The 60,948-nt window shown below is 35.5% G+C and overlaps 2 protein-coding genes across 4 annotated transcripts; both read right to left on the minus strand.

The window, feature by feature from the left end:
• Positions 1-21,278: 21,278 nt before the first annotated feature.
• On the minus strand, positions 21,279-41,929 carry LOC125814884 (uncharacterized). 2 transcript variants are annotated; one of them, XM_049494337.1, is made up of 15 exons: positions 41,852-41,929; positions 41,600-41,726; positions 39,963-40,070; positions 38,532-38,847; positions 38,279-38,456; positions 38,159-38,208; positions 34,300-34,392; positions 34,133-34,221; positions 33,614-33,692; positions 33,315-33,397; positions 25,200-25,275; positions 24,548-25,118; positions 22,884-22,964; positions 22,162-22,747; positions 21,279-21,816 (listed from the first exon to the last, which is right to left on the minus strand). In XM_049494337.1, the coding sequence occupies exons 5-15, from the start codon at positions 38,448-38,450 to the stop codon at positions 21,684-21,686; spliced, it is 2,013 nt and encodes a 670-aa protein (XP_049350294.1). In that variant the 5' UTR covers positions 38,451-38,456; positions 38,532-38,847; positions 39,963-40,070; positions 41,600-41,726; positions 41,852-41,929; the 3' UTR covers positions 21,279-21,683. The 2 variants fall into 2 exon arrangements, with proteins under 2 accessions (XP_049350294.1, XP_049350293.1); XM_049494336.1 differs by having other exon boundaries at positions 39,958-40,070.
• Positions 41,930-47,601: 5,672 nt separating this feature from the next.
• Positions 47,602-58,034, minus strand: LOC125814881 (uncharacterized). Of its 2 annotated transcripts, none has more exons than XM_049494332.1 (13): positions 57,984-58,034; positions 56,400-56,730; positions 55,901-56,078; positions 55,783-55,832; positions 53,388-53,480; positions 53,220-53,308; positions 52,815-52,893; positions 52,518-52,600; positions 51,884-51,962; positions 51,118-51,802; positions 49,258-49,338; positions 48,480-49,119; positions 47,602-48,149 (listed from the first exon to the last, which is right to left on the minus strand). In XM_049494332.1, exons 1-13 carry the CDS (start codon positions 57,989-57,991, stop codon positions 48,017-48,019), a joined length of 2,529 nt encoding a protein of 842 aa, XP_049350289.1. In that variant the 5' UTR covers positions 57,992-58,034; the 3' UTR covers positions 47,602-48,016. The 2 variants fall into 2 exon arrangements, with proteins under 2 accessions (XP_049350289.1, XP_049350288.1); XM_049494331.1 differs by lacking the exon at positions 57,984-58,034 and adding an exon at positions 57,069-57,115.
• Between the last annotated feature and the right edge of the window lie 2,914 nt (positions 58,035-60,948).

Genomic DNA, 60,948 nt, shown 5'->3' on the forward strand with positions numbered 1-60,948 from the left:
CCCCACTAAATTCGACGTTCCGGACTCAATGGAACCGTCGGAATTTGAATTCGAGAACTCCTTGACTCGAAATTTAATAAGATGCTAAGAAACTAGTTTAACGCCAAAAAAATTCGAAACTCAAACGGAGCGTCTAAAAATTCAACCAAGACTCATTCTAGACTTAGAATCGCCTCCCGAAACCAACGGTACTCTTGGAATTTCAATCTGAGCCTCGGAACCTCATATGTTGACCAAAGTCAACTCTTTATCAAAATTTCACAACTTTAGCAACTTAGGACCTCAATTCTTCGTTTCAACTCCAAATTCGACTCCGTAACTTCACACAGACCCGTTTCGACATTCTAAAACTGTCGGAATCGACGGAAATCCGATCCGAGTCCCGAAACTCCAAATGACTCGAAAAAGCACTTTTTAACCAACTTTAACTCATAAAAACTCAACTTCTCAAAAACTCAACTTTTTACCAACTTTTCCTCAAACCAACTTTACAACCACAAAACATGGGACTCGGGGCAACTACCGAAAGGGCAAAATAGTCATTTCCACGAAAAATTACCAAAATGACCTTTCGGGTCATTACAGTAAGTCATAGTGATTCATGTATCTATTGTAATTTCTATTTGTTATTTTGGTGACTTTTTTTGAACTCTGTTAAAAATTTCAGTGAGGATAATTGAAAATTTATCTTCTCTTTTGTCCCTTTCTACAGGTTTTTTCATATACTTTTTGGAAAAATTGATTGTGGGTTGTGCTATATTTGATAGCACAAACAACAAATATGTGATACTAATATGGAACCAATGATGAAGTTTGTTAAAAGAACCAAACAAATTGCTCTCTTTCTTGCCACAGTTAGTATATTATTTTTGTTTTTTTATTAGGTACAAACAATTCGTATGTCATTGCACTCTTCCTATAATATTAGTATAGACACAATTAGTCCACTTCTTTTGTCGCAAGTTAGGAATTTGTCATATTTCTTCGTCTCTTCTTTTTGGGCATAATAAGAGATCAAGTTTTCTTGAAACAAACAAATGTCCAAAATACACTCTAACAAAAATATTTTTTATCGGCATAAATATGCACATTGACGAAGAGTGTTAGAGCCTTTACGGACATTAGTTAATTGTCATTAGATTCAATGTTGCTATAAACTTTAGGGATATTTATAGAGAGTACCAATTGCCTCTGAAAATAAATATTTAGCGACAATTAAGCTATTAATTGCCGTTAAAGATCATTTTTACTGTAGTGATAACTCTTTCTTTTGATAAAGTTATTTTGTTTTTTTGATAAAGAAGTAACAACTCTTTCTTTTGGATTATTTCAATTAAATTTGTGAACGGTAAACTTGGATATAGCCCGATAGACTATCTTTTTGAAAAATATGTTAAGCAACATACCTTTTTCTTCTTGATTGCTAGGAAAGTAAGGTTGTCTTTATTATTATTTGTGGATATTTGTGAGTTCAAGTGCTAACAAAATTATGCTGTGAGATTTTAATATGTTATGTTTCAAAATTTTGATTTAGAATATCCAGTTGTGAACAATTCCATTCAGATGTCACATACTGTTTGGTTGATAATTGCATTAATTCTTTGTAACTGCATACTATCACCATAACAATAACTATGGTTCAATTCAAAATAAGTTGGGACCAGTGATATGAAACCTAAGCAATAGTAATGACTATTCTAAGACAATGACGAAAAACATTTATGATACTAACAATTTTAGGGTCATTTTTAACATATAAGAAGGGAGCTAAAGGTCTTCCATTTGAGTTTAGTTAATTATGTTCTTGTATAGACGTGATGTTCAACTTCACTTGGGAATGTTGTTGTTCGAGGCTTTTTGGTCTCTACTTTAACGTCTGATGTTGTTCTTTATAACTTTTTCGAATTTAGCAAATTTCATTACTTCTGACCAACTATTTCTATAGGGATTTTCTTAGACTTCTTTCTTATACTTAAAATCTCTCTATGACTCATAATTTTTGTATAACAAAAAACAAAAATTAAAAAATATAGCACTTTAAGATTTCAGAGGAACACTTTGCCTTAAGATAAAATGTTCTTGACAATGTAGTGTATATATCGAAAATATGAATATTACCGAATGATCATATGTAAGCTTAAAAAAATAGTTCAATCCCGTGCGAAGCACGGATAGTTTACCTAGTTCTTATTAAACAGTGGTCAACTGGCTATTCTATAATTAAAAAATAAGTATAATAATGTCATCTACCCTGAGTTACAACTTACCACCAGTAGGAGCAGAGCTTTCTGATCTCTAGAAGTTTTACATTAAAACTGCAAACCCAGCAACATTAATCTAAAGTACCACCAAAAGGCCCAAAAACTGTGTTCTACCTCTGACCAGAAAAGAGAATCTGTACACTGGGAAACGAAAGGTACCTACAAAACAGAACCAACCAACACCGTACATGGTAAGCAAAGGTTAGCAAACTTGCAGCAAACACACGATGCAGGGTGCAGTAACCTTGAAATTTGACCTGCAACGATCAGTTACTTCATTTGAGTCCGCCAAAGAGGAGCTACTCTGGGAATCAGCAGTTGCTTATGCTCTTGGCATCAGAAGTCGCAACATACGCTGCATCTAATAACCAATTTTAATAGCAGTCAATGTTTTTGCTTCTGAGATACAAAACATATTCCTTGCTTTCCAAGTTCCAAGTTCCAAGTTCTTCTACTTCCCATCATCAAGAGCAACAGACACAACCGATGAGCCTTCAAAAACTTCTACGACTGTCCCTCTATGCCTGAAAAGAAAACAAATTGAAAGGTCAAACTAGCACACATCAAAGAAAGGGTGGTACAGATTTATATGAATGCTCTTCTATACAATTTGATATTTAAGAACCAGCAAGGGAGTCACGCTAGTTAAAAGCCCAAATGAACATTGTAACTAAATATAATGTGTTCCTTTTCTTTATCCTACTATATCCTTGTGTCCCAATGCAATTCACTTGCTCTACTGATTGCCCTTTTCTCATTGCTATCATGAGTACTAATCCAGAATATCACAGCACTCATTTCCATTAAAGTTGCATAAATGTTAAGTATGCATAGCAATCAGCTTGATGTAACAATAAGCTTACTAGGCATTATCAGATGAATGATGAACTTCCACTCTCTTTCCTTTTGCATCTTTTCCCAACTTCTGCAGTATCCAGTTAGCATACAAGAACTTATCCATTGTATTGTCTTCATAAACAGCAGTTCCCAAAATGCCGTTCAATCATTCAATGAAACAATAAGAGTCAAGGGGAATGGTGATAATATTCTTGGAAATACTTTATTTAAATCGAGTTTAAGAGAGAAAAAAAAGTCTAAGTTCTGTGTTTCTCTTGTTCAATTAAATTTTATATTTACTCATTAATTCATTTCAATAACTACTCCCGGATTATTTTTGTTCAAATTCTTCATTTAAGAGAGAAACATAAATCTTCTGAATTGCTCCCAGAAAAAAAAAACTCACATATAATAAAAGACTTCTTTACATTAGAATCAAATATAATTGATCCGTCCATTTGCCATCTCTTTCCAATTTCCAACAAACAATTCATCTAGTCAATGCAAGACTAACAAGCCAACACATTATGTAATCAGGCTTTAACTCATTTACACACTGATACGTTACAGGTGACCACCTATTCCATATTCTTATTTTAATGTGGAACCATTACCCCCTTTTCAAGACAATAACAAATTTAGGTAAAAGTGCTATTATACAGGCGCCTCACACATGCATTATATATATGTGGCACAAACAATCACTCCCTCTTTCCTCAAAACAATTACTCCCTCCATCCCAATTTATGTGGCACCGTTGACTTGGCCCAAAGTTTAAGAAAGAAATGAAAACTTTTGAAATTTGTGGCCTGCCATTTCTATAGGTATAAATCATTTATTTAAGGCTAAAAGGGCAAAATTTAAAGTTAGAATGTCTCCCATGATAAAAATCGTGACATGCTTTTAGAGACGGACTAAAAAGGAACGTGTGTCACATAAATTGGGACGGAGGGAGTATACATAACTTAAGATTTGCATATCCACGAACATTAACTTCCTCCACAATTATCAACAGATTATACTATGCAAAACATTCATAAATGCCGATTGTATGCCATTGTTTGGAATGATCTGTCATTAGTTAATCAAGATCTTGAAAGGGCCTTGACCCTCCAATGATAACAGTTCTCCTTGCCAATCATTAACCCTTCTAATGAGCTCAATTGACATTTCAGTGAAGTGGTTCTAATCTTTTTCCTACCAAAATAGGACGAATCCTAAATAGTTTTTTTTTTTTTTTTTTATAAAGGTGACTTTATATTCATATAAAAACTCATCAGCAAAGCCTGATGAGGTGGGATTCACAGCCCCCAGGGGGTAATTTCAAAAGCCAAAAACTGGGCAAAAACTTTACAATTGAAGCTATAAAATCCACTAAACTATCTACCTCCCCCACCAAATTCTGTTTACACCGAAAGTACAGCTGGCTCAAGCTATTCATCTTTTTTTTTTTTTGAACATTGGTAAAGTTGTATTCTTCAGCATTAAGGACATGCTGGCCACCTTCAAAATTTACAGCCCTAAGCGAAATTACAAGCTCCCTATTAATTCTATAATTTGATCTACATCTTCTATGCAAAGTTGTTTACACCAAAAAGTAAAGATACCAAACAATTCCATTTTACTTTGTGAATGGAATTAGATCTATCTTAAAAACATCTCCCATTTCTTTCCTTCCACACTGACCACCATATGCATGATGGTATTAGCTTCCACCACTTCTTTTGAGTCTTGCTACCCCCTCTTCTGATCCAACATTTAAAAAGATCAGAGGTGTGTTCTGGCATAGACCAGCTACAGCATGTGATGTTGAGAAACAGCTCCCAGATCTGTGCAGTGAATTTACAATGTAAAAATAGGTGATTGTTTGTTTCCCCAGTCAAATTGCACAGGAAACACCTAGGGACTAGTTGCTTTCCTTTCTTCTGCAGCACTTCTTGAGTTAAGCAGGCTCTTTTGATGACTAGCCAAGTGAAGCATTTCACTTTGGTGGGGATCAATCCTCTCCAAATACTCTTTCAGTGATGATGGTAGCCTCTAACCCAACTTGTATGCCTTTCTTGTAAGCACTGTTTACTGTGAATTTGCCATCCTTGTTGTGCTTCCAAATAACTCTATCTGGTGCATTTGTTACTAGATTGATTCCCCCCAATTTTCCCAGGAAAGAAGCCACTCTATCTACTACCCAGTCATTCAATAGCCTTCTGAAAGATAGGTCCCAGCCTTGAGTTGTCCAGCATTCACATACTCTGGCTTCAGGATTGTTGCAGATTGAGAAAAGATCTGGGAATGACTCACTTAGAGGAATTTGATCAATCCATCCATCTCTCCAAAACTTGATCTTGTTGCCATTTCCAATTTTGAGAAACACATTTTCTTCCATAGAGTTCCATAAAGCTCTGATTGACCTCCATACTCCCCATCCATAGGGTTCTGACACTATCTCTGTACACCATGGGTTCAATTCCCCATACTTTGCCACTATCACCTCCTTCCATAGGGTTCCTTCCTCACTAGTGTATCTCCACAACCACTTCATCAAAAGGCTCTTGTTTTGGATTCTCAAATTTCTAATACCCAGTCCCCCTCTTTCTTTGCTTAGCATCACAGTATTCCATTTCACTAAATGGTAACCCTTGCCCTCTCCCTCTTTGCCTTTTTTCCAGAGGAAGTTTCTTCTCAGTCTGTCCAGCTTTTTGATAACTATTGGAGGAATTGGAAGTAGCGACATAACATAAGTTGGCAGTGAATCTAAATCAGAGTTTATCAAGATCACTCTACCCCCCAAGGATAGATATTGAGCCTTCCATCTTGATAATTTTTTTTCTGCTTTTTCCAGAATTCCATCCCATATCCCCAAAGCTTTATGTTTGCTCCCTAGTGGCATTCCCAAGTAGGTTGTCGGCAATTTCTCTACTCTACACCCTAGAATGCTTGCCAATCCTTGAATCTGAGGCACCTCCTTGACTGCAATCAAGCTGCTTTTCCCCCAATTGACCCTTAGCCCTGATACTGCTTCAAATAAGTTCAGAATCAATCTGATGTAGTTCAGCTGTTCGGCTTCTGGCTCACAAAGGATGATAGTATCATCTGCATATAGCAAATGGCTGATCTCCTTTCCATTCCCTATTCTGTCTCCTATTTGGAAACCCTTAATCCACCTGTTCTGTGTAGCTATTCTCATCATACTGTCAAAACCTTCCATTGCTAGAATAAAGAGAAAAGGTGACAGTGGATCACCTTGTCGCAGCCCCCTTTCTGATGCAAAGAAGCCAACAGGTTAACCATTTACTAGTATTGAGAACTTGACTGTTTTAATGCACACTTCTATCCATTTTAACCACTTACTGCCAAAGCCCATTTGTCTCAAAACATTCAATAAAAATGCCCAATTTACATGGTCATATGCTTTCTGGATGTCTAACTTGCATAATACACCCGCAACTCCACCTTTCATCCTTGAATCTATGCACTCGCTTGCTATCAATGCAGCATCCATGATCTGTCTCCCTTTTATGAAAGCCATCTGATTTTTATTGACCAGTTTGCTCACCACCCTCTTAAGTCTTTCTGCCAGTAACTTAGCTATGATTTTCTAGACCCCTCCTATCAGACTGATTGGCCTATAATCTTTTAATTCTGAAGCTCCAGCCTTTTTAGGGATTAGAGCAATGAATGTTGCATTGAAACTTTTCTCAAAATTCTGATTGGAGTGGGAATGTGATAGAGTGTTAATTATGTCCTCCTTCAAAACTTCCCAGAAAGTCTCGAAGAAAATCATTGGAAAACCATCCGGTCCAGGCGCCTTCTCCTTAGCACACATCCTAATACTTTCTAGGATTTCTTCTTCCTCAAAAGGTCTTTGCAACCATAATTGTTCTTCTCCAGTTATCATATTAACATCTTGAATGTTCAGATCAGGCCTCCAGCGTTCAGCTTCCTTGTATAAATTTATGTAGAAATTTTGGACAGCCTCCTTGATCATAGCTGGATCTTTCACAATGTTACCTTCTATATCAAGTTGTTCCATAGTATTGAACCTCTTATGAGAGGTGGCGATTCTGTGGAAAAACTTTGTATTCTTATCTCCATGTTTCAACCATTGTACCCTGGATCTTTGTTTCCATGCTATCTCCTCTTTCTTGGCTATCTCTTCAAACTCCATGGCCAGATTTGCCTTCTGTAAAATTTCATCATCAGTAAGCATTCTGCGTTCCTGTATTATCTCCCAGTTTGCTATCTGACTTAAAATGTCTTCTTTTCTCTGCCTCCAGTTACCTTTGTTTTCTTTGCTCCATTCTTTCATCTTTACCTTTAACAATTTCATTTTCTCAGCTAATATATATCCTGCTCTCCCCTCAATGTTGAAAGAATCCCACCATTCCTTTACCTTGTCTTTGAATCCTTCTACCTCCAACCACCAAGATTCAAATTTAAAATAAGATTTTTTCCATTCCCAACCACCACATGTTAGCATAATAGGATTATGATCAGATGTTATTTTTGGTAGGACATTTTGTTTGATGTGAATGAAGCTTTCCCCCCATTGTGCACAATGAAGAAATCTATCAATTCTTGAAGCACTCATATGATTGTCCCCTCTTCTCCAAGTATAAGATCCTCCAAATAAAGGAGGATCAATCAACTCCAGCTCCTCAATGCAAGAGGAAAAATCTGTCATAGCACCACTAAGTCTGCGGCAGTTTGTTCTCTCTGATGGGTATCTAGTAACATTAAAATCTCCACAAACTATCCATGGTCCTACAAACCTTCCTCTGATGGCTATCAATTCCTCCCACAGCACCTTTCTGATCTTGATTTTCTGAATGCTGTTAAGTTTCCCATCATGTGACCTTTCATTTCTTTCCTTCCACAATGTCGACCAATGCAGGCTGGGATGCATTTCCACCAGTCCTCTTTGGATCTTCTTCTTCTGCCCACTCCTTCCCACTATCTCAGCAGATCTAAAGTAGTCTTGGGCATTACCCAGTTAACACCAAGTATACATAAGAACATGTCCCACAGATTTATAGATGTTCTGCAATGTAAGAATAAGTGACTGTTAGCTTCGGCCTCTTCCCCACACATGTAACACCTTGAGAAAATCTGTATACCTCTTCTTTGTAACACTTCATAAGTTAGACATGCTTTCCTAATTGCCAACCAAGTGAAACCTGAGACCTTGTGAGGAATCTTGACTTTCCAAATTAGTTTCCAAGGCAATTCCATTTCCATAGTCTGATTAGAATTTAAGCTCCAGTAACAAGACTTCACAGGAAAAATCACTTTCTTGTGCATTTTCCAAATTGGAGTATAAGGACCTTCAATGACACCTGGACCTGGAAATGCATTTAGTGTCTGTAGTAATCCTGCTACTCTATCAACCTCCCAGTCATTTAAAGCCCTCCTAAAGATCAAATCCCAACCTTGAGGGCTCCACACATGTGCCACAATGTCCATCTGTTGTAGGCTCAATATATAAAGATCTGGGAACATGATCTTCAAATTCTCTTCCCCTAACCAGAGTTCATTCCAGAAACTGGTTTTCACCCCATTTCCAATCCTAAAGTATAGATTGGGGATCAAGGATGGCCACAGTCTTTTGATTGTCTTCCAGACAGAGCATCCAAAGGTACCATTTGCTTCTTCAGTGATCCAATTGTTTTGAAGACTATTTTTGTGATATGAATCTCCTCCACAAAGCCAGATATTCACTACAGAACCTCCATAGCCATTTCTTCAACAAGCTGACATTCTGCATACTCAATTTCTTTATACCCAAACCACCCCGCATTTTGTTGAGTGTCACTACATCCCATTCAACAAGATTATACCCAAGCTTCTCTTTTTCCCTGCCACAGGAAGACTCTTCTTGATTTGTTGATTTTCTTCTCTATACTTCTTGGTATTGGGAATAAGCTCATCATATAAGTAGGAAGTGCATCCATCACTGATTTGATAAGAGTTATTCTGCCTCCCAAGGATAGATACTGGTTTTTCAATCTTGATAGCTTCCTCTCATATCTTTCCAAACTTCCACCTCTTTGTTCTTAGCACCAAGGGGCATTCCAAAGTATTTTGTTGCGAAGGAGGCCACCTGTCATCCTAGGTTCTCAGCAAGCACCTGCATGTTTGCAACCTGGTTAACGGGGTATAAACAACTTTTATGCCAATTGACATGAAGTCTTGATATTCCTTCAAAGATGGCTAAATAGTTGAAGGGTAGAGGCTTTCAGTCATAATCCATCACACGGTAGCTTCGTGCCACTTGCTTTTCAACCAAGCGCGATGACCAATTGTGTGAATCGACAGTTCCTCTTGTTCTAGGTTAAACCTGCCTCCTTGGGACTTAGCTCTAAAAATGAATTCCCAGCTAGCCGATTACCTCGCCCACTGAAGCTTATCCTCCTTAAGCACTCACTTCAACTCATGTCCTGCAGTGGAAGCTGTAGCCTAAGAGCCCTAATTGTACAGGTACAGATCAGAGGCTTCCTCTTTCATATTGATGAAAGCTCTAGGCACCTCTTAAAAGATCCAACTTCCCCCTTGACATAGTTCAAAAAATGTACAGATCTTAAATAATTAAAGGGAACTGTTTTTGTTTAATATCTAAATAGCCAGAGTTACAACCAGTAGCAGCCTGAGATTGCAAAGTTTTCTAATCTCTAGAAAATTAAAATCAAAACTAATATTCTTAATAGGGCAGAAATGCAGCATAAACAGCAGTCCGCAAAATGCCATTCAGTTATTCAATGAAACAATAAAAGTCGATGGGGAATGATGAGACTATTCTTGGAAACACTTTCCACATTTTAACATAGCAAAATCTGCTGCAAGAACACCACAAAAGGTATATGATGCTGTCAATAACAAATTTCTGATATTTAATTCCAGAACAGAAAAGTTTAACCTGATGCACATCCATATTCACCCCGTGTTAAGAAATACAATTGCACTTTATGAGAAAGGCACCAAAGCAAGACCAATAAATTAATAATCTTAAAAAGCAATATCTAAGGTGAACCTGATGCCATCACATTGGCAGTGCACTCAGCGCTGGCAAATGTCACAACAGACCATAGGTGTTGATTCAGAATCTCTATATACCTACAGTATAAAAAACAATTAATTGCATTCCCCATAGACATATGGGAAGAAAAACAATCACTTGCTTTGGGAAGGCAATGAAAGCAAGAGGCATCACGTAAAAATATCCGACAACTTACCAACTTCGCATTAGTAAACCACCATGGTACAAAGAACCTCATTGTAAGATCAAACAAAGAGAAGCTCAGATAATAAAAACCGCCATAATATCTACCTTCAAACAAACAGGACAGTAGCTTCCCTTCAGAAATAATCTTCCACAGGCATCACAACAAGTGTATCCTAAAAACCACCTGCCATAGATCAAGATATCAGTAGTTCAGAGGCAATAGGATATGCAATGCCCTAAAAAAATTTCATAGGACATGCAAAGCCTTAAATAATTTACCTAGGATATCAATGCCTTAAATGATTTCCATACATCACATGCAGCACACAACATTATTTTATGCTATTGCAATAATTTGTATTGGGAATCTCGAAAAGACATTAGTGCGGAAAATTCACGGTGCTACAGGCAAGCCAAAAACTAGAGAACTGAGTTAACTTCCTTTCAAAGGCCTTATCAGAATATATAATGTAAACCAAATGGAACTCCTACATGATGCTCCTCTGTAAATATACAGAAAAAAACAGCATAGAAAAGTACATGAATAAGCATTTTAACTAAAATGGAGTTAATTAGAATGTTCAATTAACATTTATAGCAAAACTTGAATCCAAGAGGATATCCCACTAGCAGCTCATGGCCCCATACTACATACCTCAGGCTCAGTCCATTTCCTAGAACATTAGAATAACAGCTGTGACAGTTTGTGTTTGGAGCAAAAATAAGGCCCACTGCTAACGTTCTGCACATCCCAAAAACAACTAATTATAATCTACTTTTATCATTATAAAAAACTGAAAGAGTAAGACACAGGAATCCACCTTGTGTGGAGGCTGCATACAGTAACAGTGTTAAGCTGCATCACACCTTTTGCAAAACATGAACTTTTTTGGATCTCCGGTTCTTCGACAGCCCTACACCAAACAAGGAGCCTACACACAGTCAGTATATATGAGCAACATAGTGAGCATAAGAACATGAGTTGAACAATAACATAGACATCAAATAGCCAAAAATGCAATAATCACAAGAGAATGATCCAGAATACATCTCCAATAATGAAACAGAAGAGTTGCTTTCCGCAAAAGTGTTTTTTTTTTTAAAAAAAAGAGCACCACATAGTTTCATTTATAATCCTACTTGATAGGGACACTTCCTCACCCGCTTCCTTACACATGAAACACAAACTGACGCAAACAACGCACACCTTCCTCAGCACCCTTTGAGATCCATATTGTTGCTAAATGGAAAATGTCATCTCCTCCCTAACCAATAGTTTTTCATGAAAGGACTTCAAAGAGGACATTCCAATATTTCCAAACCCCACCTCCAAACATTGGAATCAAAGAACATTTCATTGCTTCCAAACCCCACCTCCAAACATCGAAAATATCTACCGGATTGACTTGTCTATGTAGTAAGGCAAGGATTCTGTATATCCTCAAAATTTCTTTTTCTTTTTCTTCAAAGATGACAATTTCCTTGTATGCAAATCCCCAGCTTCAACTAATGCTGATTTTGAGCTTCTTTTTGCTTCTCTTCCAACTTTATGTATAGTTACTAAAGCAATTTAATATGAAATTGAATGCCGCAAAAAAATTATTGTTATAGTGATTAATTCTTTTAATAGTTAATTTATTGAGAATCTAAAATCAATGTTGCTATTGACCATCATTATTCTGTGACCTTGTTGAAATTTATTTTCATTCTATTTCAGTTTAGGTATTGAGTCTATATATAGTCATTATTGTATAACAGGTACTGAAAAAAAATGTTAATCACTATTTGATTTTATAAGTACTAAATTCATATATTTAGGTAATTTCATATGGTTGATGAATCGTACGCTGCTTATTGCTTTTGATTAAAGCTTTGAAGACTTTATTGCTTTTTTTGCGATTTTCATTTTTTAAAGCACTGATCAAATCCTACCAATATCCCGACCTACAGGGCTATTTCTCTATCCCCCAAGAAACCTCCATAGTTAGAAGCAAATCCCGTGGTGCCAGGGAGGGAGTACCGAAGGAAGGGATAAAGGCTGGTTGGTTATAACATACTGTTTGATTTGGTTTGGTTACCCATTGGTTAGATGGATTAAACTTCCTCATTCCAAAATATCTTAAGGTTGAATGTAAAACAAAAATTAAAATCGAAGTCCTCCTCAAAAAAAAAAACTACACCAAAGAACACAAGGACAAAAGCACAAAGACCAAAAAAGAAAGCTGGAGAAACAGAAGGCCGGGGGGGAGAGGGGGGGAGGGGGCAAAAAGAAAATCTAATCTGATTCGGTGACACCTTGCAAACTGACATGACAAACTTTACACCATAAAAAGTGAAACATGGAAAAAACGGAACTATAGTGACTCATTTCACATTAAATGACTTCTTTTTAAATAATTGTGGCACCCTGATAGCGCGGATTAATTCCACAGGGTACCTTCCACCAGCCCACTTACCAGGTAACTCTGTCTAACAACCCAAGAAATCATCTAGTGTCATTAAATAACTTCTTACAACCAGGGATTGGAGTTTCAACGTGGGTTTATCATTATAAGCTATTATTGCTTGCAGCTAATTTGGCTTTGACATGGTGCTTATCTGAGTTGGGTCCACTTGATCTAGCGGAAAGTAGTCTTCCCTGTTTCTTACAGGACAAAAGGTAGTTGAGATGGCAAGTGTATGATTAGTGGCCAATGGGTTTGTGTATAAGTGGGGCCATGGGTCAAATTCTACCTGTTTCGCCATCTCCATTGACTGGCATACACCATACACATATGGACGGATTCATTTAAGAGCATTGGCTTAAAAGCAATATCTTTTCTCAATTGACTGTCCATGCCGTCAGATAGAGATGTTGAAAAAAACCTCTTTCCATAGTTTTGACATCCACCTTAGTCAGGATCTTTTTTTTAATCAGTGTACCTTACCCAAGATTGTGGGTCAAAACTGACATGGGTGATCTCTCATAGGTCTAGGCAGCAGGCTAGAACCTAAAATGCCTAAATATGAAAACCTCCGGTTGTTACATATGGCTAGCAAAGAAAATTAGGGGATCAATTGATATCTCTGATTAATTTATTATTCCATTTTGTTAGGTGATAAAGTCAATGTCTTGTCGAATTAGCTTTGACCTTCTTATTCACAAAAAAGAAAAAGAAAGCAACTCAGCGTACAATTGTCACGTTTTGGGCAGTTATTAAAAAGCAAAACCAACTATGTTTCATTATTTTATTGAAAGGAATCAAAAGTTTTACCTCACAAAACCGGCATGAGGGACATCTCCATGAACTCCAATGGAAGAGATCTGTCGGAAGGGGCATATTAGCAAGAGTACAACACTAAAAACTGACAAATCTTGTGGCCAATAAGAGTACCTCTATGTTGACCCACCAAGCTTTCAGGCAGCTTCAGTGATACTTCTTCCCGCAACTTTTGCATGACATCATTTTCCTTGTTCTTTCACCTCCTTCATTTTCACTGGAAAAGCATAGCCTGCACATCACTTTGACATTAGATAGACCCTGTTCTTCTCCACCAACATCTTTCATAGAGCCCTGAGGGCAGATATTTATTTGTAAATAAAAAGATTGAATACTATCATTTAATAATTTAGGATTCCAGCTCCCAGCCTCCACACCCCCAAGAGAAAAAGAAATGAATATCAGTAGAATGAGCGATGAATAGTGGTTATTACATGTTCAGTAACAGTGCACCTTTAGAATACGCAAATTCTGCTGGTGAGTGACAAAATCTATTTGGTTGAATTGGAGGAACAACAAAAGAAACATCCCAACCATTATTTAGATTTTAAATCCAAATGTTGTTTGGAGCACTAGCAGACCTTTACTTTTACAGGTCACTTGGTTGGCATGCTAGTTATGTGCGGAGGAATTGTTTATATGGTGATTAATAATGATGGGGTTGTTAATGCGATCATTAATAGCGAGAAGATTGTTATACATGAATTACTTACTTTAAAAGGGCATTTTGTCTTGAGATAGTTTAATCCCCACATTGTGAATATATGTATTCTTATTCCACATTCTATTCCATATTAAATAATAAATGTTTCATACAACTTAATGCAGGAATTGTTTAGGGAAAAAGAGAAAAAGGGGGGGAGGGATTCATCACCAATATTTGATTGGATCGCTAATGCCGCCAACCAACTTTGTATTAGTTATACTTTGATTAACTTTTTTCATGTGGCCAACCAATTAGGGGTCGTTTAGTAGAGTGTATTAACAAAAATAATGCATGCATTAGCTCTGTATATTAGTAATACCTTGTTTGGTACACTTTTTTATGTTATGTATAACTAATGCTTGTATTAGTTATACACTCTATTGTGTATTAAGGTGTGTATTACTAATACCATGGATTTCTATGTATTAGTAATGCAAGGGGATCAATGCATGCATTAGCACGGTTAAAGACTCAACTACACCTCAAAACCCTTTTTACATGTTTTCCACCATAATTGTGGAGGATATCTTTGTAAATAAATATTTTTATGCAATGGATGCTATTTTTAATACACCAAACCAAACAATGCATAAGAAACAATCTATGTATAATTTATGCAAGCATAACTAATACAAGCATGACTAATACACTCTATTTAGCATTATTTTTTTACACCCTACCAAACGACCCTACTGTATTATGTTTTGCGGGGTTTTATGTTGATATTAATGCTAATTATTGCAATACATCAACCAAAAAAAACTTAGAGCATTATGCCTAAAGTTGTCCACTTCATAGAACATTATCACACACTCAAGTCTCAAGTCATTATAGCCAAATAACTTAAATGTAGCCCAAAAAGTAGAGATTGAAGCGTGTGACTAAAATGCATTTAACTAACAGCCTTCACTAAATGTTTTGTCTCTCTCAAATAAAAGGAATTTTCAAAGATGATCTATTAACTGAATTAAGGGTGTGTACAACTGTACATTCTAGGCATTTTTTTTTGATGAAGTAATAAGAAATTTCAATGTTTGCCTCAAGAAGATGCAGAATAGGTAATGGTATACATATCAGATTTTGGAAGGATAGGTGGCTGGACAATGATGGAGGAATTCCCAAGTCTATTTCAAATAGCATGTGAACCAAATTCTTCCATCTCTCAGAATAGGGAAGACAAACACCTGGAATGTTCTATTCAGAAGGAACCTACAAGACCGGGAAATCGAAGAAGTGGTCAAGTTGCTTTTTAGGTTAGAAGGCCAGGTGATAAATGTCAGGGAAGCAGACAAGTTAAGGTGGGTAAGTGACAAGGTAGTAGATACTCGGTGAAAGCAGGCTATGTAACTCATATGCTCCTAATGAAGTGCTTGATCACTGGCCAAGGAAGTTGATATGGAAGACTAAGCTCCTAACAAAGATCATATGCTTCAGTTGGACAGCTCTTCATGAAGCTTGCCTCACTCAAGACAACCTTAAGAAAAGGAATTTTCAGATTGCCAGTAGATGTTACATGTCTGAAAATTCATTTTCTTAAGGTTGTCTTGAGTGAGGCAAGCTTCATGAAGAGTTGGTCCAACTGAACAACTCATAAATTTCTCAATCCTATAGGAAGCACCATGAAAATTCATTCTCTTTTGAGAGAAAATATCAGAACAGGCTAAATCATCTGTGTATCTTTTCTTCTCCTATAGTGGAATACTATACAAACACTTAAAAGTTTAAAATGTAAATGGAGTTAAATTATCAAGTACCCTGAAACTATTCATACAAACCAGAATGTCTATACCTTTTTGTGGACCACATAAACTCTTTTCTCCCTCAACAGAAGAAGCCAGCATTCAAATAAAAAGAAATACAATAGTCATGGCATACAATCCACACGAAATATAAACAGACAAGTGATCTGAAAACAGATCATCTCAGCAACCATCTATGTCATTATCCTGACTGTTAAATAGGACAACAGAGAAGTCGATTGATTAAACAATCATAATTTTCACATTCCACATACAAATTCATGAAAACCTACGTTTTTTAGAACTGCGGTTCCTAACCTCCACATCTCCAGACTCAAATCGTCTAGCAAAATCCTCAGCCACCATAGATGCAGAAGCAGCTTTCTTCTGCAAAGCAACACGCTTAGTCTTAGCTGAAGCAATAGCAGCCGCCTCTTCACCATCCCCGCTGCTTCCACCACCCCCATCACCAACAGGCGCTTGTGGGGGCGGAGCAACATTAAGTTTGGGCACCTTAACCTGAATTGTGGCAGGTTGTTTGGCCTTAAGACCCCATGGGTCCTTGAGAAACTCCTCAAGTTTAGTCAAATCACTGAAGAACTCATTTTTACGCTTTGGAAACCCATCTGGGCAGAAGCAGATCTTTCGACTGCACCAAAAAATGCCAAAACACTCAATTGGGTCAGAAATTCAAAAGAAAACAACAAAACACAAAACCAAGAACCCGATTTCACATCCATCGATAAAGATAGAGATAGATAGCAGATCCTCTACCTACACCACAAAAACTCCAAAAGCCACATCTAAAAACGCTCAATGGGTCATATAAACCCCAGTAAACAACTTAAAACCATAAAACAAAGAACCCCATTTGGATCCTTGGCGGCTTGGCCTAGATAAGAGAGAGTAGAGAGAAAGAGAAAAAAATAAACAAAATTATAAACAAATAATACAAAAATAAAAGAATGTAGTACCAGGTAAATGGGCATGCTGTGTGAAAGGCCATACGCGAGATAAATTTTTTTGTGTATGAGGAATTTTTCAAGAGCTTAAATTGGGGAAAAGCTCATTTGGGGGAAAAGAGAGAGAGAGAGATAAAAGGGGATGGGCGTGACTTCTGAGGTGTTTGGGGATACACAATTTTGTTTATAAGGTGAAGCAAAATTCACATTTGGCCCATTGAAGTTTTCAAAATGTTGATAGAATCTATGATTGTTTGTATAGTAGTGGCAAAAAAGGGAAAAAAGAAAAGGTTTTAAAAAGGAAAGAAGAAAAACTTTCAGAAAAATACTTATGGTCACTGAGAGTAGATTTTCAAAATTTATTTAACCATAAAATTTGATCAGATTTAGAAAATCTGATTTTTAAAATATTTTCAAGTTCCCACCAATTATGGGTTTTGGGGGACATGGCTTCTTCTCCGAGCTAACTGGTCATGCAATATGCTTCTAGTTCATAGTTACAAGTTATTGTCAGCTCTCTAAGATCTACTTGAAAGTCCAAGCAGTTACAAGGTCGGCAAAGACCTGCTTGGAAATATATTATAAAGAAACTAAAGGAGCTCAATTTTGATGATTTTTTTGAAGCAAGGCCGGGACATAAATTAGGAGTTGTAACCCACAAGACAAGAGAAAGAAGGCACAAATCAAAATATTAATCATTGAAGAATTGAATTTGATTCTCATTTCCTGTGAGGAAAGGAAAGTTTGAAGAGCTTACATAGTTCATTGTATGAGTCATGGTCATCAAGTCCAATTCTGCATTTGACACTCACAGGAAGATTTGTATTTGCAGCAATTATGCACATGGACGCAGCATACAATTTTCCTTGTAGAAGTTGTGCATATGTCCGAGCAACTATACAGAAAAATAATATATTTGATGTATCAAGCAAGGAAATCTTAACCTACGGATCAAGCATGAGAGCACACCAAAACACCCATGTCCAGCGACTCTGGGGTTAAGACATCCGCAACTGTTAAATAAACCAGAAAAAGTATCAGTTATGGGTCTAAATAAAAGCTAGAAACTTATATTTTAGATAGGAAAAGCAGAGCGAACTTAAAATTAATTTCATCATAGCCATATGGAGTTGCCAGTTGTGTCGCTTTGGCCAAATTCTTCAAATGATTTCACCCAATTTGCAGCACTATAGGATGTTGCTCAGGGCCATATGCCAAGAATCTATCCTGGTATATTAGAAAAATCACATAAATGTCAGATTTCACTGCACAATAGAAACACATAAGCATTAGTCAGTGACAAGGTGCTCTTAAAGGTCCATGCCGCAAGCGCAATAACATATCAGTACAAGAAAGTTCCTTTTGAAGATCTACCCAGGTTAAAATAATATATCATCTAGGTCCCTTCTTTGCCACGCATTTCACAACAAAGAAATAAATATTCCTTTTTTAGGAAACCATCTAACTGGGACAAGGGTCTTAGTTTAGGGAAACAAAAATGACCAACCAATTTGGCTAACTTGGCCCTTGAAAGACAACCCAAAGATTCTATAGTAATTGATATAAAAACAGTACGATTCATCGATTTAGTAAATCAAATGCAAGTGTCAGGTGCCATCTATAGAAGTGTTAACTGTAAGCTTCTCTTTGTAGAAGGTCAGTTTACATCATGTAGAAAGTAGGCATATAACCACAGAGACATACACCCACTATTTCCTTTTATCATGAAAATTGGGGCTGGCAGCAAGAGGATCAAGATTAAAGAAAGTAACTTTTGACTATTTCACTGTCTCATGACTTAAATTTTGATTTCTGCACATTCAGTGAAAATTTTAACCGGTACATTTGAGTTAAATTATTGTAAACGAGTTTGAATCCTCTGTAATTGTGAGCCTTCACATACTATATAGCACATATATGTTCATCTCTTTCTCATTTCTTTTTGTTTAGAATAAGAACAAAGGATTAACTCGCACGATTCTCTCTTTTTTGCTTAGCTCTACTCATCAGTGAGAAACAGAAAGGTACTTTATGGTTGGGTAGAGAAGCACTAGAGTCTTACTCCATGCAGCAGAACTTTACCAAATTGCCAGTCTGGTAGACAATTCTGTGTAGAGCCACGCCTTTTTTTGAGATAAGGCGAGCCAAAGTTCTGTAATGCTTATCTGTGCAGTCCATCATGGGGGGCAACACTGTTTAAATACAAAGGCTTATAAATACTAGGGAGCTCTTTTTATTATTCTTTTAAGTAAGAAATATTAGGGAGCTTATTAACTTTGTAAAGAGAGAAAATTAGACTTCTGTATGCACACAACTGAACCAAGGAGGAGCGTCTTTCTTGAACTTTCATAAAAGAAGTTTGATGACCCACAGATTTCTTCTTCCCTCTTATGAACCTTTCCATTGGATAGAAATAGGTATCACACAAGAGGACATGATATATGCCACACGCATTTTGAAACATTTACACAAATAGATAATTAACTGAATAAATGAAGACCTAAATCCACCTAGTTCAATATACACCAAAAACAATATTTGGATCATTAGATTAAGGACGAACTGCCAGGAACTGGAAAATTGATATACTGGCTCAACTAATTTTTTTTTAAAAAGGACCAGAACAAACAGAAATTAGGGAACTCAAGAACGAAACAAGAAAAACTAAGAAGCTTAGGGTTTAGGGTTTTACATGGAAGCAGAGAGATGATGCTGCAGCTACTTCTGAGGCGAATTTAGTGGCAGTTGGAGAAGACAAAACCATAGCTACAATGTTGCCTCTAATCTTTTTCTCTCTTTTTTCCTCTCTTGGTTAAAAATCAATAATGGTAATGTTAAATAAGGTTCTACGGTTGCAAATCTATTTTTCAAAGTTAATTCAATTTATTAGTAGGTTAATTTGAAATTGAACAATATATTAGTCTCTCTCTGTATATAATATGAATGAATAATATAATGTATTTACTTAATGATCTATATTATACAACACATTATCAAAATGAGACTATATCATATCAAGCAATTTCTTACAAAATTTGAAGGTATCTACTTTGTTGTTCTTAACTAATGAGAACTTTTTCAAAATGTGAATTTATTGTTTTGGATATATTTGATGCTGAAATTCATTTTACTATGATGGATCTTGTAGACACAATCAAAGAAAATAATCATGTATCAAATTAAGATAATGTCAAAGCAAACGTATTTCTTTGCCATCATCTTGATTGGGGGGCTTTAAAATGAAATATTTCATTGTTAAAATTATCTTTATAATGTTAAATAATCTAAAAGATGATATGATCATAAGAAGATGATGTTTCTTGCCGAAGTACCTTTTAACTGGATCAATTTAAAGCTGCAATTTTTAAAACCTATTTATAAGTATAGTTTTTCATTGTTTAAAATTATTTCACAGTTGAAATTTATGATGAGAATATCACTAACAATGATGTACTGGAAATGCAGGAATGCGTTTCTGCAACTATATCGAGAGATGTGGTTCAAATAATATTTTGGACTAATTGCACATTTTTATTGTGGCACGGATAAAATAACTAATTATAAATATGAAGCTAAAAAAAAGACAAAAATCAACCTACTGGTTGTAGTTCTTTTCCTTTAGTGAATAAGACAATTTTTCATCAAACTAAGCGTAGAAAACGTTGTGATCACAATCGTTATAATGACCTTAGTAGTGCTCATTGTCATAGATGAAGGAAGAGCTCTAACACACTAACATTCACCATCAATAGTGGAAAAAAGAACGACCATAATATAACTTATGTAATATTATTATATGAAAATATAAACTTATGCGGAAGAAAAAGCCTTGTTTTCAAACCTTGCAAAATAGCTAGTACTAGCATACGCACATAAAAATAACGATCCTAATTCGTCATGTTTCTGGTATTGTATCTAAAAATCCTTCTAGTTTGAATTTACGATCGAGGGACACTAATAAACTAATACAGTGATACAACGTGAGTTGTTCTATCACAGATATACTACTAATTTCAGCATGTTGTATATTGATACAACATGAATTTAAAAAAATAGCATCAATGACATAACACAAATCTTGATACTAATAATTAGCCAAACTTTCACTATGTTTGGTAACTAGGGATTAAAGTGCCTCTGTTGTGAAAATTACTCTTACATGTACCCTCATGGGCCCATACCATAGACACAAATTGTGTCCCAAGTGCCTCAAATGATCTGTTGCCTAAGTCCTCAAGCTGATTATATCTAATGGAATTTACCGTAGTATCATGGTGATTTCTGTCAATTCATATTGAAAAGAGCTCAGCTGGCTATAATATATTTATTATAGTATAACAACGACATCTACTCTGAGTTAATACCAGTAACAGCAGAACTTTCTAATCTCTAGAAATTTTACATTGAAACGGTAAACCCAACAAGATTAATTTAAAGTGCCACCAAAAGGCTCAAAAAACTGTGTTCAACCTCTGACCAGAAAAGAGAATCTATAAACTGGGAAACGAAAGGTGACAATAAAACAGAACCAAACCAATGCCTACATGGAAATCCAGAAACCAAAGGTTAGATAAGTTGCAGAAAACACGCAATGCAGGGTGCAGTAACCTTGAGGAACAACTCTGGGAATCAATAGTTGCCCATGCTCTTGTCATCCAAAGTCGCAACATACGCTGCATCTAATAACCAATTTTAATAGCAGTCAACAGTCTTGCTTCGGAGATATTAAACGTATTCCTTGCTTTCCAAGGTCCAAGTTCTTCGGCTTCCCATCATCAAGAGCAACAGACACAACAGATGAGCCTTCAAAGACTTCTACGACAGTCCCTCTATGCCTGAAAAAGAAAACAAATTGAAAGGTCAAACTAGCACACCTCAAGGAAAGTGTGGTACAGATTTATATGAATGCTCTTCCACAATTTCATATTTAAGAATCAGCAAGGAAGCCACGCTAGTTAAACACCCAAATCAAACTTCTAACTATAGACAATGAGTTCCTTTGATTTATCCTACTATATCCTTAAGTTCCAATGCAATTCACTAGCTCTAGCTTCTATTTATTGCCCTTTACTCATTGCTATCATGATTACTAATCCAGAATATCACAGCACTCATTTCCATTTAAGTTGCATAAATTTTAAGTATGCAGATTAGTCAGCTTGATGTAACAATAAACTTACCAGGTATTATCAAACGGATGATGAAATTCCACTCTCTTTCCTTTTGCATTTTGTCCCAACTTCTGCAATATCCAGTTATGATCCGAGAAGTCATCCATTGTATTGTCTTCATATCGCTGTGATGAATCATCATCAGACCTGGTTGATGCTTTTTCTTCAAAAGTTGGTACTCTCTTTCTTGTAGACTTCTGGCCCTTAACCATGCTTTTCTCCTCCTCTCCTGGAGACGCCAATGCATTTTGAGTTTCATGGTAAGGATTCTTGAAATTGAGCCTTTGGAGAGGTTTTGGATCCTTTCTCGGTGATTTAGATAATGAAGGTGAGATATTTTTCTCTTCATTCAGGTCATCACAAGAAGCAGGCCCAGCTTCGGCATGCTTAACAGAAGTCAATTTGTTGTCCCTTGTAGCAGGAACTTCAGCTCCAGCCTTTGTAATAACACTACCGTTATTGCTTCTTTTTCCTAAGATACCAGAAGTCTTGAGTCGAGAATAAGGTCCAGATCCATCGGCAAATCTTCCACCAACTTTGGCAGGGAAATGAGTAGCTTCTGAGCTAACTTTCTTGATCTTTATTAAGTTACTTTCTTTTGACACAGAAATGAGAGCCAAAAGAAAAGTTACTAATGGAATATTAAAAATATGCTCCTAAAACCAACAAATACAATCTTACCTTCTATACCGGCCCCAACATAAAAATAAACAAGTTACAACAGGTCTTACCTGTTCCACCACCAAGTTTAGCTGCAGTGTCATTCCTTTCTGAGTTTTCATTCTCTCTCAGCTGAACCCAATCCTCATTACCTGATACACAAAGAAGTACATATAAGAATATATTTCGATAAGGTAAATAATTTTATTAACGTGAAATTCTCCCATATACAAGAGTTATACCAAAAAGTAGAGAATCTACACCATATAAGAACAGGAGTATAGAGTATTGAAGCTAATTATTCTATCTCAAGAGATTTTATGGACTTGATCAAGCAATCTAGATATTGAATTGAAAGAATTTTAGGGAACAACAGATGCAAGAGCGCATCCAGAAGTCGAATTATAAATAACAATTAGGAAATAACAGAAGTATTGCCACCTATCCATTTCGACAGTGTGTGTGGAGGTGGGTGTTAACATCAGAAAATAATAATAATAGCATGAAATTTAATCACTTTAGGTTATTTTAATTTATTTTTTTCTGGGTCATCAGCAGCTTTCGGACTCTTCAGCTGCAAGTACTCACACAGAGGAAAAAATATGAATTATAAAAAGAGAACTCCTCTGTTTTATGCCGGTGTGTATCCATTAAGACATCAAAAGTAGTTTCAGCATCTTGAAAAAAGGAAGAAGTCTGTAAGTGAGATGTACATCAGTGCTACTCTTTCAAGATTTGTCAAGATCATAAAAAGAAAAAAGTTTTAAACTACTGGCTTACACTTTTATCATTGTTTAATTAATATTAACATTGTATTGTTAAACTTTGAGAACATGACTTAAAATCCCCCATTGCTTTACTTTCAAAAGAATTTCCACCTAAGTCATGAAGAAGCAAAAAGAAAGAAAAAAAAATAACAAACATCAGATAACGTGATGACCAAAGCACACATTCCAAATATGCCAAATAAGCAGGCTAATTATCCAAGGAAAGGAGAAGAAATATGCAGCATAAGTTTACATCCACTCAAGTATTTCTCTTACAAGAAAAAGCATTGCAAGAACGTACATTAAAGATACTTTTGACTTGTACTTACAAAAAGCAACCCAAGAATCACGGTACTTTATGATATTCCTTAGCCAATTTATATGTCCTTTCTATATAACCAAGTATATTAGAGTTACTTATGACTTCTACTAACAAAAAGCAACCCAAGAATCACAGTATTTAATGATATTCCATAGCCAACTTATATGTCCTTTCTTTATAACCGAAAAATCCTAGAGGGCCAGTGACATAAGGTTCAAAACAGTGGGGATAATGAGCACACCCATCTACCCTTCTTCACTTAAATATCAGGCTTTTGTCGGCAGCAGGGTTTCACCCATGACATGATCTTAATCCACATATCACGCGATGCTCTCTTACCACTTAAAGCCCTAGGACAACTTATATATGAATTCCTTACCAATCATAGATGAAAATCTCAAAGAAATAATAATGCACAGAGGAAAACTATAATCATCTTTCTCAATGGCGCAACCTTTTGTCTGGATGAGATAACAATTTTGAAAACCGTAGCTTTTGTGTCATAAGTGATGCAAGCAAGTACAAAAGCATATTTACAGTCATCAAACTCTACAGAGAAGCCATAGTTTTAAAAAAAAAGATTCATGCAAGTTAGAAAATGGAAAGAAAGAAGAACCCAAAGACGACATATAGAATTTTTTTTTACCATTTGGCCCCTTGGAGGTCTTTGGCATGCTTGTTTGAATCCCAACATCATCCCCATCCAAATGCTGAGGCTTGCTACCATTCCTTTGGACTGTCCTCTTACCCATGTTTCCAGTAACCTCATCTATAAATTTGTGCTTTATGACCCCTGCCTCATTAAATGAACATATACCTTCTGTTAAGCTACCAACAGGAGAAGAAAAGCTATTCAGTTCCCCATAAGCCTGCAATTCATCATTCTTGACATCACCAGCACTATATCCACCAGATGGAGCATCAGGATGTCCTTCATTTTGTCCAGCTAACCCCTTCTCCTTACCAGAAGCTTTTCCACATTCCTTGCTCTTTTGGGGAGATTTGTCAACTAAACCTTTAAGAGAAAACTTTAAGGATTGTTTATGTTGAGTTTTTACTAGAGGAGCACTATTTTCATCCTCTGAAAAGGGTGAAATAGAAAATATTTCATCATCTACAGGCAACCCAGCTCCTGCCCTCAAACTTGCAATTAAATCCCTATCAGCTACATCTCTCCTCTTCCAAAGCTCCTGAACAGCATTTGTAAGATTTATCGACTGAGAACATCAAAAGAGAATTATCAGGATAGAGTTCTCGATTAACTTTTCTAGTGAAATTAATCACTGCCATAAACACACCTTATAACTATATCCGCGGCATGTTGGACATGAATACGGCAAATCATCCACTTGAAACTGCAAATATTTTTCATCACTGCAAAGTAAATACCCATTTTCAAATTAAAACATCCAATGGAGTCCCTCTCTCAAAGCTTAAGCGGAAGTACAATCGAAGTTGCATAAGTTAACACCTTTATATCGCATGAATGACAGGTGAACAAATTGGCAAACCACAAATATGTCAAAATATTTATATAGTGAAGGGAAGAAGAGAGCTATCTGGAAATTAGAACTAGCGCCCTGTCAACTGACTTGAATCTTAACAACGCAGAATGCAGCATAAACAGCAGTCCCAAAATGCCATTCGATCATTCAATGAAACAATAAACGTCAATTGGGAATGATGGGACTATTCTTGGAAACACTGTTCTTAATTCGAGTTTAAGAAAGCGAAAAAAGTCAAAGTTCAGTGTTTCTTTTGTTCAATTAAATTTTATATGTACTCATTAATTCATTTCAATAATTATTCCAGGAAAAAGATTCATTTCGATAACTATTCCAGGATATTTTTTCAAATTCTTCATTTAAGAAATAAACGTAAATCTTCTGAATTGCTCCAAAAAGAAATAACTCAAATATAACAAAAAAACTTTTCTATATAAGAATCAAATATAATTGATCCATCCATTTGCCATCTATTTCCAATTTCATCTAGTCAATGCAAGACTAACAAGCCAACACATTATGTCATCTGGCTTTAACTGTGGTAGTTTGAAATCAACATTTGGAAAATATTTTATTACAAAGTACAAACAAGGGAAAAGTCACACAAATACCGTATAGTTGTTCACATAAGTCATTTACATATTGATACTTTACAGGTGACCTCCTACTCCTTATTCTTATTTTAAGTTGAACTATTACCCCCCTTCTCAAGAGAATACCAAATTTATGTAGAAGTGTTATTATACAAGTGCCTGACACGTGTATAATATATATTTTTTTTAAAATTCAACTTATTAGTCATTATTTTTTTTTTCACATTTTCCCCTTCTTCTTCCTTCTTTTTCTACTTCATATTATTTTCAATTTAGATGGTCCTTTGTGGCTTTGGTGGTGACTAGAATAATGCATTATTAAGTTCAATAATGAGATGCACCACACACAAAAACCATGACTCATAATTCAAAGGGCTTCTGATAAAAACCGAGGTTTTTTACGGGATAAAAGCAAGAGAAAATACAAAGAGAGACACAAGTATCTTGTATCTCGTAGAACAATAGAAAATAGAAAACATAAAGAGAGACAAGTATCTCGTTTCTCTTAGAACAACCTTTTCTGCATATAAAAGCTATACTACCACATGTCTACTTATTACTACATTTCCTATTATATAATAGATAACTATAACTACTTCATAACTATTTAGGATAAGGATAGATAACTTCTAGCAACCATAAGAAACTGTCAAATTACTACTAATAATTGAAAGAAACCGCTCAATGCTCCATGGGTGGAACCTCCAGGAATTTGAGAAGATGCAAATCATTATCTTCTCCTAACTTTCTTTGCTTCTTCCTCCTTGAATAAGTATGGAAGATGCGTGCCTTATCAGCTTCTTAACAAGGTAATTCTGAGATAGATAGCTCCAAAAAGGACAAAAGGAAGATCACCAGAATTTAATTTTCCAGCGAAGATGCAATTTTTTTATCATAGCTTTTGAATCTTGTTTTCGATATTTCAAGATAAAGATCTGAAAAGGTCGTTTTGTACAATATTTAAGAAAGAGAGAATACCCACCTCGCCAGAAAACATGATGGCCGACAAACAAATTTTCTTTCAAAGAAAACCTATGAATTTTTCAGCATTTTATTCAATATCAAACCCTAGAAAGAAAACTATTTACAGATGAAAAAAGAAGAAAAGAAAATGGCGCAGGGGAAGTGACTAACGGATATAGTGCATGTCGGGTTAAGTTAACCAAGAAACTGAAGGTGTAGGAAAAAGAAAAGAAAGAGAAAAGGAAGAAAAGAGAAAAAAGGGAAAGGAATAAAGAAAATATTAAGAAAACACAATTCGTAGGACTATATTAATCAAGTATAATTGATTATATTTCAACTAATTAGAAGATGACACCTGTATTGTTATAACCATTTATAGTGTTTTTTTCCTCTCACGCGCTCTCAAGAAATTGGTTACACTTTCTTTGCCACATCACCTTTTAGGAGGATATTAGTTCCACTTCAAACAAGATTAGGGAGCTTTAGGTCGCAAGTAAAGTTTAAGTGTGTAAATAACTTTTTTGGACAACCACATTATGACTTTTCCCAACAAACAATTATATAAATTAAGGAATATATTATTTAAGTATATTGAATTATGTATCCATAAAGTTAAGTTTTTGGCCTAACTCACACCCCAAAAGCTAGCTCAAGAGGATTCTCCAAGGATTTTAAGTAGACCACCTATCGCACTAACCACCGATGTGGGAATTTTTTCATTCTTCACCCCAGTGTTGAACGTGTGGATTTTGATTTGGGGTAACATTGAGTGAGATTGATTTTGCTATGATACCACGTAAAGTTAAGTCTTGGGCCTAACTTATCTTCTCCTATCTTTCTTCGCTTCTTCCTCCTTGAATAAGTATTAAAGATACGTGCCTTATCAGTACACCCCTCTCGGAAAGACGACTTGTCCTCAAGGTGAAAATCGGGAAACTGTGCAACTAACAAAGATTTTTGGCGATATGGCTGAAGACGTAAAATAGAAGCATCACCAACATTAGAAGAAAGGTCTATGTGTTTATAATCTGCCTTCATAAGGTTCAACATAGCATCTCCAGTCAACATCTGTTCTTCAAGGTCTGATTGGAAAGATGTTGTCGTGAGTGTTTTCTGAGGAACACCTTGCAGTTTATAAGTTTTCTCATTCAATTGGAAGATTAGGAACATCTCGTTCCAATTGGCTTGTATGTTCAAGGATGCTAGCCATTGTATACCTAACACCATGTTTGCGCCACCAAAGGAAAAAAGGAAGAAATCGTGCTTTATGACCAAGTTAGAAACCTCTACTGACAGGCTATGACAAACTTTGTTGCATTTGATAATTTCATCATTGCCTATCTGGACACCAAAAGTAGGGATATATTGGACTGCCAACCCAAGTTTCGTGACAATTTCTTCTGCTACAAAATTATGCATCGAACCACTATCTACCAACATCAACACTTTATGGCAGCAAAGAGTGTCTTGAAGTTTTAAAGTTGAACCAGATTTTTTGAACAAAATTGCATGAAAAGAGATTTCCCCCAAATCAGTAGGGAGTATCTCTTCATTCTAATTACCGCCAAGACTTTGCACATCTTTTTCCTCTTGCATTAACTCCAAATGTGCAAAAGTCACAAGTTTGCAGCGATGACCAGGGGTAAACTTGTCTCCACAATGGTAGCATAAGCCTTTTTCTCGTCGAATTTGTTGTTCAGAATTTAGTGGGCGAGTGTTTGGAAGAGATGACTATTGAAAAGGGCGTGTAACTGGCTGGCAGGATGTTTGAAAATTATAGGATTCCCGAGCCGTTGGAGAGGAAGTCCCAATTGATGTAGGTCTTGATCCATAAGGCCAAACATGTACCTTACTAGACTGGTTTAGTCCTTGTTTTCCTTCATATCCTAAGGCCAAACTCATCGCCTTATACACAGACCGAGGCTTGTGAATCCTAACGTCCACACGAAGGTCTTCTTTGAGTCCGCTAAGGAAAACTCCAAGCAAACAATGTTCTGGCCAAGTTTGCACATGTGCTACTTGTTTTGCGAACTCCTGCCTATACTCAAACACTGATCCAGTCTGTTGGATACTACACAAATATTCATTTAGATTTTGAAACTCAGTGGGTCCGTAATTTTCTTGCATAACTTTCACCAACTCATCCCAGTAATAAATGGTTGTTTCACTGTTGATCCAAGCAAATAGATCCAATGCATCTCTCTCAAAATACATTGAAGTCACATCAACCTTGCAATCATAGGTGTTCGATAATTTTGAAAATACTTCTCTGCTTTCAAAATCCAACCTCGAGGATCTTCTCTCTCATACTTGGGAAGTTCCATCTTTGTGTAAAAACATCGATAAGTTTCTTAATGCCTCCAAGTGCTATCAACCTCGCCCTCTTCCATTAAAACTTTAGATTTTCCATGTTGATTTTGTTTGTTTTGTGCTTTTAATGCAGCTACATCAGCAGCAAGAGCGTCAATGGCTCCCAATTTTATTGCTATAGTGGTCAATTGTTGGTCGATCTGATCATGAATCGACATTATAGGTTCGTTGTGGAAAGCGTTGGTTCGTGTATTAACCATGGCAGATCTTACTGCTCTGATACCAATGATAGAAACCGAGGTTTTTTACTGGATAAAAGCAACAGAAAATACAAAGAGTCGCGAGTATCTTGTAGAACAATAGAAAATACAAAGAGATACAAGTATCTCGTATCTCTTAGAACAACCTCTTTTTGCATATAAAAGATATATTACCACCTGTCTACTCATTACTAGATCTCCTATTACATAATAGATAACTATAACTACTTTATAACTATTTAGGATAAGGATAGAAACTTCTAGTAACCATAAGGAACTGCTAAATAACTCTTAATAACTGTAAGTAACCGCTCCATGCTCCATGGGTGAAACCTCCAGGAATTTCAGAAGATGCAAATCATTATCTTCTCCTATCTTTCTTCGCTTTTTCCTCCTTGAATAAGTATTAAAGATACGTGCCTTATCAAAATGCTTTTTTTTAAAAACCATGGGATGTAACTTGTGACTTTTCCCTACAAACAATTATATTATATAATTAAGGAATATATAACTACTTCCTTCTCCATTATTTTGATATTTGATTTGATATGCTATACTTGAACTGAGGGTCTATCGAAATCCACCACTCTACCGTCATAAGGTAGGGTAAGACTGCATACACTATACCCTCATCATACCCCACTTATGAGATAACAATGTGTATGTTGTTATATTTTAAGGAATATATTAATTAAATTTCATTAATTATAAAACAACCAATTAGAAGATGACAAATGTATTGTTGGTACCGTATTGTTTCTCTTCTTCTCACGCACTTTCAGGAAATTGGTAACACTTTCTTTGCCACATCACCTTTTAGGGGATCTTAGTTCCACTTCAATCAAGAGTAGGGAGTATTAGGTCGCCTGTAGAGTTAAAGGTGTGTAAATGACTTTTTTGAACCACCACGGTTTCCCTTACAAATAATTATATAAATTAAGGACTATATAACTACTCCTTTCTCCATTATTTTCATACCTAATTTATTATGCTTTACTTGAATTGAGGATCTATCTTAAACAATTTTTACCTGAATCCCCGCACCCCCGTATCCATACCCAGATTCGTATCCCCAAACCATAAAATTTAGATCATAAAGGATCAAACCTCTAGATCAGCACCCGAGCTTGAGCAACTTAGCTATCTTTGGCACATCACCTTTTTGGGGTACTAGTTACACTTCAAGCAAGAGTAGGGAGTATTAGATCGCATGTGAAGTTAAGGTGTGTAAATAACTTTGTGGACAACCACGAGATGTAACTTATGACTTTTCCGTACAAACACTTACTCCCTCTTTCCTCAACATAATTACTCCATCCGTCTCAATTTATGTGGCACCATTAGACTTTACACAAATATTAAGAAAGAGAGAAAGACTTTTGAAATTTGTGACTTACCATTTGTGTGGCTATAAATCATTTTAATAAAGGTAAAGGGAAAGTTTTGAAGTTAAATTATTTCCAATTATAAAAACGTGACATGCGTTACGAATTGAACTAAAAAGGAAAGTATGTCACATAAATTGGGACAAAGGATGTTCTATTTAACTTAAGATTTGCAAGTCCATGAATATTAGGTTCCTCCATAATTATCAACAAATTATACTAGGGAAATGTTCATAAATGTCGATTGAAAGTCGTCGTTTGAAATGATTTGTCATTAGTTAATCAAGATCTTGAAAGGATGGTAACCCACCAAGGGATAACAATTTTCCTTGCCAACCGTTAACCCTTTTTAATGAACTCAATTGCCATATATGTGAAGTAGTTCTAATCTTTTTCCTACCAAAATAGGACACAATCCTAAATAGTTGAAGGGTAGAGGCCTTCAGTCATAACACTAAGACGGTAGCTTCTCTACACTTGCTTTTTAAATAAGCGTGATGACCAACTGTGTCAATCAATAGTTTCTCTCATACTAAGTTGAAAATGAAAATGAAAATGAAAATTGCCACCTTGGAACTTAGCTCTGAAAATGAATTCTCGATTGACCTACAGTGGAAGTTATAGCTGCAAAATCCTAATTGTATAGGTACAACCCTGAAGCTCCCTCTCTCATATTGATGAAAGTGCTACACACCTTTTAATAGATCAAACTTCCCCATTGAAAGAATTCAAAAAAGATACACATCCGAAATAGTTGAAGGCAGGGTTTGTGAAAGGCGAGCACCTTATCACCTTTGGCGAAAGGCGAAGCGAGGCCTTGTCGCCTATTACTAGCGAGGAGAGGCGATCTCAAAAAGGAGAGAATAGGGGAGCGGCGACGTGGCAAGGCAAGGCGACAAGAAGCACCACCTTTTTTTTTCAAAACATGCCTAATTTAATAATTAAAAGGCAATATTAGGGTTTATTTGGTGTTTTGGACAAACACGACTCTCTTTTCCCTTTTTTTCTCTCATTAAGCTTCGCGACCTTAAATTTGCAATCGCGATCTTCAGCTTCTCTCTTCCATCTCTTTCTTCGTCAGTCCTCTGCTTCGCGACCTCATCAAGTATGTTTTCAACAATTTTTGTTCTTCTTCTTCTCCTCTTCTTCTTTCATGCCCTGTTTTTTATTTCTGTCAGCACTCAGCAGTATGCAGTCTCCGTTTTTTAGAGTCCTAGTATTACTTGTTAATTGTCTTATGAATTATTGAGTCATTCAAGTTCTAGTCTTTTAGTATCTACTTTCTACTATTAGTTTTGAATTGATATATTTGTTAATATGTTATTGCTATTGAGATATTGGATATGTATATATACAATTAAATATTTAAAGTTTCTGGTATTAATTGACGCCTCAATTCAAAAAGGCGAACGCCTCGCGGCAAAGCAGACCCTTGTCACCTTTTGCCGTCCAAAACACAGGTTGAAGGGAACTTTTTCTGTTTAAAATCTAAATAGCTGGAATTTCCCTTTACTTTCCTTTGAGGTTGTTTTCTGATCCACCAAAAAAAAAAGTGCTAAACAGCTTTTAGACATCATGAGTTGTTCCTTATCATCTTCAAAGAATTTGATTTTTTCCCATTGATGACGGTCACCAATAATCTGACAGTCTAATGCAACGCATTCCCCAAAATTGGCCATATTTTTCCACTATCGTTGTAGAAAATTATAAAAACCCAAACAGTAATTTTCTTCTTCTTTTTCATTCATTCATACTGCTATAGCTTAGTCCATGAAGCAATATCATTCATACAATCACATCAATATACCAATGTCAATAAATCAATACACAAAAGATTTGTCATTCTCGTCTCAGTCTCTCTCGTATAAGTTATGTCATCTACCCTGAATTACAACCAGTAGAAGCCCGAGATTGCAGAGCTTTCGTATCTCCAGAAAATTTACATTTAAATTTTAAATTCTTAATAAGGCCGAATGCAGCATAAGCAGCAGTCCCCAAAATACCATTCACTTATTCAATGAAACAATCAAAGTCAAAGGAGAATGATGACACTATTCTTGGTAACACTTCCCACATTTTAACAAAGCAAAATCTGCTGCAAGAGCACCACAAAAGGTATAGGAAGCTGTCAATAATAAATTTCGGATATTTAATTCCAGAACAGAAAAGTCTAACCTAATGCACATCCACATTAGCCCCGTGTTAACAAATAAAATTGCACTTCATAAGAAAGGCGCCAAAGCAAAACCAATAAATTAATAATCTTTTTTTTTTTTTATGACAAGGGAAACCTGCAGCCACTACCTTTGGGTGCGCACAGGGTAAAACCTCCGCTCCTATGCAATAGCTCGCAAACCACATAAATTAATAATCTTAAAAGCAATAATTAAGGTAAACCTGATGCCATCACATTGGCTGTGCACCCAGCGCTCGCAAATGTCACAGCAAACCATAGGAGTTGTTTCAGAATCTCTATAAACCTATAGTATAAAAAAAAGATTAATTGCATTCCCCATAGACCTATGGGAAGAAAAACAATTGGTTTCTTTGGAAAGGCAATGAAAGCCAAAGGCATACAGTAATTATAGACGACAAATTAGAAACTTCACATTGATAAACCACCATACTACAGAGAACCTCATTGTAAGATTAAACAAAGAGAAGCTCAAATAATAATAACGGCCAAAATATCTAACCTTCAAACAAACTTGACAGTACTTTCCCTTCACAAATAATCTTCCACAAGCATCACAACAAGTGTATCCTAAATACCACCTGCCATAGATCAAGATATCAATTGTTCAGAGGCAATAGGATATGCAAGGCCTTTAATGATTTTCATAGGATATGCAATGCCTTCAAATGATTTTCATAAATCACATGCAGCACACAACATTATTGGATGCCACTATTGCAATAATTTGTACTTTAAAATCTCTGTAAGATATTAGTGCAGAAAATTAACTGTGCTACGGGAAAGCCCAAAACTAGAGAACTTATTTAAATTGCTTTCATAGCCCTTATCACAATATATAACATAAATAGAACTCCTACATGATGTTCCTCTGTGAAGATACAGAGAAAAGGACATAGAGAAGTACATGAATAAGCAGTTTAACTAAAATGGAGTTAATTAGACTGTTCAATTAATATTTACAGCAAAACTTGAATCCAAGAGAATGTCCACAAGCTGCTCATGGCCCCATACTACATACCTCACGCTCAGTCCATTTCCTGGAACATTAGAACAACAGCTGTGACACTTTGTGTGTTTGGGGCACAAATAAGGCCCACTACTAACTTTCTGCACATCCCAAAAACAATGAGTACAATCTAGTTTTACTATTATACAGAACTGGAAGAGTAAGACACAATAATCCACCTTGAGTGGAGGCTGCATACAGTAACAGTGATAAGCTGCATCACACCTTTTGCAATACATGAACTTGTTTGGATCTCCAGTTGTTTGACAGCCCTACACCAAAAAGGGAGCATACATACAGTAAGCATATATGAACAATATAGTATGCATAAGAACATGAGTTGAACAATAACATAGACATCGAATAGCTAAAAATGCAATAATCACTAGAGTATGATGCAGAACGGATGTCCGATTATCAAACAGAAAAGTTGCTTTAGGCAAAAGATTATAACAAACAAAAAGCGGCCAATAGTTTCATTTATAGTCCTACTCGATAGGGACACTTCCAATAGTTTTTTTGAAAGATATTTCATACTTGAAGAGATCTTTACAAGTTAATATGTTTGATAATCATTATTTGAGTAGAAACTGCGCTTCATGTGATGCTGCCTCAAATAGATTAGCAACCTACCTTGCAATTTAACAGGAGCATATAAAAAACCATTATCAGTAACATCCCTGACCATGAGCCACTCAAATAGAAAAGAAAGAAAATAGGTTAAACTCCATTCACTTGTGTATATCTCATCAGCACATAAACTCTAGTCTTTGTGAGAGCAAATCTAGTCCTTATATACTGTATTGGCATCTTCCACTCTCTACCACCCCTTCCCTCCAAACCATCACAAAATTTCCCACATCCTGATAAAATACCACTATACCCAACCAATAAACTCATTTCCTGCCCATGCAACACATGCAACACCTTCAATCCAGTTCTTGCAGTCACTCGGACAGTAAAATTAACAATTCCACGAGCACCATCCTTTGACACCTTCTACCACTTCTTCCTTCAATATGTCAAAAACCCTTCACATCCCCAAATCCAGTTTCAATGCAAGCTAGTGATGCCAAGTTAGGGGTTATTGCTGCACCTATGATGTACACGCTTTGGAAAAACTTGGTAAAGACAAGATGAGAGATTTTTTTTTCAACGAAGCACGGAAATTTATTTGAAAACTTCAAAATATGGAAAAGATAGGGATAAGGGAGCAAAAAGAGTGGGTTTTTTTTTTTTTTTGGATATATGGGTACTAGGATTACTCTCTACAATTAAGTGTTGTTTGACATGTTTGTCTTTTTATTTCAAATTTTTAACGCTTCTACTTTTACTATTGCTTTTCTGTATTCTTTTAATCTAGTAAACATATTTTCATTCATAAACATGGCCAAGTTTGCCATATAAAAGGAATATATCAAAAGATAAAAAATCTACAAAAGGATATGATTCTCTACAAACTCAACCCACTCATCTACTCCCTCTGTCCTAGTTTATATGATTTACTTTCCTTTTTAATCAGTCCCAAAAAGAATGACACGTTTCTATATTAAGTAACAATATAACTTTAAAATGTTTATTTTACCCTTAATGAAATGATTTAAGTCACACAAATATCTATTACTTATTTTAGACCACAATTTTCAAAATTATTCCTTTCTTTATTAAACTCCGGATCGAGTCAAACTAAATAATATAAAATGGAACGGAGGAAGTAAAAAACAAGGGACTTTTTGTTCAAACCAAAAGAAAATAAGGGAACTCAAACTACTCCTTGATGGAGAGAAACTCAACTCTACACCTTCAAAAGATCTCTCACTTCTCTCTCTCTCCAGAGTACCCACATTAAAGCAAGTGGAACCACGTTCTAAGACCTTCGTCTTCTTTTCCTTCTCCGCTCTTCCAACTGAACATCAAATCTTTCACAGTTTTTGCCAATGCTCACGGAGTGCCTAACCATCCAACATTTATCCCACCATAGCCTCATGGTTAGGCCGCAATGTAAGAGAAGATGATCCACATCTTCACCTGCCTCCTTATATATGTAACACTAACTAACGAAGACAACGCACACCTTCCTCAGCCCCCTTGAGATCCATATTCCATAACATGGAAAAGTCATATCCTCCCTAACCAATAGTTTCTTATAAAAAGACCTCACAGAGAACATTCCATTATTTCCAAACCCCACTTCCAAACATTGAAATAATCAATTGAATTGACTTTTCTATGTAGTAAGGCTAAGATTATGTATTTCCTTAAAATTTCTTTTTCTTTTCTTCTTAAAAGATGACACTTTCTTTCTATGCAAGTCCCCATCTTAAACTACTGCTGATTTTGAGCTTCTTTTTGCTTCTCTTTCAACTCTATGTATAGTTACAAAAGCTATTTAATATGAAATTAAATGCTGCAAACTAATTACTTTTACAATCAATTTATTGAGAATCTAAAACCAATGTTGCTATTGACCATCATTATTTTGTGACCTCGTTGAAATTTATTTTCATTCTATTTCATTTTACGTATAGAATCTACATATTGTCATTATTGTATAATAGGTACTGAAAATAATAATGCTAATCGCTACTTGATCATACAAGTACTAGATTCATATATTTAGGTAATTTCATATGTTTGATGAATCATACGCTTCTTATTGCTTTTGATTAAAACTTTAAAGACCTTATTGTTTTTTTTTGCATTTTCAAAGTACTGCTCAAATCCTACCAATATTCCAACCTACAAGGCTATTTTTCTATGCCCCCAAGAAACCTCCATAGTAAACCTAGATGCAAGTCTCGTGGTGCCACGGAGAGAGTAACAAAGGAAGGGATAAAGGTTAACGGCTAGTTGGTTATAACCTTCTGTTTGATTTGCTTTGGTTAACCATTGGTTAGATAGATTAAACTACCTCATTCCAACAATCTGAAGGTTTAATGTGAAACAAAAACTAAAATCAAAGTCTTCCTCAAACAAAAAAAAAATTAAAGTCACCAAAGAACACAAGGACAAAAGCATAAAAGACTGAAAAAGCAAGCTGGAGAAACAGAGAAGGAAACAAAAACCAAGAAGAAAACCTAATCTGATTCAGTAACACCTTGTAAACTTAACATGACAAAATTTACACCATAAAAAGAAAAAACATAAAACTGATGGAACTATAGTGACTTATTTCACATTAAATAACTTCTTTTCAAAACTGTGGTGCCTTGACCAGCTTGTGAGCACTTCGACGCCTTCCACCATAACTCTGTTACCAAGCCAAGAAAACACCGTCATTTAAAAACTTCTTACAACCAGGGATCGGGGTTTCAACATGGGTTTATCATTATAAGCTATTATTGCTTGCAGCTTATTTGGCTTTGACATGGTGCATATTAGAGTTGGGTCCACTTGATCTAGTGGAAAGTAGTCTTCCCTATTTCTTACAGGACAAAAGGTAGTTGATATGGCAAGTGTATGATTAGTGACTAATGGGTTTGCGTATAAGTGGGGCCATGGGTCAAATTCTACCTGTTTTTCCATCTCCTTTGACTATCGTACACCATAAGCATACGGAGAGATCCATTTAAAAGCATCGACTTAAAAGCAATATCTTTGTTTCTGAATTGACTGTCCATGCAGACACAAAGAAGTTGAAAACACCTATTTCTATAGTTAAGACAGCGACCTTAGTCAGGATCCCTTTTTTTTTTATCAGTGTACCTTGCCAAGATTTGTGTGTTAGAACTGACATGGATGACCTCTCATAGGGTTAGGCAACAGGTTAGAACCTAAAATTCGTAAATATGAAAACCTCAGGGTTTTACATAAGGCTAGCAAAGAAAATTAGGACATCAGTTGATATCTCATATAAATTTAATTTTTCCATTTTGTTAGGTAATAAAAGTCAATGTTTTGTCGAATTAGCTTTGACCTTCTTATTGACATTAAAGGAAGAAAAAAAACTCATGGTACAATTGCCACATGATGGGAAGTTATTAGAAAGCAAAACCAAATATATTCCATTATTTTATTGAAAAGAATCAAAAGTTTTACCTCACAAACCCGGCAAGAGGGACATGTCCATGAACTCCAATGGAAGAGATCTATAGGAAGGGGCATATTAGCAAAAGTATAACACTAAAAACTGACAAATCTTGTGGCCTATAAGAGTACCTCTATGTTGACCCCAAGTTTTCAGGCAGCTTAGGTGATACTTCTTCCCACAACAATTGCATGACATCATCTTCCTTGCTCTTTCACCTCCTTCAGTTTCACTGGAAAAGCATAGCCTACACAACACTTTGACATTTGATAGACCTTGTTCTTCTCCACCAACATCTTTCATGGAGCCCTGAGGGGAGATAATTATTTGAAAATAAAAAGATTGGATACTTTCGTGTAACAATTTAAAACAGTAGTTCCTAACCTCCACATCTCCAGACTGAAACCCTCGAGCGAAATCCTCACCCACACTAGATGCAGCAGCAGCAGCTTTCTTCTGCAAAGCAACACGCTTAGTCTGAGCTGAAGCAGTAGAAGCTGCCTCCTCACCATCCCCATTACCTACAGGCACTCGTGGGGGCGATGCAACGATGAGCTTGGGCACCTTAACCTGACATGTGGCAGGTTGTTTGGCCTTAAGACCCCATGGATCCTTGAGAAACTCCTCAAGCCTAGTCACATCTCCCAAGAACCCATTTTTATCCTTTGGGAACCCATCTGGGCAGAAGCAGATCTTTCGACTGCACCAATAAAGGCAAAAACACTCAACTGGGTCAGAAATTCCAAAGCAAACAACAAAACACAAAACGGAGAAAGCAATGTCACGTCCATCCATAAAGAGGGAGATAGCAGATCCTCCAGCTATACCAAAAAATAGCCAAATCCCACACCCAAAAACGCTGGATGGTTTATAAAAATAACCCTAGTAAACAACTTCAAACCATAAGACAAAAAACCCATTTGGCATCCTTGGTCTAGATAAGAGAGAGTAGATAGAAGAGTGATAATAAAAAGAAAAAGAGAGAAAATAAACAAAACTATAAACAAATAATACAAAAATAAAAGAATGTAGTACCAGGTAAATGGGCACGCTGTGTGAAAGGCCATACACGAGATAAAGATCTTGGTGTACGAGGAATTTTTGAAGAGTTCAAATTGGGAAAAGCCCTTTTGGGGGAAAAGAGAGAGAGAGAAAGAGAGGAAGTTGAGGGGGAGTTACTTGTGATTGTGATGTTTGTGGGTGTTTGGGGGTGTTTGGGGTTACACAAGTTTGTTTATAAGGTGAGGCAAAATTCACATTTGGCCCATTGAAGTTTTCAAAATGTTTATAGAATCCATGATTGTTTGTATCGAAGTGAAAAAAGTCAAAAATTCAAAAAAGGAAAAAGTTTTATTAGGAGAAGAGAAACTTCCAGAAAAATACATATGGTCATTGTGAGTACATTTTCATGATTTATTTTGACCATAAAATTTGATCAGATTTAGAAAATCTGGTTTTTAAATATTTTCAAGTTCCCACCAATTTTTGGGCTTTTTGGGACATGGCTAATACTACGAGTCAAGTGGTCATGAATTTGCTTCTAGTTCATAGTTACAAGTTCTTGTCAGCTGTCTAAGATCTACTATAAAGTTCAAGCAGTTACAAGGTCAGCAAAGTCCTGCTTGGAAATATATTATAAAGAAACTAAAGGAGCTCAATTTTGATGATTTCCTTGAAGCAAGGCTGGGACATAAAAATGGAGTTGTAACATACAAGACAAAAGGAAGGAACAAGTAAAAATCAAGAGATTGATCATTGAAGAATTGATTTTTGATGCTCATTTCCTGAGAGGAAGGGAAAGTTTGAATACCTTACATAGTTCATAGTATGAATCATGGTCATCAAGTCCGATTCTGCATTTGACACTCACGGGAACATTTGTATTTGCAGCAAGTACGCACATGGCCTCAGCAACAAACTTTCCTTGTAGAAGTTGTGAATATATCAGAGCAAGTATATAGATAAATAATATATTTGATGTATCAAGCAAATAAATCTGAACCTTTGGATCAAGCATGAGGCACACACCAAAACACCCATATCATGCTACTCAGGGGCTAGAGAAAAATATCAGTTTTTTCAGACCCAAAACTGATACTTCTTTTTTTTTTTTATCAATTTCAAAAAAAAAAAAAAAGTTATCAGTTTTGGGTCTGAATAAAAGCTAGAAACTCATATTTTTAGATAGGAAAAGCAGAACGGACTTAAAATTAGTTTCATCAAAGCCATATGAAGTTGCCAGTTGTGTCGCTTTGGCCAAGATCTCCAAATTATTTTCCCTAATTTGAAGCACTGTAGGATATTGCTCAGGGACATATGCCTAGAATCTATCCCGGTATATTAGAAAAACCACATGAATGTCAGATCTCACTGCACGATACAAACACACAAGCATTGGACAGTGACAAACTGCTCTTAAAGGTTCAAGCCGCAAGCGCAATAACAAATCAGTACAAGAAAGTTCCTCTACGAGATTTTATTGTTTTCTTCTTTTTACTTTTGATGACCGTGGTGTCCGTACTAGCTTTCGCGGACCTCGACTAATTCAATGAGAACTCTGCCACCTATCACCAGCAACAGGTAACTCTATCCACCAAGGCTAGGACAGATGGGAAGGATCACCTAATTTTTCTTGTCTCCACTGTGTTTTGAACAAGATAGCTCAGGGTTCTCAACCACTTCTTCGACCACTAGGTCACACCCTTGGGTGCAGTTCTTTTTGCAGATCTGCCCATGTTACAATAATATATCCCCTTCTTTGCTAAGTATTTTACACCAACGAAATAAATATTCTTTTTCTAGGAAACCATCTAACAGGGACAAGGGTCTTAGTTTAGGGAAATGAAAATAACCAACCAATTTGGTTAACTTGACCCTTGAAAGACAACCCAAAGAGTCTATAGTAATTGATATAAAAACAGTACGATTCATCGGTTTAGAAAATCAAATACAAGTGTCAGGTGCCATCTATAGAAGTGTTAACTGTAAGCTTCTCTTTGTAGAAGGTCAGTTTAGATCATGTAGAAAGTAGGCATATAACCACAGAGACATACATCCACTATATCCTTTTATCATGAAAATTGGGGCTGGCAGCAAGAGGATCAAGATTAAAGAAAGTAGCATTTTCCATCGCATGATTTAAAACAAATGGGAAAAATAAAATCATAGGATATTTTGATTTATGCACATTCAGTGAAAAAATCAACTGGTACAGTTGATTTAAATTATCATATATGAGTTTAAATCTTCTGCAATTGTGAGCCTTTATATACTATATAGCACAGTAAATGTTGATTTCTTTCTCATTTCGTTTTGTCTAGAATAAGAACAAAGGATTAACTCGCATGATTCTCTTCTTTTTGCTTAGCTCTACTTATCAGTAAGAAACAAAAAGGTATTTTATAGTTGGGTATAAAAGCACTAGAGTCTTATTCCATGCAGCAGAACTTTACCAAATTGCCACACTGGTAGACAATTGTTTCGTCAGCAAGCATTTCTGGGTAGAGCCACGTCTTCCTTGAGATGAGACGGGCCAAAGTTCTGTAATGGTTATCAGTCCATTTCATCATGGGAGCAACACTGTTTAAATACAAAGGCTTATAAATATTAGGGAGCATTTTTTATTATTCTTGTAAGTAAAAAAATAATATGGAGCTTATTAACTATGTAACGAGAGAAAATTAGACTTGAATATATGCACGCACCTGAACCAAGGAGGAGAATAGTGCTCTGCTCCCATTAGAGAAGTAGAGTGGAGTTTTGATGGTTAGCACAAGAAGTCTGATGACAATCTGCCACGGGTTCTGAGAATAACAGAATGAAAAGGAGTTAAAGAAGCAATCACACAATGTCCCGTTGATATCTTCTTCCCTCTAAGTCCAGCGTAGGCTGCTCTTTTATGAACCTACCCATTGGATAGGAATTGGCATCACACAAGAGGACATGCTGTATACCCCACAGAGGCACTTTGAAACATTTTACCAAAATAGATAATTAACTGAACCAATAAAGACCTAAAGCCACCTAGCTCAATATAGAAACAATAAAAAAAAAATACTTGGGTCATTAGATGAAGGATGAACTGCCAGGAACTGGAAAGTTAAAACACTGGCTCAACTAACTGAACAATTTTAATAATTTTACAGATGCTGTAGGTATTGCCTAGAAGACTGGAAAATCCACCCTCACAAGTTAGAAAGAAGAGAAGCTCCAAAGACAAATGAAAAACATTTGAAGTACATTTCCAGCATTTATCTTGTGGGTAAGAAAAAAGTTCTAGACGCTTAGAAGAGAATGATGCACTTCAACGTTTAAAATACAAATGTTTAAACTCATTAGCTTTTCGGGGAAATCTGAAAAAACTAAATTGATATAGATGCTATGATGGATTTCCTTGGCTTGGGTACGGATATGAGAGAGATTAGATCATTTATAGCCTTCTTGATAACCAGGACTCACCTGGTGTTGTTTTAGCTAATCAATATTATTATCAATCAACAAGGAACTACATCTCAACCCTAAGCTTGTCAAGGTTAGCAATTTGAATCCTCAATGATAATAAAATACTGTTTATAAGCAAATTATTGACATTCTTTCTATTTTAACAATCCCAAAAAAATTTCACAATATTCCACTAGTCATATACAGTTATCCCATTTAAAGTGACGTCATTGAACTGGAAATGGAGTTCATTAATTATGGTAACTAATTAAATAGTGTAGATATGAGAATATTAAAACATGCTATAATTAGATAGTGTAGATCACAGAATATTTAAATCAAAACCAAGTTTAAAATTTGAATGTTAAACGTTCTACAACTCATGCTCATTCAGATAATGATAATGGAGATGGGATAGTTCACGAATTGCTAGAAAAAGAGAAAAAGAACCCATAAAAATTCAATCTTTTAAAGTTTTCTCCATATAATCTACCCTTTCCAGCTTCCACCAAAATAAAATAGCTCTTAAATAACTTCTCCTATTTTTTCCATTGCTTAATATCTTAATCATATTCCAAATATCCAAAATCTCAGAACCACCCAATTCCTACACTTGAATACTTCCTTCCCACGTTTAGCTCTTCCCTTCTAACAGGAATTGATTGCGAACCGGAAAATTAATTAATCATGGGGTTAAAAAAAGAACCAGAATAAACAGAAATTAGGGAACTCAAACAAGAAAAACTAAAATATATAAATAAGACAAAAAGGAAAAGCACAAAAACAATACTAATAACTAAGAATAATGAAAATTATAAGACCCAATATATGTACAAAGAGGAAAATAGGATTTAGGTAACTCAAGAACGAACAAGAAAAACTAATATAAAATAAAAAAGGGAGAAGCACAAAATTAATACAATAACTAAGAAGAATGAAGAATATAAAACCCAGTATATGTACAAAGAGGAAAATAAGATTTAGGGTTTTACATGGAAACAGAGAGATGATGCTTCAGCTACTTCTGAGGTGAATCCAGTGGCAGTTGGAGAAGACAAACCGATTAAATAGTCTCTCTCTAAATATATATTTTATTAATTTTTTCTACTTTCTTTTTCTGAATTAATGGAATAAATTTCTAAACATGAATATATTACCCAGATATATTTTTTTATGTCGAAATACATCTTGACGCAATAGATATGGTAGATATCATCTAAGATAATAAGTTAATAATAAGGTATCAAATCAAATGCGAGTTAAAGCAAAGATGTTTCTCTTTCGTTATTTTGATGGAATTTGAAAATAAAATATTTCGTTGCTAAAAGATCTTTTTATTATTGAATAATTGAAAAGATACATATGATCATCTCAAGATGATTATCCTTACATAAGCATTTTTTTGATAGGATGAATTTAAAGATAAAAAATTTTAGATCTATTTATGAGTATTTTCTCTTTGTTTAAATTATTTCACAGTTGATATTTGTGATAGGAATATCACTAATGATATCTTGGATGAACCTTAGTCAACACTGAAGTTGTTCCGAATTTTTAAAAAGACATTTTAACTTTGCGAGCGTTCTATTACCTCATAAAAGTATTGAATATCTTTGTAAAAGGACCATTTTAACCCATTTTCTCACTATGTTTATGAAACACGCAGATGGCACGCATGAATGTCTATTTTTGTTGCCAAAAACCAATTAAAAAGTGTCACGTTTCAATTGTTTTCTCTATTAATTATATACTTCATTTAAATGCATCATCTTCCCCAAAATGATAACTAATTGGCTGGTGGCTGCACTTTTGGGTATAATCTTCCTTTGGAGACATGTTGCAGGCACTCTCTAGGCTGCTTCTGGTTCTGTTCTAAATTTTGGGCTCTTGACGAGTCGACGGTATGGAAGAGATTACTAAACCAAGAGCGACTTGTTTCTACGATAAGATCAGATCCTAATATGTCATCTTCTCATGCACAGTCAATCTTTTATATAGTGACGTTCTGCATTGTCTTAAGTAATTTTCTTAGCTAATAGCTCAAATGGAGAAAATATAATTGATTTGGATACTCTTCATCCTTAAAATTCTTATATGCATTTTACGTAAGAAAAGTAAACCTTCAATTCCTTGTTTACTTAGCTAGTCCTCCAAGAATTTTGACCAACAAACGTCGAAATTGAAGCAATGATCTTCAACAATCGCTCTGGTTGAAGAAAACGAAGAGACAAACTAAGAAATGAAAAAAAAAGAGTTTTCTCTTTTTGAAACGATTTGGGTTAGTTTAATTTAAATTAAATTAATTAAAAGTGTGAGAATCACGTGCATGCTCACAGTTGAGAAAATGGGTCAAAATGGTCTTTTTACAAAGATATTTAATACTTTTGTGGGAGAATATGACGCCCGCAAAGTTAAGGTGTTTTTTTGAAAATCTAAGACAACTTCAGTGGTGTGTTTATGTTTTTGCTCTATTTTAAAATAAATTATTTGAATAGTTAGGACTATAATATCATATTTGGAAAATTGCATAGTAATATTACTTTGTTTTTTAGGATTATAATTGGAGTTGTCAATATGGGCTAGCCAACTCCATCCGAGCTAATTCATACAGGCTTTGAAATTTGACAGGTCAGGCCGAGCTAGCCCATTTTTGGTGTGGGCTAGAAAATGGTCGGTCCAACCCACAAGTACATGGGCTACGGGCTTTATCGGGCCAACCCTCTTTTCTTAAAAGTACTATTTTTATATTTTTTTAAATTAAATTATAATTTAAAAACATTATCATAAATATCGACAAGACAATATTATATGGTGTTAGTGTTACTACTTGTTAATCAAATCCACAAATAAAATTATTTTTATAATATTTATTAAGTTTGACTTCAAGTAAAAACATAAATAGCTAAATAGAAATATTAACCTAATTGTTTTCCAATGATTATAATAAAACACAAAATCTATGACAATATTTTGTAGGCTAGCCTATGTAGTGATTCCCTAGAAATTTTAGGAAGTTTTTATTTTATGTAGTACATATTTTATAAAAATAATTTGTATTTAAATTGTAATATTTCAAACTTTAAACAGATTTTGAGTTTAGACTCTTGTTATTTTTAATACCTTATTTTATTTTTATTTTTTAATTAGTTTTTATTTGGCCCACGAGACGGGCCAATCCATATTTCTCAAGCTCCACAAATCGGTATGCTTATTCAAGTCGGGCTAAAAAACTCTTTTCTTATATAGGCACCAAAAATCGGAGTCCGGCCCTATCAAATCACGGGTTAGGCTAAGCCAACCTAACAGGCCTAGACCATATTGATGACTCTAATTATAATATCATCTAATTATTTCTATTTTCCTCAAAATACATTTGACACAATAAAAACATGTTTCTCTTTATTAATGTATGTCATCCGGTGTCCGTTATTCACACTGAAGTTCGACTAATCTGAATTGTATCTGATAAGGCTCATCCGATGGTAGCGTTCCCTACAAAGGATTTTTCTTCTTTTAAAATTAATTACTAGAAAAAAAACTACAGCGAAATTCGTTGATTTTGATCTAAGATATTTGTGAAAAACGTCAATTAATATTAGATAGTAATTTATATTTGCTTAATCAATTATCAAATTATGACCAAGAGACATATCTTTCTATACTTTACAATTAGTAATTTAGTATCATTTAAATAGATAAATAATTTGATATATTTATCACGGGAGACTTTAATCAAGTGCTTCAATTTTTATGTTAATAAATTATAAATTAGAATAAATGATAGAGAACAAGTTCTTAAGACTCTTGGAATTAAATGTGTTACAGACATTACATGAGATAAGTTTTTGTACATACTTGCTGAATAGTTCGATAAATATAAATTACTTAGTAAACAAGAACTAGAGGACTATGACTATCCAAGAACTAGAAGAATTTTTAAGAACTTGTTCTCTATCATTTATTCTAATTTATAATAATATATCTTAAGATATTGTTTAATATTTAAATGGTTCGACTTTTGAAAAGTGAAACGTGATATGTATTATAAGACAAATAGATTATAACTATCCAAGAACTAGAGGAATTCATATTGGATTTTGCTCGGAAACCTGGGTAGAAAAACTTGGCTTATTTATAATTATCTTTTATCTGGTATGAGTGATATAAAAGAGCTAAAAAATTATAATTTAGAAAAAAATGAACAATGTGACATGTCATTCCATTGTGAGAGAGAATGATGTTTTTTATTGTGTCCAATATATTTTGAGGAAAATAGAAATAGTTGGGTGGTATTATAGTTCTAAAATGATAATCGCTTACTTAAATAACATTATTCACCATTAACAGTGAAAAAATAATGACCACAACATTACTTACGCAATATTATGATACTAAAATACAAATTTATGCCCCATAGGAAAATATTTATTATTTTGATTTCAACAATATTTTTGACCGCTTATATAATATTTATAGTGTCGAAGGACAAAAATTAAAGAACACTCTAAAATGATAACATATAGGCGTACGTCTACTTGTGTATAGATAAATAAACCACAATTTAAATTTCACAGATATCTGAACCTATGTGATCAAATTGTACTAGAAAACAACTTTACGATAGTTTTATATTCATCTAAAATATTTTAGAATTTTGATATTGTAATAATCAATTCAAAACAAATAATTATTTTTTAAAATATAAATTTGACATTTCACACATGAATTTAGAATATCCTAAAAAAGTGTGAAAACAACATGAGCAAAAGAGGTATAATTTGAAGTGATCGTGAATAGAGTTGCAACTTGAATATGCAAAAGAAAAGACTTGTTTTATCCCTTGGCCAAATTGCTAAAACTAACACATAAAAATAACAGTACTAATTCCTCATTTTTGACAGGTATCTAGATTGTATCTAGAAATATAATATAATGATTTTTTAAGTTATATATAGATTATATCTGAAATATTTCAGTCAATTCTTATTAAACGGAGCTCAACTGGCTATTCTATATTATAGTATGATAATGTCTTCTACCCTGAGTTACAACCAGTAGGAGCAGAGCTTTCTAATCTCTAGAAAATTCACATTAAAACTGCAAATCCAGCAAAGATTAATCTAAAGTACCACAAAATGGCTCAAAAACAATGTTCAACCTCTAACCAGAAAAGAGAATTTGCACACCGGGAAACGAAAGGTAACAATAAAACAGAACCAACCAACGCCTTATATATAAGTCTGGTAAAAATGACAGCAAACTTGCAGCAAACACACGATGCAATGTGCAGTAACTTGAAATTTTGACCTGCAACGATCAGTACTTCCTTTGAGCCCACCAAAAAAGAACAACTCTGGGAATCAGCAGTTGCTCATGCTCTTGGCATTCAAAGTTGCAACATATGCTGCAGCTAATAACCAATTTAGCAGTCAACGTTTTTGCTTCTGAGATACAAAACGTATGCCTTGCTTTCCAAGTTCCACGTTCTTCTTCTTCCCATCATCAAAAGCAACAGACACAACAGGTGAGCCTTCAAAAACTTCTACAACTGTCCCTATATGCCTGGAAAAGAAAATGAATTGAAAGGTCAAACTAGCAAACCTCAAAGAAAGTGTGGTTCAGATTTATATGAATGCTTTGCTATACAATTTGATATAAAAGAACCAGCAAGGGAGTCACGCTAGTTAAAAGCTCAAATGAAAATTGTAACTACACATAATGTTTCCTTTTCTTTATCCTACTATATCCTTGTGTCCAAATGCAATTCACTTGCTCTACTGATTGCTTTTTTCACATTGCTATCATGATTAATAATCCAGAATATCACAGCACGCATTTCCATTAAAGTTGCATAAATTTTAAGTATAGTAGTCAGCTTGGCAATAAGCTTACCAGGTTTTATCAGACGAATGATGAACTTCCACTCTCTTTCCTTTTGCATCTTTTCCCAACTTCTGCAGTATCCAGTTAGCATCCAAGAACTCATCCATTGTATTGTCTTCATACTGCTGTGATAAATTATCATCAGCCATGGTTGATGATTTTTCTCCAAAGGCTGGTGCTCTCTTTCTTTTAGACCTCTGGCCCTTAACCATGCTTTTATCCTCCTCTCCTGGAGAAGCCCAGGCATTTTGACTTTCATGGCAAGGATTCTTGAACTTGAGCTTTAGGAGAGGTTTTGGATCCTTTCTCGCTGAATTTGATACTGAAGGTGTGCTATTTTTCTCGTCATTCAGGCCATCACAAGAAGCGGGCCCAGCTTTGGCATATTTTACAGAAGCCAATTTATTGTCCCTTGTAGCAGGAGCTTCAACTCCAGCCCTTGTAATAACACTACCGTCATTGCTTCTTTTTCCTAATATACCAAAAGTCTTGAGCGGAGGATAAGGTCCAGATCCATCGGCTAATTTTCCACCAACTTTGGCAGGGAAATTAGTACCTTCTGAGCTAACTTTCTTGATCTTCATTAAGTTGCTTTCTTTACCCCCATGATTTTGACCCTTTATTTGGCCCATATGATTCACCTTATGTCCTTCAGACACAGAAATGAGAGCCAAAAGAAAAGTTATTAATAAAACAATAAAAGTATGCTTCTAAAAGCAACAAATACAATATTATCTTCTTTGCCCACCCCCAACATAGAAAGTAAACAATTTACAACACGTCTTACCTTTTCCACCACCAAGTTTATCTGCAGTGTCATTCTTTTCCGAGTTCTCATTCTCTCTCAGCTGAACTAGATCCTCACTACCTGATTAACAAGGAATTATATCAAAGATATTTTTTTATTAGGTAAATAATTTTATGAGTGTTGGGTAAATCTCCCATATAAAAGAGGTATACCAAAAAGTAGAGAATCTACACCATATAAGAACTAGCATAGAGTATTGAGGCTAATAACTTGATCTCATGAGATAATGCTGCCTTGACCAAGCAATTAGACATTGAATTGAAAGAATTTTAGGGAACAACAGATGGACGAGCGAATCCAGAAATCGAATTTGAAAAACAAATAGGAAACAACAGAAGTCACCTACCTGTTTCGACAGTGAGCACATCTGTTTACATATTAAACCAAATTTCCTAAAATTTCTAAGGGTGTGTGTATGGGTGGGGGTGGAAGTGTTAACATCAGAAAACAATAATAATATGCAGCATGAACTTTAATAACTTTAGGTTATATAACTTTTAATCTTTAGTGGGTAATTAGCAGCTTTCCGAACTCTTCAGCTGCAAGTATTCACACAGAGGAAAGAATCTCAACTAATGTAGCATATAAAATAGAGAAGGAACACCATAGCAGAAAAAGAATTGGAGAATTTTATCAAGTACAGAACAGATCTTCCATTCCCAGACCAAAGAAAACCAAATATACATGTCATGTTACCTTTATTGTACTACATATATATATATATTTATATATAAAGAGTTCTATAAAGAGAACCCTCTGGTTTATGCTAGAGTGCATCAATTAAGACGTCAAATTCAGCGTTCTGAGGAAGGGAAGAAGTCTGTGAGTAAGATGTACATAAGTGCTACTCCTTTAAGATTTGTCAAGATCATTAAAAGAAAAAAGTTTAAAGGCTTACATTTTTACCATTTTTTAATAAATGAGTAGCATTGTTATGTCAAACTTTGAGGACGGGACTTAAAATCCCCATTTACTTTACTTTCACAAGAATTTTCCACTTAAGTCATGAAGAAGCAAAAAAAAAAAAAAAAAAGAACAAACATCATTTCACATGATTACCAAAGCACACAGTCCTCATGTGCCAAATAGGCAATCAATTCACCAGGGTAAGGAGAAGAAATATGCAGCATAAGTTTATATCCATGCTAGTTTTTTATCTACAACAAAATGCATTCAAGAACGTACATTAGAGATACTTTTGACTTCTACTCAAAAAGCAACCCAAGAATAACAGCACTTTATGATATTCCTTAGCCAACTTATATGTTTTTTCTTTATAACCAAGTATATTAGAGATCCTTGTGACTTCTACAAACAAACAGCAACCCAAGAATCACGGTATTTTATGATATTCCTTAGCCATCTAATAACAAAGATATCCTTGATGGCCAGTGACATAAGGTTCAAAACTGTAGGGATAATGAGCACGCCCATCTACCCTTCTTCACTTAAATATCAGGCTTTTGTCGGCGGTTGGGTTTGAACCCGCAACATGTGCTTAATCCATAAATCACACAATGCGTCCTTACCACTTAAAGCCCAAGGGAAACTTATATATGAAGTCCTTACCAAACACAGATGAAAATCTCCAAGAATTAAAAAATGCACAGAGGAAAACTATACATCTTTCTCACTGGCGGAACGTTTTGTCTGGATGAGATAACAATTTAGAAAACCATAGCTTTTGTGACATAAGTGATGCAAGCTAGTAGAAAAGCATATTTACAGTCATCAAATTCCATGGAGAAGCCATGCCATAGTGTTTATAAACAAGATTCATCCAAGTAAGAAAACGAAAAGAAAGAGGAACCTGAAGACAACATATAGAAAAAAATTTACCATTTGAAGTAGTCAATTCTTGTTCTTTCTGACAGCTTGAAGCATCGGACTTCGGGGAACCTGCTATGTTTTTATTCCGTGAGCCCAAATGTATAACAAGCTTTGACCCCTTAGAGGTCTTTGGCATGCTTGTTTGAATTCCAACATCATCCTCATCCAAAAGCTGAGGCTTGATACCTTTCATTTGGACTGTCCTCTTACCCATGTTTCCAGTAACCTCATCTATGAATTTGTGCTTTATGACCCCTGCCTGATTAATTGAACATGTACCTTCTGTAAAGCTACCAACAGGAGAAGAAAAGCTTTCCAGTTCCCCATAAGCCTGCAATTCTTCATTCTGGACATCACCAACACTATATCCACCTGATGGAGCATCCGGATGTCCTTCCTTGTGTCCAGTTAACCCCTTCTTTTTACCAGATTTCTTGTAAGAAGATTTCTTTCCATATTCCTTGCTCTTTTTGGGAGATTTGTCAACTAAACCTTTACAAGAAAACTTCAAAGATCGGCCGTGTTCATTTTTTACTACAGGAGTACCATCTTCATCGTCTGAAAAGGATGAAATAGAAAATATTTCATCTTCAACTGGCAATCCAGCTCCTGCCCTCAAACTTGCAATTAAATCCCTATCAGCTACATCTCTCCTCCTCCAAAGCTCCTGAACAGCATCCTCAAGATTTCTCCCCTGAGAACATTAATATAAAACTATTAGGATAGAGTTCTAGTTTAACTTTTCTTGTGAAATAAATCACAGCCATAAACACACCTGATAACTATTTCCGCGGCATGTTGGACATGCATACGGCAAATTTCCATCCACTTGAAACTGCAAATATTTTTCATCACTGCAAAGCAAATACCCATTTTCAAATTAGAACTTCCAATGGAGTCCCTCTTTCAAAGCTTCACTGAAAGTACAATCAAGGTTACATAATTTAACAGCTTTATATCGCATGAATGACATGAGAACAAATTGGCAAACTACAACGATGTCAGGATATTTATATAGTGATGGGAAGAAGAGGAGCTTTCTGGAAATTAGAACTAGCGCCCTGTCAACTGACTCGACTCTTAACAAGGCAGAATGCAGCATAAACTGCAGTCCCCAAAATGCCATTCAGTTATTCAATGAAACAATAATAGTCAGTGGGGAATGAGGAGACTATTCTAGGGAACACTCTTTACATTTTAACATAGAAAAATTTGCTGCAAGAACACCACAAAAGGCATAGGATGCTGTCAATAATAAATTTGTGATATTTAATTCCAGAACAGAAAAGTCTAACCTAATGCACATCCATATTTGCTCCCGTGTTAAGAAATAAAATTGCACTTCATGAGAAAGGCACCAAAGCAAAACCAATTAATAAATTTTCTTAAAAGCAATATCTAAGATAAACCTGATGCCATCACATTGGCAGTGCACCCAGCGCTGGCAAATGTCACAGCAGACCATAGGTGTTGATTCAGAATCTCTATAGACCTGCATTACAAAAAACAATTAATTCCATTCCCCATAGACATATGAGAAGAAAAACACTCAGTTGCTTTGGAAAGGCAATGAAAGCAAAAGGCATCACGTAATACTAGCAGACAAATTATCAACTCCACATTAGTAAATCACCATAGTACAAAGAACCTCATTGTAAAATTAAACAAAGAGAAGCTCAGATAACAAAAACCGCCATAATACCTACCTTCAAACAAACAGGACAGTAGTTTCCCTTCTCAAATAATCTTCCACAGGAATCACAACAAGTGTATCCTAAAAACCACCTGTCATAGATCAAGATACCAATGGTTCAGAGGCCATAGAATATGCAATGCCATAAATGATTTTCATAGGATCTGCAAAGCCTTAATAATTTACATAGGATATGCAATGCCTTAAATGATTTCCATACATCAGAAATATAACTTAAACCAAATGGAACTCCTACATGAGGCTCCTCTGTAAAGATACAGAAAAAACAACATAGAAAAGTACATGAATAAGCATTTTAACTAAAATGAAGTTAATTAGAGTGTTCAATTAACATTTATAGCAAAACTTGAATCCAAGAGAATGTCCCACTAGCTGTTTATGGCCCCATACTACATACCTCTTGCTCAGTCCGTTTCCTGGAACATTAGAACTACAGCTGTGACACTTTGTGTGTTTGGGGCATAAATAAGGCCCACTGCTAACGCTCTGCACATCCCAAAAACAACTTAGTATAATCTACTTTTATCATTATACAAAACTAAAAGAGTAAGTCTTGAGAATCCACCTTGTGTGGAGGCTGCATACAGTAACAGTGATAAGCTGCATCACACCTTTTGCAAAACATGAACTTGTTTGGATCTCCAGTTCTTTGACAGCCCTACACCAAACAAGGAGCATACATACAGTCAGTATATAATGAGCAATATAGTGAGCATAAGAACATGAGTTGAACAATAACAGACATCAAATAGCCAAAAATACAATAATCATATGAGAATGATCCAGAATGCATGTTCAATTATCAAACGGAAGAGTTGCTTTATGCAAAATAATTTTTTTGAAAAGAAAAAGAGCAGCACATAGTTTCATTTATAATCCTACTCGATAGGGACACTTCTTCACCCGCTTCCTTACACATGTAACACCAACTGACGCAAACAACGCGCACCTTCCTCGGCACCCTTGAGATCCGTATTGCTATATGGAAAAGGTCATCTCCTCCTTAACCAATAGTTTCTCATAAAAGGACTTCACAGAGAACATCCCATTATTTCCAAACCCCACCTCCAAACATTGGAATCAAAGAACATTCCATTGTTTCCAAACCCCACCTCCAAACATCGAAATAATCAACCGGATTGACTTGTCTATGTAGTAAGGCAAGGATTCTGTATATCCTTAAAATTTCTTGTGCTTTTTCTTCTTCAAAGATAACACTTTCCTTGTATGCAAGTTCCCATCTTCAACTGCTGCTGATTTAGAGCTTCTTTTTCAACTTTATGTATAGTTACTACAGCAATTTAATATTAAACTGAATGCTGCAAAATAATTGTTCTTATAGTTGATTAATTCTTGTTGTAGTCAATTTATTGAGAATCCTAAATCAATGCTGCTATTGACCATCATTATTCTGTGACCTTGTTAAAATTTATATTCATTCTATTTCAGTTTAGGTATTGAGTCTATATACAGTCATTATTGTATAACAGGTACTGAAAATAATAATGTTAATTGCTATTTGATCTTATAAGTACTAAATTCATATATTTAGGTTATTTCATATGTTTGATGAATCGTTCGCTGCTTCTTGCTCTTTTTGCAATTTTCAGTTTTTGAAGTACTTATCGAATCCTACCTATCCCAACCTACAAGGCTATTTCTCTATCCCCCAAGCAACTTCCATAGTAAAACCTAGATGCAAGTCTCGTGGTACCAGGGAGGGAGTAGCAAAGGAAGGGATAAAGGATAAAGGCTGGTTGGTTATAGCATCTTGTTTGATTTGGTTTGGTTACCCATTGGTTAGACGGATTAAACTACCTCATTCCAAACAATCTGAAGGTTAAATTTGAAACAAAAATTAAAATAGAAGTCTTCCTTAAAAAAAAAAACTAAAATTGAAGTCACCAAAGAACACAAGGAAAAAAGCACAAAAGACCCCGAAAAAGAAAGCTGGAGAAACAGAGGGGGAACAACAAAACCAAAATCTAATCTGATTCTGCAACAAACTTGCAAACTTAACATGACAAACTTTACACCACAAAAAGTGAAACATGGAAGTAATGGAACTATAGTGACTTATTTCACACAAAATGACTTCTTTTTAACTAACCGTGGCGCATGACCAGCTTGCACGCACTGCAACAAAATTCCCTTAGGTACCTTCCACCAGCACACTTACCAGGTAACTCTGTCAAACAACCCAAGAAATCATCTAGTGTCATTAAATAACTTCTTACAACCAGGTTTTGGGGTTCCAACGTGGGCTTATCATTATAAGCTATTATGGCTTGCAGCTTATTTGGCTTTGAATAGTGCTTATCTGAGTTGGGTCTACTTGATCTAGCGGAACATAGTCTTTCCTGTTTCTTACAGAACAAAAGGTAGTTGATATGGCAAGTGTATGATTAGTAACTAATGGGTTTGCATATAAGTGGGGCCATGAGTCAAATTTTCCTCCATTGACTGTCATACCCCGTACAGGCATACACATATGGAGGGATCCATTTAAGAGCATAGGCTTAAAAGCAATATCTTGTTTTTCAATTGACTGTCCATGCGGACACATAGAGATGTTGAAAAAACCTCTTTCCATAGTATTGACATCAACCTTAGTCAGGATCTCTTTTTTTAACCAATGTACCTTACCCAAAATTTGTGGGTCAAAACTGACATGGGTGACCTCTCATAGGGCTAGGCAGTAGGCTAGAACCTAAAATGCCTACATTACATATGGCTACCAAAGAAAATTAAGGCATCAGTTGATATCTCCGATTAATTTGTTATTTCCATTTTGTTAGGTAATAAAAGTCAATGTCTTGTCGAATTAGCTTTGACCTTCTCATTCACAAAAAAAAAAAAAAGTAAGCAACTCACCGTACAATTGCCATGTTTTGGGCAGCTATTAAAAAGTAAAACCAACTATGTTTCATTATATTTTTTAAATGAATCAAAAGTTTTACCTCACAAAGCCGGCATGAGGGACATGTCCATGAGCTCCAATGGAAGAGATCTGTAGGAAAGGGGATATTGGCAAAAGTACAACACTAAAAACTGACAAATTGTGGCCTATGAGAGTACCTCTATGTTGACCCCACGCTTTCAAGCAGCTTCGGTGATACTTCTTCCCACAACATTTGCATGACATCAATTTCCTTGCACTTTCACCTCCTTCATTTTCACCGGAAAAGCATAGCCTACACATCACTTTGACATTCAATAGACCCTGTTCTTCTCCACCAACATCTTTCATGGAGCCCTGAGGGAAGATATTTATTTGTAAATAAAAAGATTGAATACTATCATGTAACAATTTATGATTCCAGCTCCCAGCCTCCATACCCCCAAGAGAAAAAGAAATGAATAACAATATAATGAGCAATGAAAAGGGGTTATTACAAGTTCAGTAACAGTGCACCTTTAGAATACAAAAATTCTGCTGGTGAGTGACAACATCTATTCAGTTGAATGTGAGGAACGACAAAAGAAACATCCCAACCATTATTTAGATTTTAAATCCAAATGACTTCTACATTCAAATTCATGAAAATCTATGTTTTTTAGAACTGTGGTTCCTAACCTCCACATCTCCAGACTCAAATCGTCTAGCAAAATCCTCAGCCGCCATAGATGCAGCAGCAGCTTTCTTCTGCAACGCAGCGCGCTTAGTCTGAGCTGAAGCAATAGCAGATGCCTCCTCACCATCCCCGCCGCTTCCACCACTCCCATCACCTACAGGCACCTGTGGGGGCGGAGCAACATTAAGCTTGGGCACCTTAACCTGAATTGTGGCAGGTTGTTTGGCCTTAAGACCCCATGGGTCCTTGATAAACTCCTCAAGTCTAGTCACATCTTTGAAGAACTCATTTTTACCCTTTGGAAACCCATGTGGGCAGAAGCAGATCTTTCGGCTGCACCAAAAAATACCAAAACACTCAATTGGGTCAGAAATTCAAAAGAAAACAACAAAACACAAACCCAAGAAACCAATTTCACATCCATCGATAAAGAAAGAAAAAGAGAAAGCTAACAGATCCTCCCGCTACACCAAAAAATCACCAAAACCCACATCCAAAAACGGTCGATGAGTCATAAAAACCCCACTAAACCACTTAAAACCATAAAACAAAGAAACCCATTTGCCTAGATAACAGAGAGTAGCGAGAAGAGTGATAAAAAAAGAGAGAAAATAAACAAAATTATAAATAAATAACTCAAAAATAAAAGAATGTTGAAAAGAATGTAGTACCAGGTGATTGGGCAAGCTGTGTGAAAGGCCATACGAGAGATAAAGATTTTTGTGTATGAGGAATTTTGGGAGAAATCCCTTTGGGGGAAGAGAGAGAGAGAGAGAGAGGAGGGGGTGTGACTTATGAGAGTTTGGGGGTAAAGAGGTTTGTTTATAGGTGAGGCAAAATTCACATTTGGCCCATCGAAGTTTTCAAAATGTTGATAGAATCCATGATTGTTTGTATAGAAGTGTAAAAAGGTCAAAAATTCAAAAAAGGAAAAAGTTTTAATAGGAGAAGAGAAAGTTCCAGAAAAATACATATGGTCATTGTGAGTAGATTTTCATGATTTATTTTGACCATAAAATTTGATCCGATTTAGAAAATCTGGTTGTTAAATATTTTCAAGTTCCCACCAATTTTTGGGCTTTTTGGGACATGGCTAATACTACGAGTTAAGTGGTCATGAATTTGCTTCTAGTTCATAGTGACAAATTATTGTCAGTTCACTAAGATCTACTTGAAAATCCAAGCAGTTACAAGGTTAGCAAAGACCGGCTTGGAAATATATTATAAAGAAACTAACGGAGTTCAATTTTGATGATTTTCTTGAATCACGCCGGAACAAAAAAATGGAGTTGTAATCCACAAGACGAGAGAAAGGAACAAGTACAAATCAAAAGATTGATCATTGAAGAATTGAATTTTGATCTCATTTCCTGTGAGGAACGGAAAGTTTGAAGAGCTTACATAGTTCATTGTACAAGTCATGATCATCAAGTCCAATTGTGCATTTGACACTCACGGGAACATTTGTATTTGCAGCAATTACGCACATGGCCTCAGCAACAAACTTTCCTTGTAGAAGTTGTGCATATATCAGAGTAACTATACAGAAATAATATATTTGATGTATCAAGCAAACAAATCTGAACCTTTGCATCAAGCATGAGGCACACACAAAAACACCCGTGTCCAGCTACTCCGGGGTTATGACATCTGCAAACTGTTATATAATAGAGAAAAAGTGTCAGTTATGGGTCTGAATAAAAGCTAGAAACCTATATTTTAGATAGAAAAAGCATAACAAACTTAAAATTAATTTCATCATAGCCATATGGAATTGCCAGTTTTGTAAATTTGGTCAAGTTCTCCAAATTATTTCCCTCAATTTGAAGCATTACACCATATGCAAAGAACCTATCCTGGTATATTAGAAAAATCACATAAATGTCAGATCTCACTACACGATATTAACACACAAGCATGAGTCAGTGACAAGCTGCTCTTAAAAGGTCCAAGCCGCAAGCGCAATAACATATCAGTACAAGACAATTCCTTTTGGAGATCTACCCAGGTTACAAAAATATATCATCTAGGTCCCCTTCTTTGCCACGTATGTTACACCAAAGAAATTAATATTCTTTTCTAGGAAACCATCTAACTGGGAGAAGGGTCTTAGTGCAGGGAAATGAAAATGACCAACCAATTTGGTTGACTCAACCCCTTGAAAGACAACCCAAAGATTCTATAGTTATAGAAATATAAACAATATGATTCATCGAATTAGTAAATCAAATACAAGTGTCAGGTGCCATCTATAGAAGTGTTAACTGTAAGCTTCTCTCTGTAGAAGGTCAGTTTACATCATGTAGAAAGTAGACATATAACCACAGCGACATACATACAATATTTCCTTTTATCATAAAATTGGGTCTAGCAGCAAGAGGATCGAGATCAAAGAAAGTAACTTTTTGACTATTTGTAATGATTTGTAATGACCTTGAAGTTCATTTTTGTAATTTTTTTGGAAAATTATCATTTGACCTCTCTCGATGTAACACATCGGAACTTGGAAAAAGGAGGAAAATAATTTTTTGAACTGAAGTCTGGTTTACGGGTCCCATCTACGGACCGTAGGAGCTTTTACGGGCCGTAGATGGCCACCGTAGGAAGTAGGTAAAGTAATTTTCTAAAATCAAGTCCCAGTAACCTTTTTACGGTTCACCAGGACGGTCTGTCAACCATTGTATGAGTCGTAGGTAGGTCTCGTAGGTGAGTCCCAGACTTGGTGAAATTTTAAGGGGTAAAGTTGGTTTATACGGTTGGCATGTACGGATCGTAGGAAGACCTACGAGTTGTACATGGGTTCTGTCAAAAGTTAATCCAAAATAATTTTCATATGGACGGTAGGTGAGGCTAGGCAGTTATTTTTAAAGGGCTTTTGGGTCTTTCCTAAATGATTTAACCTAGAACTATGTCGTTTTACCTACTATCCTAAGCCCTATATAAACGTTTTAACCCCCAAATTTACCCATTTCAACTCATTCTCCTAAATTCCCTAAGCTTGACCAAATTCATCATCCCAATTCTCTCAAGTCTAAAGAGGAAGAAGAAGAGTTAGGGTTCCATTCAAGTCTCCAAATTCTCCATTTTCTTGAGCTTAAAGGATCAAGGTATGTGTGTGAATTCACCCATGGAGTCCTTTCCTCCATGGGGTCCCTAAGGATTTCAACTTCTCCACTAAATTTCCAATTGATCAAATTAGGGTTTCAATTCAATGAATGTTAGTTTCATTCAATTATGATTAGTTAAGTCTTCTAATGTATTATTTGATGTTAATCTATGATATTTAGTTGAAATTGCATTTATCCATGCCTAATTTAGGCTTTCAACCATGATCCCATGATGAACCTATGAACTATGAATTATGAATTTATGAAGATATGCATGTTTTCATAAAGTTATTGTAAATGAATTGTGATGCTTTGAAAGGAAAGTATTGATGTTATTGTGAAAGGATTTCTCACTTACTGTGATGATCATGATTGTGAAAGGTATTTCTCACAATTGAATTCACATTGGTGAAAGGTTTTCTCATTTATGTTGAATTATGTTTAAGGAGTTATTCTATGTTTTGATCTTAAAAGTTGTGGATTGGTCTTGATCATTGTCTTTCCTATGTTAAAATGATATTTGACTTTTATCCATTCCGTTGGGATTTAGACTTAGCACCGAGAGGGCTTTGAGGTGGAGGCTCAAATAGGGTAGTCCCTAGTAGCAACCTCTGGTCCCAAACTACGTGCCCCCGTAGGATTGGCTTAAATGACCTAGCTAGTGGATTCATTTAAGCAAATGATGATATGTACGGATTTTACCTTGGCAAGTAGTTTGCCCTTCTTTCGGTATGAGGGATATACTGAATTCCATGATATAGCTCTCATGGTCTTATTGTTGGTTAAAGCTAATATCCCACAAAATGACTGTGTTTTCTTCAAAGTTTTTCCCATGTCCTTTATGTTGTTAATATACTTGACCATGCTTTCATGGTTTTCATGCCATCTCTTCTTTAAAGTTTTTAAATGTCCCATTATGATCATGCCTACTCGTTTAAGTTACTTATGTTATCATGCCTATGTTCATGCATATTGCCTCATACTTAGTACATTCCATGTACTAATGCATACTTGTGCCTACATTGTTTCACTAATGTAGGGTACATTCTATGTTTTCTTCAAAGCTTTTCCCATGTCCTTTATGTTAATATACTTGACCATGCTTTCATGATTTTCATGCCATCTCTTCTTTAAAGCTTTTAAATGTCCCATTATGATCATGCCTACTCGTTTTAAGTTACTTATGTTATCATGCCTATGTTCATGCATATTGCCTCATACTTAGTACATTCCATGTACTAACGCATACTTGTGCCTACATTGTTTCACTATTGTAGGGTCCAACGCTCCTATCTCCCATACTCACGGCTAGTGATCCTTCATAAACTTTGAAGATTGTTAAGTCCTCATGTTCAGAGGACCGAGACTATTTTATTGCTTTATGTCATTTCCATTTTAGATTTTGTATGTGATGTATGGGTAACGTCTCAATCACTTTCCTTAT

This window comes from Solanum verrucosum, unplaced genomic scaffold, assembly GCF_900185275.1.
Source record: "Solanum verrucosum unplaced genomic scaffold, falcon-dt-bn FXZP01000034.1, whole genome shotgun sequence".
Classification (NCBI taxonomy): domain Eukaryota; kingdom Viridiplantae; phylum Streptophyta; class Magnoliopsida; order Solanales; family Solanaceae; genus Solanum; species Solanum verrucosum.

Coding starts and splice junctions, on each gene's coding strand:
- LOC125814884 (XM_049494336.1), bottom strand. CDS start 39,989: ATGACCATGATTCATACTATGAACTATGTAAG. Junction 38,209..38,278: donor AACTTGGGGTCAACATAGAG/GTACTCTTATAG, acceptor CCCTTCCTATAG/ATCTCTTCCATTGGAGTTCA. Junction 34,222..34,299: donor GTATGCAGCCTCCACTCAAG/GTGGATTATTGT, acceptor TGGGATGTGCAG/AAAGTTAGTAGTGGGCCTTA.
- LOC125814881 (XM_049494331.1), bottom strand. CDS start 57,100: ATGGCCTTTCACACAGCTTGCCCAATCACCTG. Junction 56,731..57,068: donor ACAGCTTGCCCAATCACCTG/GTACTACATTCT, acceptor TTTTTGGTGCAG/CCGAAAGATCTGCTTCTGCC. Junction 48,150..48,479: donor CATTCGTCTGATAAAACCTG/GTAAGCTTATTG, acceptor TTTCTTTTCCAG/GCATATAGGGACAGTTGTAG.